Source organism: Musa acuminata, chromosome BXJ1-4 (assembly GCF_036884655.1).
Source record: "Musa acuminata AAA Group cultivar baxijiao chromosome BXJ1-4, Cavendish_Baxijiao_AAA, whole genome shotgun sequence".
Classification (NCBI taxonomy): domain Eukaryota; kingdom Viridiplantae; phylum Streptophyta; class Magnoliopsida; order Zingiberales; family Musaceae; genus Musa; species Musa acuminata.
In genome coordinates this window covers 42,408,292-42,464,260 of record NC_088330.1, presented here as the reverse complement: position 1 = coordinate 42,464,260, position 55,969 = coordinate 42,408,292, and the positions used below count along the sequence as shown (strand labels likewise).

The window sequence follows — 55,969 nt, the reverse complement described above, 5'->3', positions numbered from 1 at the left end:
ACGATTGTCCTCAAGCCAAAAAGAGGACATCAAAGAAGAAGGCGTTCAAGGCAACGTGGGATGATTCAAGTGCATCCGAAGAAGAGGAGTCCAACACCGAGCAAGTTGCTCATTACGCGCTAATGGCGTTAGGAGAAGAGGTATGTGATTTATTTAATGAAGATTTATCTTTTGAAGAACTGTCTATCGCTTTTCATGAATTATTTGATGAATGTAGAACTGTTAGCAAGAAGTTAAGTATCTTAAAGAAAGAGCATGCTTTGCTACAAGATAAGTTTGATAGTCTTCAAACTCCTCCATGCTCTAAGTGTGAGCACTTAGAAGCAATAAAAAATGAAAATATGCTTCTTAAGGAAACCTTAAACAAGTTTAAGGTTGGTAGCAAAGGATTAGATATGATCCTTGCAAACAAGGGTCACATCGCAAATAGAAATGGAATTGGATTTGTAAAAGGATTACATCAAAATCCCACCACTTTCGTAAAAGGACCTACATTACATGTTTCCTCTTATGTGAAATGCAACTTTTGTTGCAAATCCGGACATATTGCCTACAAATGCCCATTTAGGAAAATTAGTTCACAAAAATTAATATGGGTTCCTAAAGGAACTATAAAGAATTCAATCATAAATAACAAAGTTAGTGGGTCAATTTTTGAGGCACCCAAAATCAAATGGGTACCTAAAAATCATCCTCTTTTGTAGACAAACCCACAAGCTAGGAGCAAGAGATGGTATCTCAATAGTGGATGCTCAAGACATATGACTGGAGATCCATCTCATTTCTCTATGCTCACTAGCAAAGAAGAAGGGTACGTTACCTTCGGAGACAACAACAAGGGCAAAATCATTGGCAAGGGAACTATTGGTAACAAATTTAATTTTTCCATTGATGATGTCTTACTAGTTGATGGATTGAAACATAATCTCTTGAGTATTAGTCAACTATGCGATAAAGGTTACATCGTTAGATTTGAATCAAATATGTGCATTATTGAAAAACCAAATCATAACATGACTATGATTGCTTTAAAACAAAATAATGTCTATACCATCAATCTTGATGAACTAAGTAATGAAATGTGCTTCTCCGCCGTAAATGATGATGCTTGGCTTTGGCATAGGAGATTAGGCCATGCAAGCATGAAAACAATATCTAAGATCTCATCTCAAGAATTAGTACGAGGAATTCCAAATATAAAGTTTATTAAGGACAAAGTATGCGATGCATGTCAACTAGGCAAACAAATAAAAACAAGCTTCAAACCAAAAAATCAAATTAGCACTACTAGACCATTACAATTGATCCATTTGGACTTATTTGGACCAATTGATACAACAAGTCTAGGTGGAAGCAAATATGCCTTTGTGATTGTGGATGACTACTCTAGATACACTTGGACCTATTTCTTAGCTCACAAAAGTGATTGCTTCAAGTGTTTCTCTAAATTTTGTAAACTCACTCAAAATGAAAAAGGCTTCATGATTTCATCAATTCGGAGTGATCACGGTGGTGAATTCCAAAACCGTGACTTTCAAAATTTTTGCGAAAGTAATGGGTACAATCACAACTTCTCAACTCCAAGAAATCCTCAACAAAATGGAGTAGTTGAAAGGAAAAATAGAAACCTACAAGAAATGGTAAGAACTATGTTGAATGAACATAGTTTACCTAAGTACTTTTGGGCCGAAGCCGTAAATACGGCTTGCTACATCATGAATAGAGTCCTAATAAGACCATCCTTATCCAAAACTCCCTATGAATTATGGAATAACAAAAAACCAAACATCTCCTATTTTAAAGTTTTTGGTTGTAAATGCTTTATTTTAAATGAAAGGGATGCTTTAGGAAAATTTGATGCTAAATCCGATGAAGGCATCTTTCTTGGTTACTCTTCCGTTTCTAAAGCTTTTCGGGTTTTTAATAAAAGAACTTTAGTAATTGAAGAGTCTATTCATGTAGTTTTTAATGAAATTTCCGATTTAAAGAAAAATGATTTTGATGATGATCTTGGTTTTGATAATTTGAATTTAAATGAACCCTCTCCTCAAAATAGCCTTTTGAATGCATCTTCTTCCGAAATTTCTTTACCAAAAGAATGGAAGTATGTAGATGCTCATCCAAAAGAGCAAATTATAGGAGATACATCAAAAGGGGTTCAAACTCGTTCTTCTTTCAAAAATTTCTGTGCTAACGCCGCTTTCCTTTCTCAAATTGAACCTAAATGCATTGACGAAGCCTTAAAAGATGATTTTTGGATCATTGCAATGCAAGAAGAATTGAACCAATTTGAGAGGAATGAGGTATGGAAGCTTGTTCCTAGACCAAGTGACCACTTAGTCATAGGTACTAAGTGGGTCTTTAGAAACAAGCAAGACGAAAATGGTATCGTGGTTAGAAACAAGGCTAGATTAGTGGCCAAAGGTTTCAACCAAGAAGAAGGTATCGATTACGATGAAACCTTCGCTCCCGTGGCTCGATTAGAAGCCATAAGGATGCTCCTTGCCTATGCTAGTAGTAATAATTTTAAACTATTTCAAATGGATGTTAAAAGTGCTTTCTTGAATGGTTTTATTTCCGAAGAAGTATTGTCGAACAACCTCCCGGATTTGAAAATTCTCTTCTTCCTAATCATGTATTTAAATTGACTAAAGCTCTCTATGGCTTAAAACAAGCTCCTAGAGCTTGGTATGAAAGGCTTAGTTCCTTTCTTATTTTAAATAATTTTACCAAAGGCAAGGTTGATACTACATTGTTTATTAAACATTTTGAAAATAATTTTCTTATTGTGCAAATTTATGTTGACGATATTGTGTTTGGCTCTTCGGATGAATCACTATGTGAATCATTTGCCAAATGTATGAGTCTTGAATTTGAAATGAGTTTAATGGGTGAATTAACTTTCTTTTTGGGATTACAAATCAAACAACTTAGTGATGGTATATTTCTTAACCAATCGAAATATACATTAGAATTGTTAAAACGATTTAACATGGATAATTCAAAAGCAATAAACACCCCTATGAGTACTACGACTAAGTTAGATATGGATGAAAATGGTGAAAGTTTCGATCAAAAAACATATAGGGGAATGATAGGTAGTCTACTCTACCTCACTGCGACTAGACCAGATATTATGTTTAGTGTAGGACTTTGCGCTAGGTTTCAATCTAATCCTAAATTATCTCATCTTAAGAGTGTTAAAAGAATATTTAGATATCTCAAAGGAACTCCAAATTTAGGATTGTGGTATCCAAAATCTGAAAAATTCGATCTAATAGCTTATGCAGATGCCGATTTTGGCGGATGCAGGATAGATAGAAAAAGTACATCCGGAACATGCCAATTTTTAGGACATGCACTTGTTTCTTGGACTTCTAAGAAACAAAATTCAGTCGCACTATCTACGGCGGAAGCCGAATACATTGCTGCAAGTGCATGTTGTGCACAAGTAATTTGGATGAAAAATACATTAGAAGACTATGGAATTCACTTTAAAAATATTCCCATAAAATGTGATAATACTAGTGCCATATGCCTTACTAAAAATCCAATTCAGCACTCTAGAACTAAGCACATCGACGTTAGGCATCATTTCATACGCAATCATGTTTTTAACAATGATGTTGTTCTAGAATTCATTGACACAAAGCATCAATTAGCAGATATATTTACAAAAGCTTTGAATGAAGACCAATTTGAATTCATCCGAAGGGAATTAGGCATGCTAAATTGTCCCTAAAATGAACTTCAACAAAAAAAAAAAAAAAAAAAAACTCGTTCTTTTCCCTTCGTTTATAAATTTGAATTCTTCCTTCTTCTACAATTCAAAATGATCCATTAAAGTATGAATTATGATCTTGAGGAAAGAAGCTAAACAACAGAAAGGGAAATTTTTTTTTCTTTCCTCCGCGTGATGCCAGCGGTGGCACCGCCAGATCCGGCGGTTGGACCGACTGGCGCTCGGGCGCCAGGCGGTGACACCGACCAGTTTGGCGGTGACACCGACCGAGTCACCCTTTTAACCCGAGGGGTTAGGGTCGGCGGTGACACCGCCCCCAACCCGAAGAAACACCTCTCCAAAACCCTCTCCCATTCCCTCTAACCCTCATTCTACCTCTTAGAAACATTGGAGAAGGATTCTTGGTGGTCCAAGCTTTCCATCTCTCAACATAATCTCCACAAGGTAACACTTGAAATCCCTCTTATCTTTTCTCTTTCTCTTGCTTATTTTTCACAATTTCATCATCATCTTGTCTAGAAAATGGCACCAAAGAGATCAAAAGGAATAAGGATTGAAGGAGATTCATATAACCATGACCTTTTTAGATCAAAAGAGGTAGCCCTTAGCTTTCCAAAATTTGAAACACGATGTGTCCATAAGGGAAAATACGTTGATTTGGATGAACTAGAGGACTTAGATCCCATTAAGTGGTTTGCTCAACTAGAAGCTCTACCTCTACTACAAATAGATGAATCAATCTATCCATGGTTAGTGAAATTGTTCTATGCCAACCTATATGAAGACAATGATAGCCTAAGCACTTACATTCTAGGAACACCCATTAGAATTTTTGACAGCACCATTTGTGAGCTAATTGGCATAACTGAAAAAGATAGGGGATGCTATTTTAAGGGTAAATGGGACGTCAAAAAAATAGGAGCAACCTTTTCCGAAGCCGTGAAAACAATTTTTGCAAATCCAAACCTTGACTTCCTACCCAAGAGCTGTGAACACTTAATGCCTTTCAACTCTAAAATTCTTCATCACATTATCACAAGCATCATATTCCCCAAACAATTTCATCTTGACGAAGTAAGTCAATTAGAAATAGGAACCATGTATTGGATTATGACCGGTCAGCATAATTGTTTTGGGTACTTGATTCGCCAACACATGCAGGAAATTATGACTAAAGATATTATATTGCCATATGGGAGGTTAATCACTAGAATTCTTCATGCCTATGACATTTGCATTCCACCCGATGAAGAATCTATTCAAAATGATCGATATAACATAATAAATAAAAACCTGCTAAAAAAACTTAGGTGCACTTTTAGCAATGGCATATGGGTTAGGCAGCCTAGAAGGACGGATCCAATACCTACACCAATAGAACAACCTGAAACACCAATTCTTATGGGAAGTGAATCTCCTCCTCCTAGTCCCTTTGGAGCAGCACCTTCAGCTCCTGTTTCCTCCTCTGAAAATTTCATTATGGCGGAGCTATCTCAGATCAAATCACAGCAAGAACAAATTCAGAATCAACAAGTTGAAATTTTGAAGACACTACGACAGATGAATGAAAAAATAGATATCATGTATCAGCACTGTGGATTACCTCCTAAGGATTAAATTGATGTATCTTTTTATTCTGTCCTGTTTGCTTTTAAAAACAAGTTCATGTTTGTCATCGATTCTATGATAACTGATCTTTCCTTTAGATAACTACTGTCTGCATAGATGATGATGTCTTTTGGATAAACTATTTCTGGCAAATTTGAATGATGAACTTTGATAAATGCTATACCTTTTTCTATGATCATCAATTAGCTGGCTTGTCTCTTTTTGTTGATGACAAAGGGGGAGAAGTGATGACTTATATGACATGACTAATATGAATTACAAAAACTTGTGTGATATGAATGTCTTATATGACTTGCAAATCCTTGAAAATATCACAAGATTGATATCATGAAATTTATATTGAAAATCTTTATCTTCTGTGTGATATGAATGTCTCATATGACTTGCAAATCCTTGAAAATATCACAAGATTGATAACATGAAATTTATATTGAAAATCTTTATCTTCTGTCGTAGCAAAATTCGTCCCGTATCATTTAACTTATGATTTTCATCGAAGTTTCGTACTTACTATTGTTTAATGAGGATAACGATAAAGTTCTACGATTAAAACTTATCGGGTTATGCTTGAATCCAATGGGATGGAATTCAAGTGTTTTTTATCTTCTCATAATATGGCATATAGATAGGGGGAGTTATGTTTAACTCCGTCATCAATTGATTGTCATCATCAAAAAGGGGGAGATTGTTGAATCTTGAATTTTGATGATATAATCAATTGGTGGGTTAATTGATCTAATCCATATTATTGAGTTAAGTGCGCAGGATTAACTACGATAACCAGAAAACATAAAGCAAGGATACCGGAGTCGAGCTCGATGGACGTTTAAGAGACCGAAGAATCATCGGAGATGCTGCCGGAACCATCCGAGAAGAAATCGGGAACATGTCGGAAGTTCGCCGAAGAAATCGTCGGAGGCTCGCGGAGATCACCGAGAAGGCTCGGCTACTCGTTAAAAGTCATCACAAAGATTGGGAGCTTGCAGGGAGTCCGTCGGAAGAAGTTCGTCGGAAAGCTCGCCGGAACAAGACTCGACGTTCGCGGTTGAAAATTTGCTTAGGATGTGTTTTGGTTATGTAGTCCACTTGTAATTAGGATTAGGATTAAGAGATAATCCTATATCCTGGTTAGGGGCCAACTGGGCCCAAAGTCAGAGTTGGTTTAGGCTAAAAATTAAGCTAAACCAGCGAACTAGAGAGCCAAGATTGAAGCCCAACTAGTGGCTGAAAACACTGTAGTTGGGATGAAAATACTGTAGGCGGTGGCACCGCCTAGTTGGGCGGTGGAACCGCCCAGCACCCGAGTGCTGGGCGGTGACACCTCCTTGGCTGGGCGGTTGCACCGTCCAGTACCCGAGTGCTGGGCGGTGGCATCGCCTGGCTGGGCGGTGGAACCTCCAACACCGGGAACCCTAAAAGAATTCAAATTTTGAAACCCAAAATTTGAATCCTCTTGAGGCCTATAAATACCCCTCAAATCTCAACCGAGGTTACAACTTTTGAGAAGCATTTTGATTGAGAGAAAAGTCTTAGAAAGTCTTAGCAAGTCTTGTTTTCAATTTGCTAGAGAGTTCTCCTCCTTCTTTCTTATTGAAAATTTGTAAGAGGTTGAGCTGCTTGTAAAAGGTTGTAAGAGGGGTGTTTACCCTTCCATTTCAAGAGACTTGCTAGTGGAAGGTGGGAGCCTCATCGAAGAGGGGCCTCGCAAGTGGAGTAGGTCATTTGACCGAACCACTCTAAAAATCGGCGTAATCTCTGGTTTGCTTTTTATTGTTGTCATTTACATTACTGCAAATCTTCTTACTGCTTTAGTTTGTATTACTTTTGCTGCGCAACTTTAAGAATACGCCTTCAAGTTAAATTTCTCAAGTTTCGTTCTTAACGTACGAAAGATTTTGATTAAAATCGAAGTTTTAATCCGCTGCACTAATTCACCCCCCCCCCCTCTTAGTGCCGCTCCGATCCTAACAGGTAGACTAAGATCTTCCTGATTGTAAGGTCCCTCCCTAGGGGCTAGGTCATTTGGGTATTTTGGGTGGTCGACAATCCTACATGATAGGTAGGCATTGGGGGTTGTCCAGCGTGGCCCCTCCGATGCCTAAGTCAGCAAATGGGAGAAGGCAACAATGTAAGTTATATAATTGAGTTAGCGTATAGAGAGCCCCCCTTGTGAGAGCTGATGAGTTCCTTTTTATACCTGATTACTGAGCCTTCTTTCTAGCTAGCCTGAGATAGGATCAGGCTAATCGCTTGATCATTCTGGTCTTTGATTTTGATAAGGTAGGATGATTATTGTCAACCATTGGTATGGGGACATCGAGATACACTGTGATACTATTTTGAGGCTGATAACTTATAAGCCTGCTTAGGTATCAACCTATATGACAGATGAGTTGGCATAGGACATAATAAACCTCCGTGTTTCTAAAACCTTTTAGATCAAGTAAACATAGACTTCACGATAACTTGGGTGGTTTTAGTAATTAAAAATGAGTAAAGAACTTTATAAGACAAATTTACAACTCTTATATCTATAAGTTAGCAAGGCATTGCAATGGTAAGGATTTGATTCCAAACAACCAATTTAGTCAACCCTCTTCGTTTGTCCAAATTAATTTTTCATCGAGTATCAAATATTGATATGAATAATTATAGATTACCTAATATAACTAATTATTTTTAATATTTTAATCTTTATATTTTTAAAAATTATATTGGGATCATTATATATATGAAAGTAAAATATTTAACCTCATTTTTTGTTACGCTGACGATTCTGTTGACGAAAATATCGAGGCTTACCACTAGGTACATACTAACTTTATCTCACTTTAATTTATCATTTAGCACGCGTGATATTTCTTTCATCCGAATCGATAGCATGAGAAAAAACAAGATTAAATATTTCACTTTTATAAGTATAATAATCCAGTGTAATTTTTAAAAAGACAATTACTTCTCAGTGGTCTTAGATTTTTAATGTTTTTACAAAGGACACCAGCCTACATGTGATATGTGATTAGTGAACTTATTTTTATCGATGTTTCTAGTTAGCACATTGCTTTCCTGTCAAGTTATTTCTTCACAGCAATTTGATTGATGTGTCTTTTCAAATATTATATATACTATAGGAATATGGAAAGCCTTCTGGATTAGTTTTCAAGAGTTGTTATTTGAAAGATGAATCTTTCATTATGAGTTGTCATGAATGGGATTTAACAGTAGTTGAGATTTCCACTATCTAATTTAGTTTGGTCATTTGGTCCAGGATTCAGGTCACATCAGTCCTGTTTCTTTTACTTTGGTCATTTCCACTATCATGCTTGAGTTATGTTATCATGGTAGGTATCAAATCCATCTGCTTGGGCCTCGATGCATGAATGAATATATCATGCAGAATGAAGCAAATATGTTTTTCCGGATTATAATCAAGTCAATTAGTTCTTGTCCAACCAACTGCTGGAATTTGCAACCAGCATTCTCCCTTTTCCCTTTACTAGTATTGCTACCTTTTCTTTTCTTTTTAGTCATGTTACATCAAAATTAATAATAGATAAGATTTTCTTAAAAAATCTTTCTGTCGGAAAATCCTCTATTTTGTTAAGAAAAATCTTTCCTATAAAAATAGGAGAGTGATATGTTAATGTATTTAAACTAAAACTTCTTCAATAAAATTTCTTCAAAGATTTGGTGTTGAAGAAAAGGGATGTACTCATGGACTTCAAGGCATGTCGAGAGTCATACGCAAGAGCCACGATTTATGGTGGAGAAGACGAGGACTAGGGGGGGAGGAGCACACCACCTTCACACTCGTCGATCATCGTCGCCCTCTCAACTCCCATGTCCTCTCCAAACTAATTCCAAAGAACAACAATCTTCTTTCCATGTTGGACATTCCGAATGTGATTAATTATTTGGGAATTCGGAATAAAAGCAGCTTTTATAATCTGTTCCCTAATATAAACTTGTTAATGATAATTTTTAGAATTGAAAATGTTATTATTTTTTAATAATCTGTTTCAGTAAATTGACGGAATCAAACAAAAGCAAAAGAGGGAGCGAAGACAACTTCTAATTCCCAAAATTATGGATCCAAAACCACCAAAGAATGTATGATATCCAACTGACTGATTTAACTCTTGCCTTCGCCCATACAGACTGTTTTCTTAAGAGAGAAAATATTATATGGCACAAACTCTAATTACCTCACAGAAATTGACGTATGAAAATATATTAGCTGGTGATGGTTAGATTATATACTTTTATTTAATTAGACAAAAATATACTATAGATTTAATTATATTTTGATTATATTTATCGATTAGAAAAGAAAATTTAATTATAATATGATTAGACGATATTGTTGGGAGGGGTTCTCCTAATTTTTTTTTCTAGACTTTTTATTTTCGCTTATATATGCAATTTGAGTTATGAGTTGACTCAACTCTGGTAAACCATTTCTAACAGTAATTACCTGCCTCCATATCCATTTCTTGCACTTTTCCAAATCATTCATTGAATTAAGATCCAACATAAGTTTCAATATATATTATTCTTACAAGATATGTGCCTTAGAACATCAAACCAGAACCAGCAAATTTCTCCTTCGTCATCTCATCCAATCGATCGGCCATCTCGGGCGTGAGATGATCCAGCCAATCCCCCACCACACCGCGTCTGAAGAAGAGGCTGTTGTCCACCGTCCAACACCCGAAGTCCGTCGTGCCGCTCCTGTTCACCTTCAAATTGCTTAAGCTCTCCATGGAACACAACCGCACGATGCCATCGATCACCCCTTCCTTCTCCTCATCCTCCGAGAAGGGGCAGCCAAGGAACTCCGCCAGCCGCTTCAGCTGAGCTACGGTGTCCTGCTGCAGCTCCTCGTACTTCACGAACAATATCTTATTCGGCCTTTCCAAATGCGCCTTCCAGTAACTGAGCACATGGTCCCAGTACGGTCCGAAGAGGGATAAGCCCTTGCAGAAGTTGTCCAAGGCCTTCTCGAGCGTCCATGGCTCCAAGTTAGCCTTCGTCCTGAATCTGTTGTTGTAGTGCCATAAGGATATGAAGTTGTCCTTGGGGCTGCGGCACACGTACACGACTCTGCAGCCGGACTCCGTCACCGACGCCGGCAGGGACTGGAAAGGGATGTGCGTGGCGAAGAGTCGCGGAGGTGGCAGCTTGCTCAGGTCAGGTACTCGGTTGTTGGTGTAGATTTGGTGTTCAAGGAAGGGGACGTACTCATGGGGATTGTAGGACTCCAAGGCATGTCGGGAGTCGACGCAGGAGCCGCGGTTTACGGTGGAGAAGACGAGGGCTTTCATCCATGTGGTGCCAGACTTGGGGATGGTGGCGACTAGTACGTCGGTAGCGCGAGCTTTGAAGTATTTTTGGGCGACTATGGTGCCTATTATGCCCGACAGCAAACCGTACCAGCCGTCGTAGCAGAAGATTGGTTTGCCATTGCCGGAGTCTACGCTAGGTAGTGCCGACACGAGTTGTGTGTAGTGTTGATAGGTCCGGTGATGGACTCCTTCTTCCTCCTCCTCTTCTTCTTCGAGCTGGGATCTGTAAGCGTCGGCCATGGAAAACGTGATGAGGCCACTCAGGCTGATCTAACGATTTCCTAAATCTTAGCCAAACATACATGAGAATCAAACTACATATAGGCCCAACTCATGGTATATATTTTTGATATTAGGTAAATTGAATAAGCATTTGGAACCCAAAAAAAAAAAAGATAGGTTGGTCTTATCCATTATACATGTGCATGGGAACGAAGCTCTCCATCCATTATTGTCATTAACACGGGAACGTGTCTTGCTATGGCTCGTCGTACTATACAAACAATATCTTATTTGGCCGTTCCAATTGTGCCTACTGTCATTGATAGAAAATCATGATAATGTAGGTACTAAATCTTAGCGAAACATATACAAGAATCAAACTATGTAGGCCCAACTCATGAGATATATTTGATATTAGGTAATTTGAATGGAGTGCTTGGAGCCAAAAAAAAAAAAAAAATGACAAACGGGTTGGTCTTATCCATTTTTCATGTGCATGGAACCGAAGCTCTCCATCCATTATTGCGATTAACATAGCAACATGTCCCGTTGCAGCCTCTTGTACTTCACAAACAATATCTTCTTTGGCCTTCCCAAGTGCGCCTACTAGTAACTGATAGAAAATCATGTTAATTTAGTCCCTAAATCTTTGCCAAACATATATGAGAATCAAACTATATATAAAACCAACTCATGATATATATTTTTGATATTAGGTAATTTGAATGAGGGTTTGGAGCAAAAAAAAAAAAAAATGATGGATTGGTCTTATCCATTAAACATGTGAGGAGAAATCCAAAAATATTAAAGAAAATATTATTTTTTTATCAACCTTACAGTTGCTATTAAATTTTAATTTTTATCATAAATAAACTATTTTTTATTATAAAAGATAACATAATATCTGGACTAATTATATCTTATGTAATTAGCTTCGTTTAGTATCTCGATCTCTATACTTTCAAAAGTTATATTGAGATCCATATATTTATAAAAGTAAAATATTTAACATTGTTGCTCTAACAAAATCTCTTTTTCTCTCTTGAGTTTTAACCCTATGAAATTATATTTTTAACCTTGTTGAAAGTGTAGGGACTGATATGCTAAATGCAACTAATTATAAGAGGTAATATGTAATTAGCCCATAATATTCTTTTCTTATCAATTGTTCTATACTAATGAGATTTTATTTTAAATATGAAATAAACATTACATCATCAATAAGTTTTTTATTAGATTTGGTGTTCACAATAATTATTCCTTTTATTTTATGTGATTATAGCTATTTGAATTAATCTTATCAAGTATGTCAGAAGTGGCCGCTAGAGCCACGATTTATAGTGGAGAAGACGAGGGCTTTGATCGATGCGGTGCGAGACTTGGGGATGGTGGCAACTAGTGCATCGATAAGGCGAGCTTTGAAGTATTTTTGGATGACCATGGTGCCTATTATGCCCGTCGGAAACCCAGACTAGTTGTTGTAGCAGTGGATTGGGTTGACATTGCCGGACTCAAAGCTTGGTAGTGTCGACACGAGTTGTGGGAAGTGTTGATAGGTCTGGTGATGGATTACAGTCTGCTCCATCCAGTGCATCTTTCCGGTAAGGACGTAAGTCAGTGAAGTAGACATAAGTAGAAATAGAAATAGTTTATCAAAATTTGAGATTTTTTTTTCTACAAACACCCTTGGAAGTATTAAAAGGGAGCTATAATCATTTTTAGTTTATGGAGGAGAGTTTCAAGGTATATTGGAACCTTTATTGCCCCCAAAAGAGTGAGTAAAACTCACCTTTTTTTGTATGATTCAACATGTGCTAGATCGGAAAAGTTTTTATCACAGGCAAGTAGGATTGTACTTATTAATCCTATGTTGAACTTTATTCCTATTCACTCTTTGAGTGTCTTTTGAATGCCGATTATTATTCTTGATGGGATGATGAAGTCGATTAGAATGTTTCTTTGGAGTAATAGTGAGTCCTCTCGTGGTTTACATCTCTTACTTTAGAAGACTATTACTCTTCAATGTGACGGGGGATTAGGTGGTAAAAACTTGCATATCATGAGGTTTGTTTTGTAAAGGAGGAGGATTTTGTAATATTTAAACAAATATGATAGTTTGTGATCTGAGGTGGTTAGAGCTAAATATGAGAATGTTGACACTTGGGACATTCAATTTTATTTTTTTCTAAGAATGATTGGTCTTGGAGGTTATTTTTCTCTGCTTTTGAAATGTTGCATGACGTACTTTCTATAGTTGTCGGTAATTATATTTTAATTAATACTACTATCTTGGATCTTTGGACTTTGGATGTATGACGATAGTAATAATTACGATAAAACTCACGTGACATCAGTTGCGTCAAGTGATGCATCTCGCCTCTGTCAACTTGATAAGTCGCCCGATCAACGTGGACCGGAACGTCTGTCGAGGCATATTAATACCCTACTTAGGCTCGATCTCTCACGCCACGCCAACGATAATGTCAGACGCCATCAGAAGTACGATCCTGCCCCCTGCAAGCAGGCACGTCAAGCAACGGTAATTTTTACTATAAAAACCCTTACGCTCTCAGGAGAAAGGGGAGAAGACTTCCTCATCTGAATCCCCCTTCACATCCACTAATTTGATCGTCGAAGGGGTCGGGCCAAGCACCATGACCTGACCATTGTGCAGGAACGAAGCCGAAGGTCCCCGCGAGATACAAAGGCGAGGAGTTCCTGCTCGGAGGAGACAACGACACCGCCCCGACCACCTCGACGGACTCGAAAACAGTCTCGGGAATATCCCCATCATTAAGACCCGAACCCAGTCGCGTCAGCCCACAGCGACACCGCCCCGACCATCGCACCCGACCACCTCAACGGGCTCGAAAACATTCTCGGGAAGATCCCCATCATTCGGATCCGAACCCAGCCGCGTTGGCTCCGAGGCCACGGCTTAAGGTTGTTTACACTAACATATATATATCCATATAAAGTTGACTTTTTATAATATTTTTGAATTGTAGAGTCAATTGTTTGGTTTCGGATTTTACTTGTAATGGATCTTGGGATGTGCCTAGGCTATATATAATCTATGTTTGGGAGTATCTTTTCTGGTGGATCTCGCCTTTGTGTCATACAATGATATCGATGTTACCTATTGTTTTTTCATTTCTAATAGAATTACCAAGCTTGGTGTATATGATATTTGTAATCTTACACAGAAGAACAATACTTGAAGACTTGCTTGAAGCAATTAAATCTTGCTATGGCTTCTTTGATTTCATCATTCTGCCGCTTCTTCTCTCTTCGGTACAATCGTATCTGAGGAATCTCAAACACGCCATAAATGAAGCACTCATCGAGCACCTTAGATCTGGAAAAGATAAAAAAAGAAGGAACAGAGGAGTATAACCGCTGCATGTAAACCTCACCAACCATTCATTGCCTGTCCAGTAAAGGAAGAAGAACGATGAAGAAATGTGTTGTCTTGGAGGGGATAAAGAAGAAAAAATGTATGGAAATAAGAAAAGAAAATTATTATTATTCAGTCGGATTACACATATATTATTCTTACGAGATATGCGCCTTGGAACATCAAACCAGAACCGGCAAATTTCTCCTCCGTCAAATTTCTTCTGCAATCGATCAGCCATCTCGGGCGTGAGATGATTCAGCCAATTCCCCACCACACCGCGTCTGAAGAAGGTGCTGTTGTCGACCGTCCAATGCCCCAAGTCCGTCGTGCAGCTCCTGTTCACCTTCAAATTGCTTAAGCACTCTATGGCACACAACCGCATGATGCCGTCGATCACGCCATCCTTCTCCTCATCCTCCGAGAAGGGGCAGCCAAGGAACTCCGCCAGCCGCTTCAGCTGAGCTACGGTGTCCTGCAGCAGTTCTCCTACTTTGGCCTTTCCAAGTGCTCCTTCCAGTAACCGAGCACATGATCCCAATCCGGGCCAAAGAAAGAGAAGCCCTTGCAGAAGCTGTCCAAGGCCTTCTCGAGCGGTTGTGGCTCTAAGTTAGCCTTCGTCCTGTGCCTGTTTATGTGGTGCCATAAGGATGCGAAGTTGTCCTTGGGGTTGCGGCACACGTACACGAGTCTCCCGTCGGAGTCCACGACCGACGCCGGCAGGGAATGGAAGGGGATGTGTGTGGAGAAGAGTCACGGGGGTGGCAGCTTGCTCGGGTAGGTACTCGGTTGTTGGTGTAGATTTGGAGTTCAAGAAAGGGGATGCACTCGTGGGGACTGCAGGACTCCCAAGGCATGTCGGGAGTCGACGTGGGAGCCGCGGTTAATGGTGTAGAAGACGAGAGCTTTCATCCATGTGGTGCCGGACTTGGGGATGGTGGCGATTAGTACGTCGGTGGGGTGAGCTCTGAAGTATTTTTGGGCGACCATGGTGCCTACGATGTCCGTCGGAAACCCATACCAGCCATTGTAGAGTCGACAAAGCCGGACTCTAAGCTTGGTAGTGCCGACACCAGATGTGTGAAAGTGTTGATAGGTCCGGTGGCGGATTTCTTCCTTCTCGGTTTCTTCTTCGATCCTCGATGGAAAGCGGGATCCGAACGCGTAGGCCATGGGAAAGCGGGACAAGGCAACTCAGGCTGATCTACCAATTGTCTAATTCTTAGCCAAATACACACACATAAAAATATATATAAATTTAATTAATTAATTAAAATTTATTTTAATCTCTGTGATTTTTGTCATGACCTAGCCGGTGTTACATAATAGTTTATTTGGAAATTATTGTATGTAAGAAAAGTTAGATAGTGTAAACTAAATGTTGATGAGACAAGTCAGAAATGTCATGTGGAAAATGTTGAAGGCGAGTTTAGAATGGTGTGATAATACTTGGTGCCTCCAAGACGTTGACATTTAAAATGTTGATGAGACAAGTTGGTTGGTTTTATAATAGTTGAAGTTTGTGAAACTAAAAGAAGATATTTCCTCTTCCCTTGCCATTTGGTTTATGTAATCTTATCCCGTTTTGAAGTTTTGGTATTAGATACCGTAGTTGTTTATTATGCTTATATGCATTCTTATTTATTAGACGAAGAAGTGCATGAATTCCTCATTAACAGCAAACCAGCTCTTGGAAATATATTATCTTCTTGCAGTAAATACTTGGTAAATCAAAATCTTCCTCCAAGGCTGTAAACATTTCAGTTCGCATACCTTTCTTCACTTGGCAAGTTAGGAAAAACCTCTTCGATCTCCTGACTATGGTGTCTTTTTTAAGCGTGTCTTGTGGAGTTATATTGGTGATGTTTCACCCTATTCGCTTGTCCAAATAAAGTTTTCATCGAGGACAATTGCTTCTTAGTTATATTTATATTGTTTGGGTTCCATTCTAACATTGACTTTGCCACCTATTTAAGATATATCTATTTTTAAGTGGTCCTAGATTTTTAATGTTTTTATTACCAAGGACACATGTTTTTATCGATGCTTTTAGTTAGCACATTGCTTTCCTGTCGAGCCATTTCTTCACAGCAATTTGGTTGGTGTCTCTTTTCAAATATTATATATACTACAGGATGGAATCTGGAAAGCCTTCTGGATTAGTTTTCAAGAGTTGTTATTTGAAAGATGAAATCTTTCGGTATGAGTTGTCATGAATGAGATTTAGCAGTTGTTGTGATTTCCACTGTCAAATTTAGTTTGGTCATTTGGTCCAGGATTCAAGTCACATCAGTCCTGTTTCTTTTACTTTGTCACTTATGGAGTGCTCAAAGGTGCTATATACATCATTGGTTTCACAGTGAAAGATGATGATGCCTTACGTAATATTATGCTATTGTGGAATATGGTCACAACTAGAGTTAAAAGTTTATTTCTACAGGCAATCATACTAGAGTTATGTTATCATGGTGGGCATCAAATCCATCTGCTTGGGCCTCGATGCATGAATATATCATGCAGAATGAAGCAAATATGTTTTTCCGGATTATAATCAAGTCAATTAGTTCTTGTCCAACCAACTGCTGGAATTTGCAACCAGCATTCTCCCTGTTCCCTTTACTTGTATTGCTACTTTTTTTTTTCTTTTTAATCCTGTTACGTTAAAATTAATAATAGATAAGATTTTTCTTTTTAGCCTTATGTTACGTGCTCACATTGACGTTTCAACAACACTCACTCGACTGATAGAGATATAAACACGAATAATTTTTTTATATAAATAAATACTAAAACATGGAATTAAATGGAACCACAATCAAATAGAACACTAAGATATACGTGAAAAACCCCTTCAATATGAAGGGTAAAAACCACGGGCCAAACTAGAGATAATCCACTATGAAAATAATGAATATATAAATCTCAATCTCTTGCCCTAAACCCTAGCAACAATCACAAGAGAATAACTGAAATACAAAGATCACGTTACTACCTACAATATCTAAAATCTCCTCAAGTAATCACAGCAAGAGTCTACTGTATATTTGATCTAACCTGAGATGAGAACACTGCTAGATGATTGAGAACAGCCTCTCTGCGTTGTCATTGTCTTCTTCCCTTTCTTTCTCTTCCTTTTCTGCCTTGTTTTCCTCATTTTCTTTGGAATCCCATGGCTATTCACTTCTCCCACGTTGCTGCCCTATTTATGTTTTTTTTTCTGCCTCTAAAACGCAGCCACCACACCCCTCCTAATGTTAATTAGGGTTAGGTTAAGAGGGGGTGTGGGCTGTAGGCTGTCCAAGCCCACTATGGGTTGAATCTGTGGGCTGTCAGCCCAACAACCTCCCCCTTCAGCCCAGGAGGTTGTCCCATGACTCCTCAATGTGAAGTCATGCCAACCAGTTGTCGGCATATCTCCTGTCTTTCTTTTGGTGAGGTCTTCATTCCATTTGGTAGCAGTACCAAATCATAAGTGTGGTTCTTCTGAAGAGCATCCAACTCTTCCCACATAGCAACTAACTCATATGTAGAGTATCTTTTGGAAGGTTGACATTGTCTAGAAGATCTTCTCAATTGAGGTTCTGCTGGAACTTGCTCTCCTATTTCTTGTTCCACAATATGTTCTGTAGGTAGATCAACATCAGGCTCTACACCATCTTCCTGCACATCTCCCCCATCACCCTGATATACTGGAGGAATAACTGGGTCACAATCTGCTAATCCTTCTACAAAAGTATTGGCTGGTGCCTTCTTCTTCAAATCTTCAAAAGTTTAATCCTCAAAGAAGACTACATCTCCGCTTCTAAACACCTTCTGTTTTTCTGGATCCAAAGCCTGTAACCAAAATGATCATGTGAGTAGCCAAGAAAATTACATTGTTTAGACTTACCATCCAGCTTGGACCTCTCATTATCTGGAACATGTGCAAATGCATGACAACCAAACACTCTCAAATGCTTGTATGAAACATCTTTTCCTGACCATACATGCTTTGCAACATCACCATCTAGGGTTGTACATGGTGATAAGTTGATCACATCAACTGCAGTCCTCAAAGCCTCATCCCAAAACCTTTTAGGTATATTGGCTTGTGAAAGCATACATATGATCTTTTCCATGATGGTGCGGTTCATCCTCTCTGCAATTGCATTATGCTGAGGTGTACTAGGAACTGTCATCTCATGTTGGATCCTATGTGACCTACAATAGTCATTAAACAATCCTATATACTCACTACCATTATCTGATCTTATGCATTTCAATTTCCTTTTTGTCTCCCTTTCAACCCTGACATGAAACTTTTTGAATACATTAATCACCTGATCTTTAGTCTTCAAAGCGTAGGCCCAAAATTTTCTGAAAAAATAATCTATAAAAGTGACAAAATAAAGTGCACCACTTATACCAAGAACATCAACATATCCACCATGAGTTTTTATCCTCAAAGGACCACATATAACTGTATAAACACGGTCTAAGGCATGCATTTTTCTAGACATAACAAGACTAGCAAATGAAACTCTATGTTGTTTACCTGCTAAATAATCAATACAAGGATTCATATGTATACCTCTGAGGTCTGGTAATACCTCTCTTTTGGAAAGAACATGCAATCCCTTCTCGCTCATGTGCCCCAATCGCCTATGCCACAACTCCATGCTGAAGTCTTTTTCTATAGCATGTAACTGCTCACCATAAGCTTTAGCCTGTAATCTGTATAAAGTATGATATTTCTTTCCATTAGCTATAACAAGAAAACCCTTACTGAGCTTCCATTACCCTTTGTGAAATCTGCTATCATAGTCTTCATCATCTAGCCTTCCAACTGAAATTAGATTTAGCCTCAAGTCAACCACATACCTCACATTCTTAAGCACCAACTTGCAGCCTAGGTTGGTCTTTAAATGAATATCACCCATGCCTATGATGTCTGCTGTGTCATAGTTACTCATCTTGACAACACCAAAATTTCCAGACTTGTATATAGCAAAAAACTCCCTCTGTGGTGTAGCACGATAAGAAGCACTTGTGTCAATCACCCACTCAAGATCCTGACACACACAAGAAAAAATATCATCAGAAGGAGATAAAATCAAATAATCACCACCCTGCATTGTAGCTGTGATATTATCTTTTGATTATATAGACTCTACTTCTTTTTCCTTTTTCTTGCTCTTCTTAGGTTGCTTACATTGGTTCTTGTAATGTTCTTTCTCACCACAATTATAGTAAACAATATCTTTTCTTGATCTTGAGTTGCTTCTACCTATGCATGAACTGCTTCTAGACTTTGACCTTCCTCTGTTCTTTGAGATAAGTGCTTGTGAATCATTCTGAGATGTTGCCGAACTCTTTCTTCTCTAACTCCTCATTCAATAAATTACTTGTTACTTGACTCATAGTAACAACACCATCTGGCTCATCATCAAGAGACATTTTCATAGAGGATAACTGGTTAGTAATACTTTACATTTCATTCAAATGTTCAGCAATAGAAGCACATTCTCTATATTTTAGGTTCACAAGTTTTCTGATCAAAAAAGCTTTGTTGCCAGTTGTTTTTCTTTCATAAAGACTTTCCAACTTTTTCCAAAGAGAATATGTAGAAATTTCAGTAGAAACATGGTGAAAGACACTATCATCAAGCCACTGTCGAATAAACTCAATTATTTTTCGATCTAATATCTTCTACTCATTATTTGTCATAGTTACGAGTTTTACACTATCCCCCTGCAAAGGTCATCTTCTCTTGGTTTCTATATCATCCAATTGTTTCCATTTAAACTAATCATGCGAGAAACATTATTGGCCTCCATGTTCAAATACAAAAATTTTAATCACCAAAACCTCTTGCTCTGATACCACCTGATGGGGATATAAACATGAATAATTTTTATATATGAACAAATACTAGAAGACCATAATACGCAGCGGAATTAAATGAAACTACAATCAAATAGAACACCAAGATATACGTGGAAAACCCCTTCAATGTGAAGGGTAAAAACCACGGGGCAAACTAGAGATAATCCACTATGAGAATAATGAATATACAAATCTTAATCTCTTGCCCTAAACCCTAATAACAATCATAAGAGAATAACTAGGATACAAAGATCACGTCACTGCCTACAATATCTAAAATCTCCCCAAGTAATCACAGCAAGAGTCTACTGTAGATTTGATCTAACCTAAGATGAGAACACTACTAGACGATTGAGAACAACCTCTCTGCATTATCCTTGTCTTTTTCCCTTTTTTCTCTTTCTTTTCTGCCTTGTTTTCCTCCTTTTTTTTTTAATCTTGTGACTATTCATTTCTCCCACGTTGCTGCACTATTTATATTTTTTTTTGTCTCCAAAACGTAACCATCACACCCCTTCTAATGTTAATTAGGGTTAGGTTAAGAGGGGGTATGAGCTGTGGGCTGTCCAAATCCACTATGGGCTTAATCTGTGGGCTGTCAGCCCAACATCGACATGCAGGAAGAAAGAAGAAGGAAGAAATTGGTTACATGGGCACTTAACTTGGCTCAAGACATCATTTATCTCCCATCTATGTTCCGTGTGCATCCGATTATTAGACAGGATCAAGACATCATTGATCTTAACACGTACACGGCTCTGCAGCCGGACTCCGTCACCGACGCCGGTAGGGACTGTAAAGGGATGTGCGCGGCGAAGAGTCGCGGCGGTGGTAGCTTGCTCAGGTCACGTACTCGATTATTGGTGTAGATTTGGTGTTCAAGGAAAGGGATGTACTCATGGACTTCAAGGCATGTCGAGAGTCGACGCAAGAGCCACGATTTATGGTGGAGAAGACGAGGACTAGGGGGGAGGAGCACACCACCTTCACACTCGTCGATCATCATCGCCCTCTCAACTCCCATGTCCTCTCCAAACTAATTCCATAGCACAACAATCTTCTTTCCATGTTGGATTAATTATTTGGGAATTCGGAATAAAAGCAGCTTTTATAATCTGTTCCCTAATATAAACTTGTTAATGATAATTTTTAGAATTGAAAAAGTTATTATTTTTTAATAATCTGTTTCAGTAAATTGACGGAATCAAACAAAAGCAATAGGAGGGAGCGAAGACGACTTCTAATTCCCAAAATTATGGATCCAAAACCACCAAAGAATGTATGATATCCAACTGACTGACTTAACTCTTGCCTTTGCCCATACAGACTGTTTTCTTAAGAGAATATATTATATGGCACAAACTCTAATTACCTCACAGAAATTGATGTGTTATGAAACACATCGACGCCATGGTAGATAGTGATTTGTTATATTATAAACTTTTATTTAATTATATAAAAATATATTATAGATTTAATTAGATTTTGATTATAATTATCGATCAGAAAAAAAGAAGAAGAAAAGTTTAATTATAATGTGATTAGACGATATTGTTGGGAGGGTTTCTCCTAACTTTTTTTTTTTTTTTCTAGTCCTTATATAGATATGATGTTCTAAGGATTTGATGCGTGTGAGTTATGAGTTGACTCAACTCAGATGAACCATTTCTAACAGTAATTACCTGCCTCCGTATCCATTTCTTGAATTAAGATCCAACATAAGTTTCGATATATATTATTCTTACAAGATATGTGCCTTAGAACATCAAACCAGAACCAGCAAATTTCTCCTTCGTCATCTCATCCAATCGATCGGCCATCTCGGGCGTGAGATGATCCAGCCAATCCCCCACCACACCGCGTCTGAAGAAGAGGCTGTTGTCCACCGTCCAACACCCGAAGTCCGTCGTGCCGCTCCTGTTCACCTTCAAATTGCTTAAGCTCTCCATGGAACACAACCGCACGATGCCATCGATCACCCCTTCCTTCTCCTCATCCTCCGAGAAGGGGCAGCCAAGGAACTCCGCCAGCCGCTTCAGCTGAGCTACTGTGTCTTGCAGCAGCTCCTCGTACTTCACGAACAATATCTTCTTAGGCCTTTCCAAGTGCGCCTTCCAGTAACCAAGCACATGATCCCAAAACGGACCAAAGAAAGAGAAGCCCTTGCAGAAGTTGTCGAAGGCCTTCTCGAGAGTCCATGGTTCTAAGTTAGCCCTCGTCCTGACCCAGTTTTCGTGGTGCCAAAAGGATATGAAGTTGTCCTTGGGGTTACGGCACAAGTACACGACTCTGCAGTCGGAGTCCACCACCGACGGCGGTAGGGAATGGAAGGGGATGTGTGTGGAGAAGAGTCGCGGGGGTGGCAGCTTGCTTAGGTCAGGTACTCGGTTGTTGGTGTAGATTTGGAGTTCAAGGAAGGGGATGTACTCATGGGGATTGTAGGACTCCAAGGCATGTTGGGAGTCGACGCAGGAGCCACGGTTTACGGTGGAGAAGACGAGGGCTTTCATCCATGTGGTGCCAGACTTGGGGATCGTGGCGACTAGTACGTCGGTAGGGCGAGCTTTGAAGTATTTTTGGGCGACCATGGTGCCTATTATGCCCGACGACAAACTGTACCAGCCGTCGTAGCAGAAGATTGGTTTGCCATTGCCGGAGTCTACGCTAGGTAGTGCCGACACGAGTTGTGTGTAGTGTTGATAGGTCCGGTGATGGACTCCTTCTTCCTCCTCCTCTTCTTCTTCGAGCTGGGATCTGTAAGCGTCGGCCATGGAAAACGTGATGAGGCCACTCAGGCTGATCTAACGATTTCCTAAATCTTAGCCAAACATACATGAGAAATCAAACTATATATAGGCCCAACTCATGGTATATATTTTTGATATTAGGTAATTTGAATAAGCATTTGGAACCCAAAAAAAAAAATGATAGGTTGGTCTTATCCATTATACATGTGCATGGGAACGAAGCTCTCCATCCATTATTGTCATTAACACGGGAACGTGTCTTGCTACGGCTCGTCTTACTTCACAAACAATATCTTATTTGGCCGTTCCAATTGTGCCTACTGTAATTGATAGAAAATCATGATAATGTAGGCCCTAAATCTGAGCGAAACAAATATATATATATATATATATATCAAACTATGTAGGCCCAACTCATGAGATATATTTGATATTAGGTAATTTGAATGGTTGCTTGGAGCCAAAAAAAAAATAATGGGTTGGTCTTTTCCATTTTCCATGTGCATGGGAACTAAGCTCTCCATCCATTATTGTGATTAACATAGCAACATGTCCTGTTGCAGCCTCTTGTACTTCACATATATTAAACTATGTAGGCCCAACTCATGAGATATATTTGATATTAGGTAATTTGAATGGTTGCTTGGAGCCAAAAAAAAAAATAATGGGTTGGTCTTTTCCATTTTCCATGTGCATGGGAACTAAGCTCTCCATCCATTATTGTGATTAAAATAGCAACATGTCCTGTTGCAGCCTCTTGTACTTCACATATATTAAACTATGTAGGCCCAACTCATGAGATATATTTGATATTAGGTAATTTGAATGGTTGCTTGGAGCCAAAAAAATAATAATGGGTTGGTCTTTTCCATTTTCCATGTGCATGGTAACTAAGCTCTCCATCCATTATTGTGATTAAAATAGCAACATGTCCTGTTGCAGCCTCTTGTACTTCACATATATTAAACTATGTAGGCCCAACTCATGAGATATATTTGATATTAGGTAATTTGAATGGTTGCTTGGAGCCAAAAAAAAAAATAATGGGTTGGTCTTTTCCATTTTCCATGTGCATGGGAACTAAGCTCTCCATCCATTATTGTGATTAACATAGCAACATGTCCTGTTGCAGCTTCATGTACTTCACAAACAATATCTTCTTTGGCCTTTCCAAGTGCGCCTTCTAGTAACTGATAGAAAATCATGTTAATTTAGTCCCTAAATCTTTGCCAAACATATATGAGAATCAAACTATATATAAGACCAACTCATGATATATATTTTTGATATTAGGTAATTTGAATGAGGGTTTGGAGCCAGAAAAAAATGATGGATTGGTCTTATCCATTAAGCATCTGAGGAGAAATCTAAAACTAAAAAATTGTATGTAAGGAGAAATCCAAAAATAATAAAAAAAATATTATCAATTAAGCATGTGAGGAGCTATCAATTTTTTTATATTTTTTTATCATAAATAAAATATTTGTTATTATAAAAGATAATATAATATCTGAGCTAATTATAGATTATACTATGTAATTAGCTTCTTCTTTTTTTCCATACCCATATTCCCGGTGCATCCTGTCATCGTCGTTACTCCCTAATATTTCGCCGATCATTATCCACAACTTGAGCTTATCATCGATCGCCATCCCCCATTTTCGGTTCCCCATCCTCCTAACTTGTGCTATCTATCGTCGATTAGTGTCCACAGGTTATGCCTATTATCGTGTGTCGTCTCTCGTCTTGTGTTCCCCATTGATTATTGCACTCCCAGCTCACTATCTTTTAAGATAGAAGAAGAGATGAAAGATATTTATATCCACTTCTGAAAGGATAGTTTTGAGATATTAATTTTTTTAAAATAAGATTTTAAATAATAATCTTATAGTGAAACATAGAAATAATCATCACACCAATTCAATCCAAAAACTTAAATGATTAGATTATAGGTTAGAATTAAACATATATCATGTGACTCTCTTGATATTTACTGATGTGAGATTATTTTTTTAGTATTTTTTTAATCTCTACTTACACACGAATATCTTGAAACATTCTCTTCCTATTCATATGTGGCTCAATTGTCTTCCCCTTACAAGTAAGGGCATGTGACATAGTTAATTTTATCTATAATCATCGGTGTGACTAACTTTATCCCCACCGCAAGTTTGACTATTTGGTAACTAACAAAGGTGTGACTAACTTTATCCCCATCGCAAGTTTAACTATTTGGTTTAGCTAACTTTGTTAGTACTATAAGCTTGACTCAAGTTAATTTTGACTCAAAACTCTTTATTTTTTTTAATTATTTAAAACTTTTTTCTAATCTCTCTCTCTCTCTCTCTCTCTCTCTTTTTTACTATTCACCTTTTTATCATCTTTTTTCCTTCAACTTAACAATGAATGTAAGTTCAATTAGTTAAGATTAATATATATTAAGTCATATACCAATTCAACCCAAAAAGCTTAAGCTGCAGGACTATTCTTTTTGTCATCTTTTTCAATGTCTCCTCACACATGAATACATATAAATATATTATAACATGACCATTAGGTAGTTGTAATTTGTAGACAGTGGCATGCATGTTGCTTTCAAGAAAATAAATTGATGTGTATGCTTGCCCTGACCTAGCCGGTGTTACATAATAGTTTATTTGGAAATTATTGTATGTAAGAAAAGTTAGATAGTGTAAACTAAATGTTGATGAGACAAGTCAGAAACGTCAGGTGTAAAATGTTTGAAGGCGAGTTTAGAATGGTGTGATAATACTTAGGTGTCTCCAAGACGTTGACATTTAAAATGTTGATGAGACAAGTTGGTTGGTTTTATAGTAGTTGAAGTTTGTGAAACTAAAAGAAGATATTTCCTCTTTCCTTGCCATTTGGTTTATGTAATCTTATCCCGTTTTGAAGTTTTGGTATTAGATACCGTAGTTGTTTATTATGCTTATATGCATTCTTATTTATTAGACGAAGAAGTGCATGAATTCCTCATTAACAGCAAACCAGCTCTTGGAAATATATTATCTTCTTGCAGTAAATACTTGGTAAATCAAAATCTTCCTCCAAGGCTGTAAACATTTCAGTTCGCATGCCTTTCTTCACTTGGCAAGTTAGGAAAAACCTCTTCGATCTCCTGACTATGGTGTCTTTTTTAAGCGTGTCTTGTGGAGTTATATTGGTGATGGTTCACCCTATTCGCTTGTCCAAATAAAGTTTTCATCGAGGACAATTGCTTCTTAGTTATATTTATATTGTTTGGGTTCCATTCTAACATTGACTTTGCCACCTATTTAAGATATATCTACTTTTAAGTGGTCCTAGATTTTTAATGTTTTTATTACCAAGGACACATGTTTTTATCGATGCTTCCAGTTAGCACATTGCTTTCCTGTCAAGCCATTTCTTCACAGCAATTTGGTTGGTGTCTCTTTTCAAATATTATATATACTACAGGAATCTGGAAAGCCTTCTGGATTAGTTTTCAAGAGTTGTTTGAAAGATGAAATCTTTCGGTATGAGTCGTCATGAATGAGATTTAGCAGTAGTTGAGATTTCCACTGTCAAATTTAGTTTGGTCATTTGGTCCAGGATTCAAGTCACATCAGTCCTGTTTCTTTTACTTTGTCACTTATGGAGTGCTCAAAGGTGCTATATACATCATTGGTTTCACGGTGAAAGATGATGATCTATATACATCAGTTATTGTTAAGATCAAGACATCATTGTTATTGTTAAGACCAAATGTGGTTCGGTCATCAGTCTTCGCTCCCATCTATGTTCCGTGTGCATCCGATTATTAGACAGGATCAAGACATCATTGATCTTAACACGTACACGGCTCTGCAGCCTGACTCCGTCACCGACGCCGGTAGGGACTGTAAAGGGATGTGCGCGGCGAAGAGTCGCGGCGGTGGTAGCTTGCTCAGGTCACGTACTCGATTATTGGTGTAGATTTGGTGTTCAAGGAAAGGGATGTACTCATGGACTTCAAGGCATGTCGAGAGTCGACGCAAGAGCCACGATTTATGGTGGAGAAGACGAGGACTAGGGGGGAGGAGCACACCACCTTCACACTCGTCGATCATCATCGCCCTCTCAACTCCCATGTCCTCTCCAAACTAATTCCATAGCACAACAATCTTCTTTCCATGTTGGACATTCCGAATGTGATTAATTATTTGGGAATTCGGAATAAAAGCAGCTTTTATAATCTGTTCCCTAATATAAACTTGTTAATGATAATTTTTAGAATTGAAAATGTTATTATTTTTTAATAATCTGTTTCAGTAAATTGACGGAATCAAACAAAAGCAAAAGAGGGAGCGAAGACAACTTCTAATTCCCAAAATTATGGATCCAAAACCACCAAAGAATGTATGATATCCAACTGACTGACTTAACTCTTGCCTTTGCCCATACAGACTGTTTTCTTAAGAGAATATATTATATGGCACAAACTCTAATTACCTCACAGAAATTGATGTGTTATGAAACACATCGACGCCATGGTAGATAGTGATTTGTTATATTATAAACTTTTATTTAATTATATAAAAATATATTATAGATTTAATTAGATTTTGATTATACTTATCGATCAGAAAAAAAGAAGAAGAAAAGTTTAATTAAAATGTGATTAGACGATATTGTTGGGAGGGTTTCTCCTAACTTTTTTTTTTTTTTCTTCTAGTCCTTATATAGATATGATGTTCTAAGGATTTGATGCGTGTGTGTTATGAGTTGACTCAACTCCGGTGAACCATTTCTAATAGTAATTACCTTGCTCCCTCCATATCCATTTCTTGCACTTTTCCAAATCATTCATTGAATTAAGATCCAACATAAGTTTCAATATATATTATTCTTACAAGATATGTGCCTTAGAACATCAAACCAGAACCAGCAAATTTCTCCTTCGTTATCTCATCCAATCGATCGGCCATCTCGGGCGTAAGATGATTCAGCCAATCCCCCACCACACCGCGTCTGAAGAAGAGGCTGTTGTCCACCGTCAATTGCCCGAAGTCCGTCGTGCCGCTCCTGTTCACCTTCAAATTGCTTAAGCTCTCCATGGAACACAACCGCACGATGCCATCGATCACCCCTTCCTTCTCCTCATCCTCCGAGAAGGGGCAGCCAAGGAACTCCGCCAGCCGCTTCAGCTGAGCTACTGTGTCCTGCAGCAGCTCCTCGTACTTCACGAATAGTATCTTCTGTGGCCTTTCCAAGTGCGCCTTCCAGTAACCAAGCATATGATCCCAAAACGGACCAAAGAAAGAGAAGCCCTTGCAGAAGTTGTCGAAGGCCTTCTCGAGAGTCCATGGCTCTAAGTTAGCCTTCGTCCTGACCCAGTTTTTGTGGTGCCAAAAGGATATGAAGTTGTCCTTGGGGTTGCGGCACAAGTACACGACTCTGCAGTCGGAGTCCACCACCGACGGCGGTAGGGAATGGAAGGGGATGTGTGTGGAGAAGAGTCGCGGGGTTGGCAGCTTGCTTAGGTCAGGTACTCGGTTGTTGGTGTAGATTTGGAGTTCAAGGTAGGGGATGTACTCATGGGGATTGTAGGACTCCAAGGCATGTTGGGAGTCGACGCAGGAGCCACGGTTTATGGTGGAGAAGACGAGGGCTTTCATCCATGTGGTGCCAGACTTGGGGATCGTGGCGACTAGTACGTCGGTAGGGCGAGCTTTGAAGTATTTTTGGGCGACCATGGTGCCTATTATGCCCGACGACAAACAGTACCAGCCGTCGTAGCAGAAGATTGGTCTGCCATTGCCGGAGTCTACTCTTGGTAGTGCCGACACGAGTTGTGTGTATTGTTGATAGGTCCGGTGATGGACTCCTTCTTCCTCCTCCTCTTCTTCTTCGAGCTGGGATCTGTAAGCGTCGGCCATGGAAAACGTGATGAGGCCACTCAGGCTGATCTAACGATTTCCTAAATCTTAGCCAAACATACATGAGAAATCAAACTATATATAGGCCCAACTCATGGTATATATTTTTGATAATAGGTAATTTGAATAAGCATTTGGAACCCAAAAAAAAAATGATAGGTTGGTCTTATCCATTATACATGTGCATGGGAACGAAGCTCTCCATCCATTATTGTCATTAACATAGCAACATGTCATGTTGCAGCCTCTTGTACTTCACAAACAATATCTTCTTTGGCCTTTCCAAGTGCGCCTTCCAGTAACTGAGAGAAAATCATGTTAATTTAGTCCCTAAATCTTTGCCAAACATATATGAGAATCAAACTATATATAAGACCAACTCATGATATATATTTTTGATATTAGGTAATTTGAATGAGGGTTTGGAGCCAGAAAAAAATGATGGATTGGTCTTATCCATTAAACATGTGAGGAGAAATCTAAAAATAATAATTGTATGTAAGGAGAAATCTAAAAATAATAAAGAAAATATTATATTTTTTTATCATCCTCACAGTTGCTATCAATTTTTTTTATCATAAATAAAATATTTTTTATTATAAAAGATAACATAATATCTGAGCTAATTATAGATTATACTATGTAATTAGCTTATTTTTTTCCATACCTATATTCCCGGTGCATCCTGTCAACGTCGTCACTCCCTCATATTTCCTACTGTCGATCGTTACCCACAACTCGAGCTTGTCATCTATCGTCGATTAATGTCCACGGGTCATATTTATTGTTGTGTGTCGTCTCTCATCTTGTGTGTCCCATTGATTATTGCACTCCCAGCTCACTATCCTTGGAGGTAGAAGAAGAGACGAAAGATATTTATATCCTGAAAGGATAGTTTTGAGATATTAATTTTTTTAAAATAAGATTTTAAATAATAATCATAGTGAAAAATAGAAATAATCATCACACCAATTCAATCCAAAAACTTAAATGATTTATAGGTTAGAATTAAACATATATCATGTGACTCTCTTGATATTTACTGATGTGAGATTATTTTTTTAGTTTTTTTTTAATCTCTACTTACACATGAATATCTTGAAACATTCTCTTCCTATTCATGTGGCTCAATTGTCTCCCCCTTACAAGTAAGAGCATGTGACATAGTTAATTTTATCTACAATCATTGATCAATGGTGTGACTAACTTTATCCCCACCGACAAGTTTGACTATTTGGTTTAGCTAACTTTGTTAGTACTATAGGCTTGACTCTAGTTACGAAGCTCATCTTGACTCAAAACTCTTTATCGTTTTTTAGTTATTTAAAACTTTTCTTAATCTCTCTCTCTCTCTCTTTTTTTTTTTACTATTCACCTTTTTATCATCTTTTTTCCTTCAACTTAACAATGAATGTAAGTTAAATTAGTTAAGATTAATATATATTAAGTCATATACCAATTCAACCCAAAAAGCTTAAGCTGCAGGACTATTCTTTTTGTCATCTTTTTCAATGTCTCCTCACACATTAATACATATAAATATATTATAACATGACCATTAGGTAGTTGTAATTTGTAGACAGTGGCATGCATGTTGCTTTCAAGAAAATAAATTGGTGTATGCTTGCCCTGACGTAGCCGGTGTTACATAATAGTTTATTTGGATTTTATTGTATGTAAGAAAAGTTAGATAGTGTAAACGAAATCTGGAATCGGAAGTGGTCAGAAATGCCATGTGGAAAATGTTGAAGGCGAGTTTAGAATGGTGTGATAATACTTAGGTGCCTCCAAGACGTTGACATTTAAACTGTTGATGAGACAAGTTGGTTGGTTTTATAGTAGTTGAAGTTTGTGAAACTAAAAGAAGATATTTCCTCTTCCCTTGCCATTTGGTTTATGTAATCTTATCCCGTTTTGAAGTTTTGGTATTAGATAGCATAGTTGTTTATTATGCTTATATGCATTCTTATTTATTAGACGAAGAAGTGCACGAATTCCTCATTAACAGCAAACCAGCTCTTGGAAATATATTATCTTCTTGCAGTAAATACTTGGTAAATCAAAATCTTCCTCCAAGGCTGTAAACATTTCAGTTCGCATGCCTTTCTTCACTTGGCAAGTTAGGAAAAACCTCTTCGATCTCCTGACTAAGGTGTCTTTTTTAAGCGTGTCTTGTGGAGTTATATTGGTGATGGTTCACCCTATTCGCTTGTCCAAATAAAGTTTTCATCGAGGACAATTGCTTCTTAGTTATATTTATATTGTTTGGGTTCCATTCTAACATTGATTTTGTCACCTATTTAAGATATATCTACTTTTAAGTGGTCCTAGATTTTTAATGTTTTTATTACGAAGGACACATGTTTTTATCGATGCTTCCAGTTAGCACATTGCTTTCCTGTCAAGCCATTTCTTCACACCAATTTGGTTGGTGTCTCTTTTCAAATATTATATATACTACAGGAATCTGGAAAGCCTTCTGGATTAGTTTTCAAGAGTTGTTTGAAAGATGAAATCTTTCGGTATGAGTCGTCATGAATGAGATTTAGCAGTAGTTGAGATTTCCACTGTCAAATTTAGTTTGGTCATTTGGTCCAGGATTCAAGTCACATCAGTCCTGTTTCTTTTACTTTGTCACTTATGGAGTGCTCAAAGGTGCTATATACATCATTGGTTTCACAACGAAAGATGATGATCTATATACATCAGTTATTGTTAAGATCAAGACATCATTGTTATTGTTAAGACCAAATGTGGTTCGGTCATCAGTCGAGCATGCATTATGGATGGTGCTTTGCAATGAGTTGGAGTCTAAATCACTTTCAGCCAGCCATTTGTGTGCTAGCAGCACAGACATCTGATATTGTTTTCCGTCTCTCTCGCCATTAATCATCCGATAATTGTGTAGTCTCCTAGTATACTAATGGAATGACATATCAAATTACAGGAACATGCATTACATCGTGGATCACATGTAGAAGTAGCATTGTCTCTCCAATGTGTTCAAAATTCTCTTCAGATCTGCTATAATTGTCTCTCCATGTTTGGTGAAAGCAGAGCGGCCTACTGCGGCGTCAGAACGTACATCTTGCAAGCATGAGAATCCACCGTAGCGGTCAGCTCCCCTTGAACTGATGCAGTATCCGAATGCTGAAACATGGATTTGAAGTCGAAGACAGTAAGAACATGAATCTATCGTAGAGAAGGAAATGGATTCGTCTCGGACGCTTACCGCCCAAAGATCACGAGCATTGACGACGGTCGACGACGAGAGGCCTATATCGGACCATTCGGCGGTGATCGTCGCCGGTGAACTTCCGCGGTTCCAGAGGACCACGGCCACCGTCCCTCCACTGAGCGGGCCTGCCCAAACCTACACGAGCCGACAGCAATTGCAAGGTTGTTGAGACAGAATGATGAAGACGGTTGACACATCCTATCAATTCTCAACTATGATAGATGTGACTGTCTAAGCTTCAAAGAGAAGATGTTTAAGATATCGAAGGGACCAGACCTCTGTACCGCCTCCCCACACTACCTTCTTCCCTTGAACTCCAAGTGAATCTGTTGACAGAAACCACATCTTGTTTACGTTCTTCTTATGTTATCTGTGAAACGTGAAGATAACTTGAAATTGATACCTTGATTAACAGCAATGACCTCGGAGTTGCTCAGTATCTCTAATGCATCTTCGCTAATAGATCTTACATCACATCCGATCAACAAAGGAGCCTAAAGAGTTGCAGCGGCATTAGTATTTCTCTGGTAGTGCAATCAAGATGTGGTTACAGTTGAATACCTTTGCCAACGCCCATATACTAAAATGCGATCGGTACTCCTCTGTCGTCATCCCACCATTCCCTACTTCGAGCATGTCGGGATCTATATGATTTAGAATCATGTTATGGTAATCGATACTGTCGACAAGGTGGAAGGAGAAGTCTAATGGAACAGTGTCATCGAGTACCATTCCAGCCTCCAGGCTTTGCATAAGATGCCCATTTGTCATTCTCATCAGCACGGGATGTCATGCTGACACCATGTGAAACATCAGTTTCTAAGTGAGGTTTGGAGGAATCTAATGTATCTTATGAAACAGTTCATGTACGTGTTCATTTCAACCTGTCCCAACTGTCGAAGATGTCTCCTGTTGTTCTCCAACTGTGGCCTATACCGCTCGCCCAAGTTGCTGGGTCATCTGCTCCCCTGTGATACAGTTTTTTTCCAGAGCATGTCAGATTTCTCCATGTATATGATGATGACTCTAACACAAGCTTAATGTCAGATTCTCTTTCTGCAAACTCACCATTCACAGAGAGAGAAGAAGATGTCCCTTCCTGAATTCTGAAGAGCACTGCTCATCTTAGAGTACCTATGTCGGCAACAAAAAGCAGCTCAGACATCAGTTCTTAAGCCATGGCTGGAGTCCGCTAAATTGGCATTTAAACGTCTGTGCTTCTTGACATCGACCACATAGCTAACCTTTCTCTTGGGCTGGTACCAGGGTTGTTGCAGTTGTCATACTTCAAGTAATCAACACCCTGAAGTAGAAGCCACAATAGAAGAATGAAGACAGACCAAACAACTGAGGCATGACAGAGTAGTATCTTAACATTCAAACAGATCTTGCATACCCAAGAGGCAAATGTTTGAGCATCTTGATCTTCATATCCCAGTGACCCAGGCATTGTCTTGCTGCATGTCTGTGTCCTGAAATGTTTTGTTTGAGGTCACAATTAGTTTGCCAGCACTACTTATCCTAGAAGACCACAAGTGCTCAAAGGAACTGGTGGATTCACAAGACCTGAGTGGCTAATCAGCTAAATTCTATGTAGAATTTTGGGGCAGCTACACTAGAATCGAGTTTTATGATGTCTCAAGTGGCTACTTGTTTAATTCAATGTTAGTTTAACTTGCAGATTGTCAAATCCAACACTGGTAATCACAGAAAGTGGAGTCATGGAATGAACAACATGAAAATTAGTACCCTGCATCACTGTAGATTCCAAGCTTAAGTCCATTTCCATGCACGTAATCTGCAAGAGAGTTTATCCCAGAGGGGAATGTTGACTGCTTCGCAACTAAATTGCCCTGAAATCATCATGGAATAGAAAAAGGAATTGACAGTTCTGTAATATCTCAACACGGATCAGTTTATACCACTCGGATCTCGTAAACCATATGAGACAATAGATCAGTTCATCTATTATATAGCGAATACATAACAAAAATAATAAGAATTTATATGAACCAAAAACTTTTCTTACACATTACCTGGTAAACTGTTGTTTTTTCATATATATATATACTGTTTTCCATACATACTTCTAAACTTCTTATCAGACACTCAAATTTGGTTATGGTTGAAGTTAAACTATGCAAATAAAAAATGTAAAATACTTAAAAATCATAATCTTGGGCCAAAGAAATTTTATTTGAGTGTAGATAAGTCAAACAGCCACAGGCGAGCGATGAAAACAAGCAAAAACAGCTGTGAGTTGGTAAGAACTTTGGAGTGTCAGGAAGAAGAAGCACGAGATGACAATGTTTCGATGCACCTGCATGCGTTGAAGCAGAACAGACATGAAATAGCTGCGTCATACAAATCTCCAAGTTTTCTACTCAAGTACTGACATGGGCAAAGAACCAGTTCATAGCCACGTATAACTTTTGTCATGCCTAGAATTCATGGTCTGATGGTGTTGGGAGCAAACCGCCGCTTGCATCCAACAAAATCCCTGGCGCAGTAGAAAGGAGAAGACAACGTTTGACATAAATTCTCACCTGAGAGTCCCGGTAGTTTTCTCCCCAGCAGTCGTCTGTCAGCAGTGAATCCAGAAATTACAGCAACAAACCACAGTAATTAGTGGTATTTACATGGATCTACTGAATCAGTCACTAAGAACAAGAAGGTTATAGATAGAGAAGAACACCTATGTTGACGTATTGATAACCCAGTTCGGCAAGTCCGGTGGACACCAGCGCATCCGCTGCATAAGATGTCACACATAGTCAACAAAGCTTCCGATGTAAGTGAAAATAATTTTGTCTTCTTCTAAGGTTTCCTTTGATTGTCAGATAGACCGCAACGCAAGTTGGTCATCTTCCGTCCATGGCGATCTCTCAGTATTCCTTTGTATTGATTCGTGGCCGACGTGAGTCACGTGTTGACTCAAGAAATCGAAGACTTCGCTTTCATGCAAATCCTTTACGGACGGCAAACTGGACTTATTGCGTAGCTTTACATCACATCGTGGGTTAGGTGGAGTGGGTATAGCAGCGGCATGAACAAAGCCTAGATCTCCCAGAGCAGAGAGAGAGAGAGAGAGAGAGATGAGTCCTACCTGTTTCTCTGATGAGCTGCTCGTTGATGTCGCAGTGGAAATGGTTCCAGCTATTCCACCTGATCCATTTGGTGAGATTAATATCATCAATTAGATACGTCTACCAACATAATTGGATGCTTGAAGCATAGAGCAGGAGCAAAGATGGGGTCCTTGCAGTCTGAGGAATAGATAACAAGGCTAACATACAGAGAACAAAGAAGATGAATGAAAACTAATACTCATCGACAAGAAAGAGGAAGAAAACACGATCGGAAGCGGAGGAGGAAATATGTACCCCATGGGAGGAGTCGTGCCGAGGCCATTGTCCAACACGCTTCTCCTCGTCTCCACCGCCGATTCCCAACCTTTGGTGACTCTGTCTCCGGTTGCTGCCGTCGGTAGCAAGAGGAGGAGGAGTAGGAGAGACGTCAATGTTGCTTCACCTGCAACTCGAGCCATCCTCAACTCCCAACCGAAGCCACACACCCTATTATATATAGTGTTGATCCAAAAGCGGTAGGTATGTTTCGCAGAGGGAGGGAGAGGGGGAAAGTAGAAGAGTGGAACCCACTTACCCTCGCGCCAGTCCCCCGCGGACTCCCAATCTTTAGATAAACTCCCCGCCGTGTAACACCGTTGCTTGCTTGCACGCTGCCGCCGGCGCCGCGGCACTCCTCGGACCAAACATCAAACACCAAACACCTTCATGCGGCACGGGTGCATGGGAAACGTGGGTGTATGCGCTTCGCCCGTGATCTGTTCCCTGTGTTTGGTCCCAGCATGACCCGACACGTGGGGCCCTGGACGGGTGTGGCGACGCACGACAACGTGGGCTCTTCGAGGCGAGTGACGCTATCTCGTCACGGTTCCATTTAGCTCCTGGAATTGTGTGTAACGTACGTTACGGTTTCTTTTGAAGTATTCATATGAAAGTGGAGTTAAATATGATTATATATAATTGATGTGGAGTTGGTGTAGATAATTATCGGATCACTCTGACCTAATTCAAGCTTTGTTATCGTCGAAGACGACTTGGTCGAAGACGACTCGGATACTCGTTTGGTGATCGATCTATTCAAAGATTTCTCCTATCATTATTTATTTAATTGACATCTAACATACTTTTCTACACCATCATTATTATCATTTTCTCATTACCATGATAATTATCACTATCACTTTTGTTAATATATGTCATCATCATGGATGTTACTATTGTAACCACTGCTATTATAATGATAGATATTTATTATTATTATTATTATCATTTATTGTAACACCACTAGTCACCTTGTTTACACTATTATGCACTATTATAATAATTATTATTATCATTATCGTGCGTATGTTATTATTATTATCATTATCGCATGCGCCTGTACGTGCACATACACACATATATATATATATATATATAATCTTGAAAAACGTAGATATATATGTTGATGGAAATGGAGGATTTCTTTTATTAGAATAAGCATATGTAAAAGTACATTTATATCCATATAAAAGATGATTTTTTTTCCATACACAATAATTTCTAAATATGTCTATTTTAAACAAATATGATTACCGAATGTTATCTATTTAGTCTTAAACAAATGTAATTACGAAATTTAGGATCCATTAGGATGTGATTTCTCCACCAACCCATTTGTTTTGATGTGATATCGGAGCATGTTCGTTCTAACAACTTGGATGTGAACAAGCTAACTGTGGGGTTAGCTGAGGACATGCCATGTTATGATCTTGCTTTTGGTTTGAGGACATGATTACAAGTTGTGACCATTCGCTTTCCAAGATTTCATTGTGCAATTCCTTCGTTGTAGCTGCAATAATATTCCTGTCGTTTATGAAGTTGGTTGGGTTGATCATAAATATAATGGATCGTTGCATTCAATTGCATTTAGTATTAGTTCGATTACGGAGAAGTAGGCTTCACCAATCCCTAATACGATGGAACGCTACAAGTGAAGCTAAGGCTACCAAATTACTAGAAATTAGAAAATCCACACGATGTAATTATTAACTCCATTGTAAAAACTTACACAAATATATGATTGATTATGTCGTTCCCTAATTAAATCAAATGAATATATAATAATGATATAGGAATAAATACGTGAGGACATCTATAGTTAGTATTCACAACTAAGCATCATGTGGTTAGTGTCGTATGATTGACACCTTATCGTCACGATACTTTATTACTATGTCATTAATACCTTATCGACATATAATCGATGCTTTGATTGAATAGGATGGACGTTATTATATCTCAGGTTTAATGTATCATTTTCTTCGTAATCGATGTTCATAATAGTTTTGTAAGTGCGTTAGATGATCACCGTTGGCTTCGAATCAGCATCAAACTTCGATAATAAAAAATTGACTTAATAAATTTGATATTATTATTTTAAAATTTAGGATTTTTGATCACATGATTCCATATTTTCAAGTTATTTTTGGTTTGGTAACTGCGTGACTCCGTTTGGAACTTTTGGTGATCTTTGACTTAGCCGTTAGTTGATAGCAGGTCAATGCCCACTTCCTTCTTGGAGGAACACATCAAAAGAACCCACCTTTCGTAAATTCTGATCTCTACTATGGTTTGTGGTATCCCCTTTTGGTTGTCACACCGTCTGATTGATGCTCCGAAGTGAGTAGATCAACTTCTTTGCCTCGAAGATTTGCGGTTCCATTTATTGACCAATTGATCAACTTCTTCTGAAATGGCTGTCGTCGTGGTGAGTTCTTTGCCTTGTTTATCGGGAGTAATGCGCCACACGAATTGTTCCGCAGATGGATTCGATCGTTTGGCTTCCACAAGATGCGGTAGAAGCACGAAGATAGCTTGCGGTGAGAGGCAACAGAAGTTGCCCGCGAACCGTTTGTTTCGTGGTCCGTGTGACTCAGGTGACATGAGAGTCTTTGTTTTATCGGACTTGCACACGGACTATAAAGAGAACATGGAGTGGGTGAGCCGCCTTTCAACCGTTTGGTACAAGAAGGATGTTCTTATTGTCGCTGGAGACGTGTCGGAGACATATAAGAACTTCGTGTTCACCATGGCTGAGTTGAAGCAGAGGTTTGACAGTGTTTTCTATGTGCCAGGAAACCATGATCTCTGGTGTCGAAGAGAAGGTGGAAATTTTGTAAGGTTTTCTTGATTTTATGTTTGATAATGTTGATAAAGCTTTTGACTTGCTCAAGTTATTTCTCCACTTAGGGGACAATTGCATTTCTGCATCAAGAGTTGACAAAAACATTCTGTTGCCTTTTTCTGAACTGATACCATGGATCTTTAATCAATCTGAGACATGGCTACTCGGGAGGTGTACAAGTTTGTGATTTTCCTGGTTGCCAGATCAACTAACTGAGACAGCTAGAATTCTCGTTTCAGATGGACTCTGTGGAGAAGCTGAACGCTTTGCTTGATGCATGCAGCAAACTAGGAATAGAAACCTCTCCAAGAATTGTGGGGGATGTGGGTATCATTCCTTTGTTTTCATGGTATCACAAGGTAGTTGATCGTTCTCATTGATGAAACAATGTTTTCTTGTGGCTTTTTTACAGTCAGTTGTGTCAAACTTATGCATTCGAATTTTCTTATACTGTAGTATATTCTGTTGCAGAGTTTTGACACAGAGAAAGATATAAGTGGCATTCGAATTCCATCACTTGAGATGGTAAGATCATAAATGACTGACTTGATAATTCTTAACCAAATTGCTTTTGGTGACGAACTATCCTCTGTGTCACTTGAGATGGTTTGTCAATGTTGTTGCAGTTTCTTAAACAATTAGTTATCTTGTCTATATCATGATCCTTGTTTCCTATATATACGACCAGGCATGCAAGGATTTTCACTCATGCAAGTGGCCTTTACAACTAGCAAATGGTGATGTTGCCCTTGCTCACTTCTTTGATATTATGAATGAGAAGAACCATAATTTGTTCGAAGAGATACGAAAGACTAGTTGTCATTTGATAACATTCTCTCATTTTGTTCCAAGGTAATTTGCACTTTAAATGTGTAGGTCCTTTATTTTTCCAAACACCAGTATGAAGGTAACAAAAATGATAATGCATGATTATAGTTGCCAGGAATGGGCACTTAGGGTTTGTTTGCTTGCCACATTTATGAGTACTGGTAACGAAAACCCTGCAGTTCAACCATATGTCAGGAGTGCAAGTTACAAGATCTGTGTTGAAACTGCATGTAATTTGCAATAGTACAAGTAACCAAATTCTCTCATTTTGATGTAATGCCTGCATTTGGATTGCATAATTTCCAAATGTGAGCGACCAAATGACCCCTTAGACATCTAGCATTCATTTTGAGCATGGTATTCTTTCTTGGATGGCATCTTAGAGTTATTTGATTTATGTGTTTATGATTTGATTGTTCAGATATACTTATCATCAGTATGCATTCATTATGTTATTTTGATTTATCTTACCTAGGGAAAAATGTGAAAAAGTTAGCAGACCATTTTTTTCATATATCTGCTTGCAAATATACATATTTACACTTAAATATGGACTGCAATAGTGTTATTTGGCTCTGTTGTTATTTTATTTTTGCTAAATCAGTCCTGATTATTCACAATGTTTTCTCATCCTTGATCTGCTTTGTGATTCAAAGTTTAATCCATAAGAAACCTTGTGTGACTGGCTGCCAATCTGACTTACACTCTCACAAGAGGGTTTTTGGCAGGAGAGTGTGTTATAGGAAGTCTAGACAGTGAATTGAAGAGGTGCATTATGTGCCTAACTGGTTGCATAGTTTAGGCTGACAAATTGCAGAAACAACACAGGTAGCTTCCTACTTTATGTTATAAGGGCATATAGGAAGACAAAAATAGACACATTTCGACATAGAATACATGCCTTACAAATTTTAGCCATTTGATCCAATTGAATCAGGATGCCAAAAGTTTAACCTCGCGTAAAAATAAAGAAGGTAATAAACCACCAACTATCCCTGAATGTGAACTTCAAAATTAAGATCTTAAGAATGCACCTTAACTCTCTTTGATGCATATATTGTTGTAACTCGAAACAATTATTGCAACAGGCAAGATTTATGCCCGGAGAAGAGGATGCTTTTCTACCCAAACCTTCCAAAGATAATAGGCTCTGATTTTTTGGAGGTCAGAATAAGGTCTATACATGGAGAGAATATAGGCAGATCACCGTGCCATATTTTTGGCCATACACACTTCTGCTGGGATGCCGTACTTGATGGTGTCAGGTATCTATAACTCCATACAGGCACGGCTCTCTCATGCTCCCGACAGACAAGTACTTGAAAAGAATCAACTTATCTTTACATTGCAGGTATGTTCAATCACCTTTAGCTTATCCCAGGGAAAGGAAGAGGAGGATGTATGGTGGTGAAGACTGGTTGCCATTTTGCATCTACGATAAGGGATTCACTGATAGATTATCACCTTCATACTGGTCTGATTACTACTCCAAAATCAAAAGAGATCCAGAAAATACTGATCTTGCACCATGGGTCGCCAGATTCTACGCAAGGTAGCCCAGGTCACTTTGTCTTCGATTATTTATTCTTGACCCTCTTATTATGATCTCTGGAGTATAATATGTTCCAGTGATGAAGAGATACACACTTGGTTGTCTCTGTTGAGAGGAAACATCGCCTCATGGGGCTAACTGTGGGTGGAGTTCCTTTCACAACCTCGGTAGAATATTAAGACATTTGAAGGAACTATTTGAATTGCTCCTATTTGGAAATAAAGAAAGAAGGAATCTTAGACTAAAAAGGACTCTTCATAAAGCCCTCCATACTTGTCTCCCAAAACTCTGAAAAGGTTTCATGGCCTCTTCTCGTCTCAGATTGTTGTCTTCTGACAGTGGAGTGTGGACTTCACATGGCTGGAGACAGAATTCTTCTGATAGCAATCTCGAGTTAATTGAACTGGAAGAGAGAGTCGAGAACAAAGTGAACAGAGGACAGTGAAGGTTAAGGTCGAGTGAAGTAGATTCAACTTGAGCATTTCTTTGCTAATGAACCGATCCATCGGTGGTTTCGGAACCATTGTCAGGTCTAGACCATGGTTGCTAGTGATTGAATTCTGGGACCCGGAGACAAAGTAGCCCCCTAAAGAGTGACTGAATCAACCTCCCCCAGTTTCTCAATCCAGTACTGCTGGGAGCTTTAAAGAAAGATGAGATATCTCCTCATCAGGGCTCCACATTCCACTTGCATCTCTGTACGACAATAGTTTGAACTGGATCATACATCCATCAATTATTCTCAGAATTTTCTTGGATTTTCTGTTGTTTAATTAGATGGACATGCTAGCATTAAATATGAAGGAAGCAGTAGCAAGCTACAAGGCATGCAGCTCTGACCTCCCTTTGCCCATGTGATGGCCAAAACTTGCCACATACCATAATATTGTGAACATAGGAGCATAAACAAAGTGAAAGAGGAATCAAAAGTAGCACTCCCCCAATCTTTGTCCGTCCTATAAAGCTCTGTAACGTCCACTATAGCCTCAGAGTTAACCCAACAAGTCTCATTCTATCTCACCTCTCCCTCCTAAGGATGGACTAGAGGTCGCCTGCTCCTTGTCAGGTGCGGTGCTATCTTGCGTCCCTCGAAGGTTTGGGAATCTTATTCCATTTGCTCTCTGTGAGGTGGAGTGGTGATGGCAGCCGCAGGAGAGGCTGGGACGGCCACAGGAGGAGGGAAAGGGAGGTTTAGAAGCCTCTACTGGAGGCTCAGAGCCGGAATAAGGAGGCAGCTGGGAAGAGCAAGAGAGAGCAAGCAGCGTTTCAGCTTCCATTATGATCCCTTCAGCTATGCGCTCAACTTCGATGATGGCTGCTCTGGCTTCCTCTCGCTGTAGCTCCTAGTTTCTCTTTATTGTTCTGAGAGATGTACAGCGACATATCTCTGGAGTAATGGGTGTTTCTGGCTTCTTTGTAGCTGCGTTGGAATGTAGGGAAGCAGAGGTGAAGAAATATATCATGGCAGCTCATCAATGTTGATGTTTTAGTAGATAATCATCTTTCGTTTATATATTTCACCTCGTTCACTTCTGCTTCATTGGATGAATGCTCTTTTTGAACACTCATGCTGTTACTGTTTTTGGTGTTCATAAGGAGATGTCTTAGTTCTATTCGATTCTTCTTCCAGAACAAATGTACGATGTAATCTTTCTTTCAAAGAAGAACAAAACTTGAGACGTTCTTGTAGCAACCAAATCTGGCTCTGCTGCTGCTTGACAGATGGAATATAGAAGGGGCCATTATGGCTTCTTTGATTCCCCCAGTCTGCCGCTTCTTCTCTCTTCAGGACAACTGTATTTGAGGAAGCTCAAACGCATCATAAGCGAAGCATTCATTGAGCACCTTGGATCCGGAAAAGAGAACAAAGAAGAAACAGAGGAGTATTACTGTTGCCGGTAAACCTCGCCAATTTTTCCAGCATTGCCTCTCCAGTGAACGAAGAAGAACGATGAAGAAATAGTGTTACCTCGGAGAAGATAAAGAAGCAAAAGAGTATGGAAATAAGAAAAGAAAGTTAGCATTTGTGCATGGATTCAAAAGGATACAAGCATCAAGGAGAACTTGTAGACTCAAGTGCAATGTTTTCTGGAGGCTTAAGAGCTTCTTCTTTGTGCTTAGAGCTGGCTTTTTGATGGCTGTGTTTCCTGGTTGGATGAATGAGAAGGTCAAGTGTGTGCTGCTACTTGATTTGAGCTAAAATGCAATCACTCGAAAGTATATCAAATCAATGACAATAGTTAGATATTAATAATATCATTAGATCATTCTGTTGTTTTAATCTGTCTCATGTATATTTCTTGCTTTTCCGTCCATCTATATACCTAAGTCGAATTGGTTCACTCCATTCATATGGCTGTAGATCCTCAGCTCGTTCGATCAATTGACAGGCTTTAATTGAAGAAGACTGCCACCAAAAGACAAAGTTTTCAATGAGGAAACAGAGTCTTACCAAAAGACAAGCATGCTTTGACAAAAAAGAGCAGCACAAAAAGACAGCCTATTTTGACTTATGCGTCTTCCAAACTTCTGACACACAAACAAACAGTGGACTTCTGATCACTTACTCGGATATCTCAATTCGATATGTTGCCATTTAGCTAAAAGATCGAATTTTGTTTTACCCACACAATGCAATTCTGCTGATCGAAAGGAAACTTTCTATCGAACACCAACACAGGTGTCGTGGGGAATTGGCTAAACCATCTCACGCCGGGAGGTGGTTGATCGATCGGAGAAGACGACGGAGGATAAATTTAGTTCTGGTTTGATGTTTGCAGTTTCGAGGCTTGTTGCTAAAGGTTGTCAATGTCATCTGTCGGATCTTATGGGATCTCTCGCGAACTTAATGTTTGATGTAACGCCTGGTAATTGAATGAAGGTGTTTATATCGAAACTTATATTCTTGCAATCTTCTACGAAGAACAGTTATATCGATTTATATTCATGCATTGATGTTTTGACCTTTTTCTTGCATTAATAGATATATTCTGAGTTGGGGGAGAGGCCGAGTTGGACCGGGTTTGATGCGGTGCAAGTTACGAGTTGGACTGAACTCGGGTGAACCATTACTAACCGTAATTACCTGCCTCCATTTCCATGTCTTGCACTTTTCCAAATCATTTATCGAATTAAGATCCAATATAAGTTTCGATATATATATAATTCTTGCAAGATATGGCTTAGAGAGTCAAACCAGAACCAGCAAACTTCTCCGTCGTCATCTCATCCAATCGATCAGCCATCTCGGGCGTGAGATGATTCAGCCAATCCCCTACCAGACCGCGTCTGAAGAAGGAGATGTTGTCGACCGTCCAATACCCGTAGTCCGTGGTGCCGCTCCTGTTCACCTCCGAATTGCTTAAGCTCTCCATGGCACACAGCCGCACGATGCCATCGATCACCCCTTCCTTCTCCTCATCCTCCGAGAAGGGGCGGCCAAGGAACTCCGCCAGCCGCTTCAGATGAGCTACGGTGTCCTGCTGCAGCTCCTCGTACTTCACGAACAGTATCTTCTTCGGCCTTTCCAAGTGCGCCTTCCAGAAATCGAGCACATGGTCCCAGTACGGCCCGAAGATGGAGAAGCCCTTGCAGAAGTTGTCGAAGGCCTTCTCGAGTGTCCATGGCTCCAAGTTAGCCTCCGTCCTGAATCTGTTGTTGAAGTGCCATAAGGATATGAAGTTGTCCTTGGGGTATGTACACGACTCTGCAGCCTGACTCCGTCACCGACGCCGGTAGGGACTGGAAAGGGATGTGCGTGGCGAAGAGTCGCGGCGGTGGCAGCTTGCTCAGGTCAGGTACTCGGTTGTTGGTGTAGATTTGGTGTTCAAGGAAGGGGATGTACACATGGGGATTGCAGGACTCCAAGGCATGTCGGGAGTCGACGCAGGAGCCACGGTTTATGGTGGAGAAGACGAGGGCTTTGATCCATATGGTGCCGGACTTGGGGATGGTGGCGACTAGGACGTCGGTAGGGCGAGCTTTGAAGTATTTTTGGGCGACCATGGTGCCTACTATGCCCGTCAGAAACCCGTGCCAGCCGTCGTAGCAGTGGATTGGGTTGCCATTGCCGGAGTCTACGCTTGGTAGTGCCGACACGAGTTGTGTGTAGTGTTGATAGGTCCGGTGATGGACTTCTTCTTCTTCCCCCTCGATTCTCGATGGAGATAGGGATTTGTAAGCGTCGGCCATGGAAAACGCGATGAGGCCACTCAGGCTGATCTACCAATTTCCTAAATCTTAGCATATATGAGAATCAAACTATGTAGATCCAATTCACGATATATATACATTTTATATTAGATAGTTTGAGTGATGACTGAGTTGGTCTTGTCCATTATACATGTGCACGAGAAGGAATCTCTCCATCCATTGTTGTCATTAACATGCAATGACATGGAGATTGATCGACACCCATCGATTACAGTCCAAAAAAAAGACTGAAAACAACAGTACGCAAGTTAGTGAAGGACACAAGTAGAAAAAGAAATAGAAATGGTGAAACTCGAAACCACCCTATCTCTTGTCAGGACGATGCAATTATTGTCCTTAAAATTTTGTTTAGTACGGATATAAATATTTGGACTATTTGGTAATTGTCATTTCTGGTCCGTCCAATGCATAAGGAAAACGTGACAGGTTTATGATCCATTTTATTGAGAGAAATATTTTAAAATTAAAAATAAAAATTTAAAAATTAATAATAAAAATATATTTATTATAAATATTTTTTATACTTATGAGATCCTCACGGTTCAAAAGATAAATTTGTCTAACTCCTAGGTTTTCTAGATCGGATCGATAGTTGGAAGGAAAACCCACATTTCCAGTATGATTCAACTTATGCTAGATCGGATCGATATTTGGAAGAAAATTTTTTTTATCACAAGTAGATCGGATTGTACTGATTAATTCTGCATTGAATTCTATACGTGGTAATGAAGTCGATTAGAAGGTTTCCTGAGGATAGTGGTAAGTCCTCTCGTGGTTTACATCTCGGAGACTATCACCCTTCCAAAATGTGAGGGAGGATTAGATATTAAAGACTCGCATATCATGAGGTTTGCCTTGCAAGGGAGAAGGATCGTGCAATATTTGAATAAATTTAATTGTTCATGGTTTGAGGTGGAAAGAGCTAAATATGAGAATGTTGACGCTTCGAACATTCATTTTTCTTTTAAAAATAATTAGTTTTATAAATTATTTTTATCAGCTTTTAAAATATTACATGATGAATTTTCTATATCTATGGGTAATGGTTCTTCAATTAACATTATCTTAGATCCTTAAATTTTTAAAATTTGGATGTGTCTATCCATTTAAAAGTGACTTTTTATAATATTTCTGAACTCTATAGTCACTTTATTTTGAATTTTATTTGTAATGAATCTTGGAATGTGCCTAAGGCTACAATCTATATTTGGGAGTATGTTTTTTAGGATTATTTGTCATGTGGATCTATCTTGTCTTTGTGCCACATGATAATTTTTTATTGTGGAAGCTTGATGAGAAAGATTTGATTTCTTGTAAGGCTGTGTATTGGTATCCACATTGCTAAATGGGCAACTCTCTCTCTCTCTCTCTCTCTCTCTCTCTCTCTCTATCCACTGGGGATTGGTGGCATAGGTCATAGAAGCTATCGATGTTATTAAGGGTAAGAGTGTTTTGTAGAAAGCTTTCGTACTATCATCATCTTTTCATATTTGATAGACTTGCTAGGCTTAGTATATGTGATATTTTATTATTTTCTTTTTGTAGATAGGTACTTGAGTCGATCTCACACTGTTTCCTTTAAGTGTTCATTTCATTGAACGGAGGATACGTGTGCATTTTCTTTCCTTTTAAGCTTGGTATGTGGGGCAATGAATCAATGAGAGTATGCAAGGATTTTTTTGGGCTATTATTTGGAGCTCTCATTGCTACTGTCTTGTGATGGTTGTGGAGAGCGAGGAATAAGATTCTATTCTAGAATTGTCAACTTTTCTTTTTCAATCTCTTGGCACACACGGATATATCGTAACATGACTATTAGATAGTTATAATTTATAGACATTCTCATGCATCTTACCATAATGATATTTATGGTCCATATTATTAAGAGACTTCAAAATCAAAAGAAAAGTTTTGACAATTAATAATTAAAAAATATACTAGAAAATCATTTACATGATTTGATACTTCATACCTACATACAAACCTAAAATTTTTATCATTTGAGATCCATTATAAGTATTCTTGAGTTAACACTACATCTATAAAAAAAATTAAAATTTTCACATAACAATCTTTTTAAATCATAAAAAAAGGGAACATTTTATTTTGGCGATAAAGATGTTCATGTGATGAACAACATTATGAAATAACATTTCAGTAAATGATTTCATCATTCATTTCCGGTTCTGTGATCTCCCATGCATTCAGTTCGAAGAGCTTCACATCCTGTGCACCGTTGTTGAACACAAAGAGATGAGCGTTTTCTCCTATAGCCACACTAGGATAAACCCTTGATGTGATACATGTCTTGCCTCCGGCTCCAAAACTCTCCACAACAGAGTGATCAATCTTCAAAATAATAAATAAAATTAAAATATTAATTTTGAATATATATATATATATATATATATATATATATATAATTTTATATTGTTTTGATAAGGACTAGAAGAAAAAGGAAAATATCACAAGAAATAAAATGCAAACATACCAAACTTCTAAGAGATATCTTTCTTGTTTTTGTAATATCGATGTCAACGAAGCCCGCAAAAGTGGGTTTGTATGTACTTTCCCTCTTCGATGATCTGCTGATTTAAAAACACAAAAAATTAGATAACATAAATAAAAAAAAACATTTAACCATCGTATCTCTAGATCATTATTATGCAATATTCGATGCACAAAGAACAAGATGAAGATGTTATTTTCCCAGCTAAGTTTTTTCTAGGAATTTTCCTACCACCCAAGGATGTTTGCATAGAGGATTAACATTCTTTTATGTAGCTCAAGATCTAATGTTTTTGTCCGAATAGCTTCAAGGCTTATACAAAAAAGAATTGCAAAATAGATGAGATCATAATCGTGAGAAATTGAGGTCAAAACAAATGTAGATAGATATTCCCAGGCTGTTATTTATTAAGCTAATTGTACACCATAAAAAATGAAAAGAGTTTAGTTCAAGAAATATGACCTGGTAGGATCATGGCACATGAGGACCATATACTTGCTTTGAGCTTTGAAGATCCTGAAGAAGACAGCAGTTCTCTCTTCTCGGTTGGCTGAGGCCAAAACCAGCAGTCCAAATGGCCCAACCCCACCCTTGGTTTCTGCTGTCTTTTTGGCACAGAATGCTTCAGCATCGTCGACATAATATGGATCAAACTCCTCAGCCTTTTCTAGACTTGCAACATCGAACGTCACCTCCACATCCGCCTATTGCAACATAAAGAATTCCAAACAGAGTTACCAAAGAGAGTAACTATGGCTAAGTCTATTTCAAGAGGAAACTTGCCTGCGCTGTTTGTATTTCTTTAACTTCCAAGAAACCACCACTTGGGATGTTCTTGTTCTTGACAAAGATGTGTTTGTCTCTAAGGGTTTCGAACTCTTCAATTGGCCATTGGACAAGCTGTCGTCCACTGTCATCTAGCCAGATAGATCTTGGAATTGCCTAAAAATAATCAAAACAATACAAAGAAGAAGATAACGATCATTCAACACTAACACAAAACCCCAGTAGTAAACCATTAAATCTTATACTCACTTGAACTCCTGCCCAACCCTTGTCCTTATCGGTATACGCACTGTCCGATTCATTCGCCCAACCCCACAGTATCCTCCTCTTCTTAGAAGGATCATAGAACGTCTTGGAGGCGTAAAAGTTCCCGTAATCATACCTTAAACCAGTGTGATCATCCGACGATGTAACATCCGGCACGTACTTATCCATATAATGGAAGTACTTCCCGACAGTATAGTACTCGTATCTCGTCGCGTCCAAGCTAACCTTCAACACATGCTTCACCCCGTCACCGTACGCAGACGTGTCTAACCCTTGCCTTCCCTTCGCCGCCACCGGGAAGAAGTCCGGGCACTCCCACATGCCGATATCCTTAGAGGAGTGCAGCGGGTGCTTCGCCTTGATCCAGTGCACGAAATCTTTGCTCCTGTACAAGATCGCCATGCCTCTTCTGTCTCTCTTGCTGCCTACAACCAGAGTCCAGTGCTTGTTCGGGGCGTACCACGCCGTTGTTGGGTCTCGAAAGGCACTGGCGTTGACGCCAAGTTCCGGGGGTATCACTGGGTTGTAGTCCGGCTTAGTCCATTCCCGGAGGTAAGGGTCGGATAGGTTGGCGGGGAACGCGATGTTTTGGACTTGGCGTTGCTCTGGGTCGACGCCGGTGTACAGGATCACGGGCTTGTCGCCGGGAAGAACAGTAGCGGAGCCCGACCAACACCCGTAGATGTCGAATGGTTCCGACGGGTAGATGGCGGGGGCGAGTGCCTTCCAGTTGATCAGGTCCGTGGAGACCGAGTGGGCCCACACGATGTTGCCCCACACTGAACCGTATGGATTGTACTGGTAGAAGAAGTGGTAGATGCCTTTGTAGTACATAGGCCCTGCACGATTTTTACAGTTTGTTTTTAGCCTTTGATTTAAGGAAATTGATTAATTTATGTTATAATACACAAAATTACAAACATACCATTCGGATCTGCTCGTTGAAATAATTGAATTTGTTGATGGTGGTGTTCAAATAAGAAAAAAAAGAAAAGAAATATAATGAGTAAGTAATCAGCAATTGATACTAAAAACATAATTAGACAACAATTATAAAAGAATTAATACCTTAAGAATTAATAAAAATATTTTTTTTTCTTTTTCTTATTTCATTCTATGAACATCCAAATGGGACTATGACGTCGTAAGTAGAAGTGAAAGATGGAATTCAAGTGAAGAACTCAAGTATTACTCTAAATATATTCACCTTCCATAGAATGAAGCTTTACGATGTCTAGAGATAATAAGGATCTTACCATTGAGCCAATTTCTAGCGGATCGGAAGTGATATCTTGGTTTTAACTCGTCATTTACCAAGGCAGGTGAAACAGACTGAAGCTCTTCATACACTATATGAGATGGCTCCACAAACATTTTGTTCCTCTCCATGGAACAAAAGCACCAGTAAACACAAACCACAAATAGCCATGCTGTCCAAACTCGATTGGGTGATCCCATCCTCTAAATTCACAAGGAAGATGATTCGGGAGAGACCTCGAACCACTGATGTTGGGGTCGTGGAGTTGACAAGTCAGAAATGTCGTGACCAGCAGAAGGTCCCAAGGGGTTTATATAGAAGATGAAAGGACTGAGGGGTGGAGAGTATACATAAATATATATATACATATATGCGGAGGGAGAAGGTGATGATGCTGGATGTGAGAGCATGCGTTCATCATTTTCCCACTCTCCTACCTCCTAGGTTTCTGCCACTTCATGATATCTAAATCTATTTGCATGAACGCTGGCAATGATTCGGCAGCTTAGTTCTTGCTCACATGCAATCCATCAGAGAGAGAATACATATCGCCGCCTTATAACAGGCAGAATATGAATAAGAGAATTTGTTCATCATCCCAGATTGGAAATCGAGCTTCTTTCTTGACCTTTTAGAGGTTCTTTTGGCCATTAACTTATCCTTTTTTCTTTTAACGACCATCTATTTGAAAGTTTGTATCATCGGGTTTGAAGGCTTAATAAGATCATAATTCTGGAAGAATCTGCCCAAGTGCATAGACATGATGTTCAGATCCCAAAAAGCCCTTATCCAAACCATCAGGCTAATCATATTCAGACAAGAATGCTGCTCCGTGGACATGGAGTTGTTTGTATGCGTTGCCTTTGCTGTCAGAACTGGGTTTGAAGGTACGTAAATAATTGATCTTGCAACATTTCCTATTGGAAAATATAGCAAGCAAGACAATCATTGTACAAATTAGTTCATGTAGCACTTGGTCATAGAAAGACGCATGAACTGCTGCTATAGCTTTTGTGACCTGTATCACTAGGATTTTATATTCCATGAGGTGGTCTATTTGTTAGCCTCATATTCGATGAGTGTCACGCCTCCTCTCATCCTACTTTATATCAGGGAATGATATGATAACGTATGTCAGTATATCATAAAGAGTATTCTATCAGTATGATCACATTCTGCTACACACATCCATCTCCAAGCACTGCACTCCACGATGTCCCACGACCACCGTCGGTGTATAGAAATCTCTAACACCAAACTTTGCCACTAAAATATAGCAATCGCCATAATTATTCAGGACATGATGCGTAGCCTAATTAAATTTTCCATCGACAAATCGATCTCAAACTTCTTGGCATTTTCTTCAAATGATATTCTTAAAAATTATCTTTGCGTTATCGTACATATAATATCTGTGTTGTGATCGTCGAACCACTAGCGCTTTTATTAGACTCAACTGCCTTCAAAGCTGAAAAGCATACGATATACGAAGCATAATGCATACATTTCAGATGCCGTGAACAAAGCAAAAAAGCCCATCTTTACAAATAAAACTCAAAAAACGAACAGTAAAGCACACATCACAGTTGGATGTAGGTAATTGGCTCACAAGGATCCACCCTTCAAGCTAGCAGTGCAAATCAAACTTTAGTTTACATGAAAAGCATGGAAATTTTCTTTGTTGACTTTGGAGCGGTCATCTTTACTAATCACAATCCTATATTTATCTCACCTAAAAGTAATAGAATGAAAAATTTTATATGAGTTAAATGTAGCAAAGATAAAATTAAATATTAATGGTTCTTCTTCATTTCATGACGGTGACATGAGGTTTTGCGATTCGCGTTCATTATAGGTCAATAATATATTGAAGACAAATCATCTATCGATTGCGAATTGTTGACACTCAAGCTTAGCGTTTAAGTTGTTATTGACCATGAACTTCTGGATGTACAGATTGAATCTGACTCATCAATATTATATGACATATTAACCAAAGACTCGGATTTCCTAGTACATTTAGACATTGATACGTGACATCAAAGTCCTTTTGTCTCAGCTAACATCGCACATGATTTTGTACTATTTTCATCAATGTAATCAAGTAGTATGTTAGGCTGCCTATAACGCTCAAGTAGATAATTATATATTTTTATAGGTGGATACCTTCCCCCTTAGTTTGACATCCAAAGATCCTTTTATACATCTTTAACAGTCTAATAATTATTTTTGACAAAAAAAGTATGTATCTAATGATCGAATGAATGGACAACCATCAACCAAATCCGTTTATGGATTTATCAGTATTCACCTGCCTTGGGTGCCTTTTTCACATGTGGAGCGAAAAGAATTATTACGATGCATTTCTATGCTCCCTACAACTCATATCTTTAGATGCAAACTCTTAATAAATTGCCTACTATGCATGTGCATGAATATTTTCTTTGTGATAAGGAAAGAAACTTGCAAAATCACTGCTATTTTAGTGTGAGTTCTCTACCAAAATTTGGAAAGTGGTCACTCAGAAATTGAATGTATCATTTCATTATGTTTCCCAATGATATACTAGGCTTTGGCTCAAGGACGGAGAAGATATGCTCATGGAGAGTGCCCTTAATCCTAATAGGAATAATCTTGTATAGGTTTCGGTTGATGTGGAAGGCATGCAACATGATTATTGCTTATGCATTGGACTGCACATCTCCTGAAGAACAATCCTGGGAAATGTGTTAAATGAGGGATGGATGAAACTAAATGCTGCCATTTTGGAATGAAGGGTTGCAGTTTGCTTCTTAAGTCAATTTTGATAGAATAGGAAATGGATGAAATTGCATTGTGAAGTAATATATTTACCTTTTGACAAACAAAAAAAAAACATACATCACAGTCAACCTTCACATAATATCGTCTAAAAGAATAAATCAATCATAAGGTTTCACATAAATCATCAATGACCAAAGAAAGTTAAATTATTACCCGTCCGATAATATATAAATGGTTTAGTTGTTGCTATATATATATTATCAAACTACTTATAATCTTCCTATATCTCACTCTTTCCTGAATCAACTTATATGCTGCCTTAAATTGCTGGACAATATATAAAATTTTAATTTTAGAAGAAAAAAAAGAGAAAGTCAAATTCTCTTCAATATTTAGTTGCGCTCCCAATAGGTGAATATACAGGGAAGGATAGAGAGAGAAAGCTAATCTTGATGGATGTGGGACTTCAAAAAAAAAATAGATTTTTCCCTTCCAACAATTGGGTTTTTTTATTTTTATTTTTTTTAATCATAAATTTATTTTTGGGTGATTTTTTTTTAATTTTTTTTTCAAAAAGATACCTCTGTTTTTATTTTTCGAATGATGCTCCTATTTAGAATAATATCTAAAATATCTCTCACCAAACCCTATAGTACTTTTTCTATCAGTTGTAGTGTTTTGGCTTATTATAGTATTTTGATCACCATAATAAATTGATTTAAAATATATTTTTAAATATTATAAATAATATAAATAAACTCATAATCTTAAATAAACCAAATTTAAGCTTAAAAAATTTATACCATAATAGCCTATGAGCAATGATAATCAAAGAGATAGAATATTATTTTATTTTATAATATTTTTGTTAGTTTTATAATATTTTTAGCATATTAATAAAAATATTATAATACCATTGAAAAACACTATAAGTGAGCCAGATAAATCAAGTATTAGTTGTAAAAACACTGCTTTGATCTTATTCTTATATGTCTATCCACAAATAATTAATCTTCTTGAAACCTCTTATAATTCTTTAACGATCTATAGGTGAAAAAAAAGGTGTTAGAAGAAATGTTTAATTCATGATATACAAATAATTATTTTAATAAATACTTAATAGATAATATAAATTCTACATATTTTAAATGCTTTATCATGATCCAAATTTTCCATAAATGCCCACTAATGTAAATATCATTCTTGAAACACATGAATGTAAATACAAATATATTTGAGTTATATATTTGCTCAAAAATGATGTTTATATATTGTAGATAATTTAATTTTAAAATGTAAATCGTGCTAAATGAGTGACACTTCTAATATTCCATTGCGATTAGCGTCTTATTTCCAACCTATGCCCTAAAACGAAGGCGGCATCGCCTCCGCCCGTCCCTCCCGTTACGACCACACTCCTGGGTCTCAACAGTGAGTTTTGATCTCCTCCCCCTCCATAATTGATTCGATTACATAGTAAAGGACTAGATTTTGGGATCTGGTTTGCTCCGCGGGAGTTCCCCTGATGTGGTTTGCCCAGATTTTTCTGGTTTTGCTTGTCACATAAGATCGGGATAGACTTTCGTGTTCTTTCCTTTAATTTGTTTGTTTTTCTTCGGTTGAAGGGATATGATAGTTGTATGTCGACGGTAATGATTAAAGACCGACTCAAATTTCAGTGCCATTCTTCGCTTAATTGGCGTTTTTGTTTCAAAAGATCGGATTTTGCTCATAAAAATGATGACTTCGTAACATAACTTCGTAGTATAAGCTTGGTTATGTGGGATTTGAAACATACCGAGTTAATAGGCTTTCGAAGTGTCTCAGGATAAAGAGGAGATTGGATGGCACAATGTTTGTTTGCGTCCAATCTATCTACAGTTGATTGGTCATGAGGAAAGAGATGTTCTTTGGTTGTTCATCCTTCCCTGGGAAGGATTGGTCTCAAAGATTTATGTGCGTGTTGTACATGCTCAATGTCATAGTATATTTAGACCTCCATTTCTATGTCTTAATGATTTTGATTAAAGAAAACTAACCGCATTTCAGGATTCTTATCCAGCTTCACGCTAGGGAATAAAAAATCGTATGAAATATCATTGTTGATAACCCTCACTAGGTTTGTAATTAACAACTGTTCCTGATACACCATTGTTGCCATGTAATGCTGGTTTTGAATTTTTATGATTTTTGTATGCACCTTTGCTTTGTATCTCAGCCGTATTTACTATATATATTATGTTAGGAAACTCTTGCAGTATGTCATTCTGGCGTACATCCACGTTGGTGACTTTGGTCTCTTCTTGAGAAATTAATGAAGAGAACATGTGGAATGGCATAGAAACATGCAATGACATTGAATCGTTTAATCTATCACTAGACTACTAAGCGCTTATGCAAGTAATTACTTTTACAGGCAACTTAGTTGAATTTAGGTTTCATAGGAAGAATCACAAGAGAATTTGTATAGACAATGGGTTCACGAGGTGCCAATGTTCTGCTTTCCAGAGCTAACAGAATCAGGCAAAAGCTGCAGTCTGCTCTGGAAGCAAGTGTTTTGGAAATTGAAGATGTTTCATATCAGCATGCCGGTCATGCAGGTGTTCAAGGAGATGCAAATGAGACTCACTTTAACATTAAGATTGTCTCTTCAAAGTTTGAAGGGCAGACCCTAGTGAAACGTCATCGAATGGTATATGAACTTCTAGGTGATGAACTGAAATCTGGACTTCATGCTATCTCCATTGCTGCAAAAACTCCACAAGAGTCAGGGTCAGCCAATGTCTAGTTCAGGGGCACAGAGACAATTACCAACCTTGTAATGAGTTAATTACATTTACATGACTTGCACATTCTACATTATGAATTAAGCCCATTGTACTTTGTACTTTGTTGTGAAGGCCTTATCAGAATTTTCATGACTTTTACTTGGCATCACAATTTGGGTCTTTATTATGATTCTATCGGATAAGTACATGTGAGGCAAATTCTTTTTTCCTGTAATTGCATTTACATCATATGCCAATTCTTACCTAGCCATGGTAAAACATGTCACATTTGAACTTGATGAAATAATTTTTGTAAGAATGTTGGGAGAGCATGGACATGATTGGTAGCTGTTTTCTTAATGTTCTATTCTGCAATATGTAATTAAATAGGTTGGTTGCGTGGTACGAATCCGACTCATTACATATCATTTCTGTCATGCTGTCTTTTTTTACTTTTTAATCTTTGAACACATTATGATTTTCAAAACTTGTAAGCTTGAAGTACAGGGAGATTCCCAAAGGGACATCGATGTAACTGTTACCTGATGAAAGAACCAATATTTCCTTGTCTTATTATTACCTTTATTGTTTACGAGGAGCGATTGGTTTTTTTGCTTTTGAAACATGTGTTAATTGCTACACTACACTCCAGTTGTTATTTATCTCTAATTATTTGATCAGTTCTTATT

The 55,969-nt window shown here is 38.4% G+C and overlaps 6 protein-coding genes and 1 pseudogene across 7 annotated transcripts; 1 reads left to right on the top strand and 6 right to left on the bottom strand.

The window, feature by feature from the left end:
- Window positions 1-9,895: 9,895 nt before the first annotated feature.
- LOC135671799 (cytosolic sulfotransferase 8-like) lies at window positions 9,896-11,008 on the bottom strand. The gene has a single exon (XM_065180014.1). It carries the CDS (start codon window positions 10,954-10,956, stop codon window positions 9,943-9,945), a length of 1,014 nt encoding a protein of 337 aa, XP_065036086.1. The 5' UTR covers window positions 10,957-11,008; the 3' UTR covers window positions 9,896-9,942.
- A 10,857-nt stretch (window positions 11,009-21,865) lies between these two features.
- LOC135672664 (cytosolic sulfotransferase 8-like) lies at window positions 21,866-23,039 on the bottom strand. Its single transcript, XM_065181163.1, has one exon. The coding sequence runs from the start codon at window positions 22,969-22,971 to the stop codon at window positions 21,958-21,960; it is 1,014 nt and encodes a 337-aa protein (XP_065037235.1). The 5' UTR covers window positions 22,972-23,039; the 3' UTR covers window positions 21,866-21,957.
- Window positions 23,040-27,782: 4,743 nt separating this feature from the next.
- On the bottom strand, window positions 27,783-28,925 carry LOC103982383 (cytosolic sulfotransferase 8-like). Its single transcript, XM_009399303.3, has one exon. The coding sequence runs from the start codon at window positions 28,845-28,847 to the stop codon at window positions 27,834-27,836; it is 1,014 nt and encodes a 337-aa protein (XP_009397578.2). The 5' UTR covers window positions 28,848-28,925; the 3' UTR covers window positions 27,783-27,833.
- Window positions 28,926-31,699: 2,774 nt separating this feature from the next.
- On the bottom strand, window positions 31,700-35,765 carry LOC103982384 (alpha-galactosidase). The gene is made up of 16 exons (XM_009399305.3): window positions 35,749-35,765; window positions 35,469-35,660; window positions 35,192-35,250; window positions 34,781-34,837; window positions 34,632-34,666; window positions 33,835-33,938; window positions 33,482-33,557; window positions 33,330-33,388; window positions 33,154-33,219; window positions 32,970-33,053; window positions 32,815-32,879; window positions 32,647-32,729; window positions 32,489-32,579; window positions 32,362-32,411; window positions 32,080-32,220; window positions 31,700-31,997 (listed from the first exon to the last, which is right to left on the bottom strand). The coding sequence occupies exons 2-16, from the start codon at window positions 35,630-35,632 to the stop codon at window positions 31,911-31,913; spliced, it is 1,221 nt and encodes a 406-aa protein (XP_009397580.2). The 5' UTR covers window positions 35,633-35,660; window positions 35,749-35,765; the 3' UTR covers window positions 31,700-31,910.
- Window positions 35,766-37,645: 1,880 nt separating this feature from the next.
- On the top strand, window positions 37,646-42,228 carry LOC135671798 (uncharacterized). 2 transcript variants are annotated; one of them, XM_065180013.1, is made up of 7 exons: window positions 37,646-37,832; window positions 37,976-38,328; window positions 38,577-38,696; window positions 38,809-38,862; window positions 39,026-39,189; window positions 40,254-40,430; window positions 40,517-42,228. In XM_065180013.1, exons 1-7 carry the CDS (start codon window positions 37,823-37,825, stop codon window positions 40,719-40,721), a joined length of 1,083 nt encoding a protein of 360 aa, XP_065036085.1. In that variant the 5' UTR covers window positions 37,646-37,822; the 3' UTR covers window positions 40,722-42,228. The 2 variants fall into 2 exon arrangements, with proteins under 2 accessions (XP_065036085.1, XP_065036084.1); XM_065180012.1 differs by having other exon boundaries at window positions 37,646-38,328.
- A 1,665-nt stretch (window positions 42,229-43,893) lies between these two features.
- On the bottom strand, window positions 43,894-44,962 carry LOC103983340 (cytosolic sulfotransferase 8-like; annotated as a pseudogene).
- Window positions 44,963-46,956: 1,994 nt separating this feature from the next.
- LOC135671797 (beta-fructofuranosidase, insoluble isoenzyme 3-like) lies at window positions 46,957-50,046 on the bottom strand. Its single transcript, XM_065180011.1, has 7 exons — window positions 49,748-50,046; window positions 49,417-49,425; window positions 48,474-49,330; window positions 48,222-48,380; window positions 47,901-48,142; window positions 47,421-47,514; window positions 46,957-47,278 (listed from the first exon to the last, which is right to left on the bottom strand). The coding sequence occupies exons 1-7, from the start codon at window positions 49,947-49,949 to the stop codon at window positions 47,084-47,086; spliced, it is 1,758 nt and encodes a 585-aa protein (XP_065036083.1). The 5' UTR covers window positions 49,950-50,046; the 3' UTR covers window positions 46,957-47,083.
- Window positions 50,047-55,969: the final 5,923 nt, after the last annotated feature.

Excerpts from the sequence above, each read along its gene's own strand:
- LOC135671799 (XM_065180014.1), bottom strand. The coding sequence starts at position 10,956 with ATGGCCGACGCTTACAGATCCCAGCTCGAAGAAGAAGAGGAGGAGGAA.
- LOC135672664 (XM_065181163.1), bottom strand. The coding sequence starts at position 22,971 with ATGGCCGACGCTTACAGATCCCAGCTCGAAGAAGAAGAGGAGGAGGAA.
- LOC103982383 (XM_009399303.3), bottom strand. The coding sequence starts at position 28,847 with ATGGCCGACGCTTACAGATCCCAGCTCGAAGAAGAAGAGGAGGAGGAA.
- LOC103982384 (XM_009399305.3), bottom strand. The coding sequence starts at position 35,632 with ATGGCTCGAGTTGCAGGTGAAGCAACATTGACGTCTCTCCTACTCCTC. Across the intron at positions 33,389-33,481 it reads CTCAAACATTTGCCTCTTGG|GGTGTTGATTACTTGAAGTA; the intron begins GTATGCAAGATC and ends CTTCTACTTCAG. Across the intron at positions 32,880-32,969 it reads ATCTTCGACAGTTGGGACAG|CATGACATCCCGTGCTGATG; the intron begins GTTGAAATGAAC and ends ACATGGTGTCAG.
- LOC135671798 (XM_065180012.1), top strand. The coding sequence starts at position 37,906 with ATGGCTGTCGTCGTGGTGAGTTCTTTGCCTTGTTTATCGGGAGTAATG. Across the intron at positions 38,697-38,808 it reads TGTTTTCATGGTATCACAAG|AGTTTTGACACAGAGAAAGA; the intron begins GTAGTTGATCGT and ends ATTCTGTTGCAG. Across the intron at positions 40,431-40,516 it reads GCCGTACTTGATGGTGTCAG|GTATGTTCAATCACCTTTAG; the intron begins GTATCTATAACT and ends TTTACATTGCAG.
- LOC135671797 (XM_065180011.1), bottom strand. The coding sequence starts at position 49,949 with ATGGGATCACCCAATCGAGTTTGGACAGCATGGCTATTTGTGGTTTGT. Across the intron at positions 48,143-48,221 it reads AAGAAATACAAACAGCGCAG|GCGGATGTGGAGGTGACGTT; the intron begins GCAAGTTTCCTC and ends ATGTTGCAATAG. Across the intron at positions 47,279-47,420 it reads AGATATCTCTTAGAAGTTTG|ATTGATCACTCTGTTGTGGA; the intron begins GTATGTTTGCAT and ends ATTATTTTGAAG.